Consider the following 63,994-nt stretch of genomic DNA (forward strand, 5'->3'; position numbering starts at 1 on the left):
AATTTCATTTGATATTTTGCCAATACAAAAAATGGCAGATGTTGAAAATTTCAAAATAAATTCATTAAAAATTTCACTACATATAAATAAGTTTATAAAAATCTTTTAATTCAAAATATTTGTTCAAGAATTACGATTTAACATTATTAAAATACAAATATTTTATCATTTTTAAAAATTTTCAATTAATTATTAATCTTTATTAGTTTATGTTTCATTCAATTTACGTCAACATATTGCTGAAATTATGCGTAATATTTCAATTTTCAATTAAAAATTTTCATTTTTAAGTTTGTCACTTTTTGTATTTTAAGATTGTATTTTTCTTTCGTGAAATAAAAATACACATTCAAAAAAAGTCATGTATCATAATTTGAAAATGTATTTGCTTTTGCAAATAAAATTATTTCAATTTCTGCAAGAAAAATATCATCCAATTTTTTAAATAGCTACATGAATTTCTCCACTATGTACAAACCTACATGAAAAGTCAATTGTATGTGAAAATTCAAAATTAAAATATTTTTTCTGTGAATGATTTTAAAATGACGCTCTTTTATTATTTTGACGCATTAATGATGTTATGACAGAAAAATTTTCAATTTTGCTTAGAAATTTGTTAAGTGTTGACAAGACATAAATTGACTATTATAAATAAACATGAGATATTTAAGGCAAGAGTAAAACAAAGAGTAAAACAAGTTTTTTATTCTCCCTTTTTGATAGTTCATTAATTGTAATGTAATACCTAAACAAAATCCAAAATGCCTTTAGATTAAATAGAAACCTTTCCATAATTTAATGTCATGCACTATACATACTAAATGATACTGTCAGATACAATATGCAGTGGTTCATTGGTATTCACACATACTAAATTGAATATTTTTCAAAATAATACCCAACTTAATATTTTAATGTTATTAAAAAAAATATATCAAACAAATATAATTAATAATTGAATTTTATTTCTATATTCATTTACAGCATTGACAGTACGTTATTTAACAAGAAGATTTATAGGTGAATATCGATCAAATACAGATCTATTATATAAACAAACAATATCACTAGATAGTGCTGGTTTAACAGAAGTTGAAGTAGTTGATATTTCATCAGAAAATGAAAATGAATTTCCTATGGAACAGGTGAGAAATGAAACCGTTTGTTTTTTATTTTATTTTATTATTTTTAGTATTAAAATTTTAGTTGCAAAGAAAAAAGAAAATTTAAAACGTTTAAGAAAAAAAAAAAAATTCTCAAAGAGAAAATTATGAAAGAAAAATAGAAAGAACCAAAAAGAAAATTCTAATTACGATATTTTTCGGGAATGCCAAGGATGACCAGTATTTAAACTTGGCACATAAAAAGTTCATATTCAATTTTTTTTTTTTTACTTTTTGTATTTAAATTTTAAAATAAAAACATTTTAAAAATTGACTCATCAATATTTTGAATATAATTTTATACACTAGATCTCTATATATATATATATATATATATGGTATTATATCACATGAAAATGTACATGAACTTTTCTTGTACTAGACATTAGAAAAATATTGACAAGTACAAGATTAAAAACATTATTATTTTTTTTTTTGGTTTTTGTTTTATACATTCAATTTGTACCATACAAAATGTTTACACACATACAATTTTTCTAATAGAAAATAGAATTTTAATATTAAATTAAAAAAAAAAATAAACAGAAAAAAAAATTTTTTTATTAATTTTGTTTATTTTTGTTGAATTTACAGATACAATGGGCCGATGCTTGTATGATTGTTTATAGTATTACGGATCGTAGTAGTTTTGAATATGCTTCTAGATCATTAGCTGAATTAAAATCAATACAAAATGCTCCACTAGCATATTTAATTGCTAATAAATGTGAATTAGATCATTTAAGAGAGGTAAGTTGTTTTTCAATGTAAAATTTCAAATAATTTATTTTAATATTTTTTGAATTATGTGAAAGTCATTCAAATTTTGCAAAAAAATACAAAAATTTGTTCGTATTCCAAAGTTTCATCAATATTGAAATTGAATGAATTTTATTTACTTATAAATTTGAAAATATTTATCATGTTGTCATTTTACAATCTAAGAAGCTTCCAGTTTGAGATTTAAATGCATTTTTATTATTTTTGTAAATTTGGCATTCATAATTCTCTTACACGTGCATTCGATTTTCTTTAAAGAATTTTTTGGGGAATATTTTTTTCAATTTTTAATACAATAATTTTGTATTTAAAAATTTTTATTTTATACTTTATGATAAAATGAAAATTAACCGCAATTTTGAAAATATATTTTTGTAATTGAATATTTTACATGTTCCACCTACATAATCCGAGTGTACATTTTAATATACGAGTACATATATGAATGTATGTAATTATTTAATATAAATTACAGGAGAATAAGCATGAAATTTATTTAATTTCAACCATGAAATTAATTTTATATTAATTTGAATATAAAAAAAAATATATTAAAATTATATTTATGTATATATGCATATATAAGTATATAAGTAAATAACATGATTTTAAATGTGTGTAATTTGGTTATTAAAATATTTTATTACAAATATTAATAATATTGATTATATCTATTATTAATGAAGATTATTTTATTGCAATATCAAAGAAATATTTAATTATAGTTATTTTATTCGCATTTACTACAATATTCTAAATTAACATCGAACACGCTATACTAAATTATTGAATTATTAATTTACTGAAATTTTGAAATATTGTAGGCCAGCATTGTAATATTATTTTTTATGAAATTGTAAATTTCATGTTAAACATATCGAATTAAATGTGTTGTTTTCAAAAATAATATGTATTTATTTTTTATTAATTTTTGGTAATATAAAAATTCTGATGAAATACAAAAATATATTGCAAATACAAACATATAGAATAATGTTGATATGTTTTATGAAAATAAGTAGTCAATTCCATTTAAAAAAACTATAATTAAAAATTTTATTAAAATTTCCTTGTTATGTACATCACATGTTAATGTAGGCCTATATACATACATACAAGACATAATAATATGATAAAATTTTATTTTATTTTTTTTTTTATCTAAATTAATGAACATTTTATTGTATGAAAACAAAAACCACACGAATTTCTAAGAAATTTTCTTGAAATTGTTAGAAAATAAAATTTTTTTTTTTGTTTATTGAAGAAAAATAACACCTATTGATTAATTTATTTACATGTGTATATACATACTTGGTGTTTTCAATAAAAAAATAATGGTAAATAATTTTTGCATTTTAATTTCTTTGAAATAGCAATCATTATTGTGCTCATTATTTTATGAAAATGAATGAAAATTTGATGAATTTCGCACGTAACATAAGATTATTTTTATTTCTTAAAAAGAATATTGTTTGTAGAACATATTAAAAATTTTGTATAGGTTGTTTTTGTGATTATATATTAAGGTTGGAATCAATTTTAAAATATCTAGTTACACGTGGACCTATACATGTATAGAAATAGTTACATGTATACTAAAATATTGTATGAGCTTTGGTGTTGTGTAGTTAAATTTTAAAATATTGTTGACATAACCTACTTTTTAAAAAAAAATATAAAATAATAACAGGTCTATATCTAATATTAATCTTTATCATATGCTTTTCTTTATAGTATGTGCCTTTTTCGATTAAAATAGTGCACGAGCTATAAGCTATGGTATTGTAATGTTTGTATTTAGGTATACAGATATGCTTCATTAAAAAAAAGTATGTCATTGTTAAACATAAAAAATTGTTTCTAATGTCCGGATCGAATAAAAATATTATGTAATATGTATATGTATTCATTCATTTATTTAGTTCACCTCTTTAAGTGTAAAAATAATATAAAGTAATGGAGAAGGATATTCATATATAGTAATAATTTCATATGTGAAAATGCGTATAATAGTTTGATTAAATTCACATTGTATAGTAATAAATTTTCTGTATCCTTTTTAATAAAACAATATTTCGTATAATATAGTAGAGTTTTAGTATTTTATTTATTTGCTGCCTTGCTTTGCGATAGATTTTGTGTACTCAATTATAAAAAATAACGTATGTGTGTGTACACAATCCATTCAACATATTGGGCTATGAAACTATATATATTCAACATATATATAGGTCTATATATTATATTGTATGTATATATGTATATTACATAAAGAAAAAGATAATATTTTAAGCTCAGTAAGGGTTTAAATTTTATTCCATTTTTCAAAATAAAAAAAAAAATTTGTGTTTTTATCGCAATTAAAAAAGTGTGTGTCTGATATCCTTTTGAAGTAAATGAAAATTTATACATTAAATATATATATATAAGATTTGTAAAATTTTAAAAGCAAAATCATTTCAGATTCTTTTATTTTTTATTTGCAACTCTATAATATGTGAATATATTGCTATATGATCTTCTTTTTATAAATTTATCATGAAATCACTTGGATACTTCATCAGTGAATTTTTGATTTTCATTCATATATTTTACGTGTATAACATGAAATAAATAAGTTCTGAAGTTTCATGCAATTAAATTGAAAAATTCATGTCTTAATTTATTTTCTTTAGCTTTATAAATTGTGTACACACCATTATAATGAAAATGTAGTACGTGTTTTTGTATATGCGGCGACACATGTTAAGTTATTTTCAATATTATATTATACGATAATTTTTTTTCTTATATTATAAAAACAATTCTTCTATATGTGTATACAAGTAAAAATGCAACACGATATATTATTATTATTCTTTTTTGTCCGATATCTAGTATAGAGGAGAATTATTTCAAGGACATTTTTATTTTAAGTGAACTTTATATTGAAATTGACATAATTGGGAAAATTATATGGTGTTTTGCAAGCAACTATATACATATACATATATTATGTTTATTATACTTATCGTGTGCCAATATATGGAGTGTATATCTGCTGTAAACATTAGGATATATATTATATATACCAAAATAATATTATATTACAATTGAAATTAGAACTTTATTATTATATAATCCAATTACAAGATAATTACTAAAAATAATGCTTTTAATTAGTATTAAAATTTCTTTATGTCAAGAAATTTCATGTATGAAGATGGAAAATTTTCAATAAATTAAGTCCTATGAATATTACAAGAATATAAGAAGTTCTCAAATTATTTAAAGTAGTTACTTATATTAAAATAAATGATGAAAAATAATTATAGTATGTATGCATATTTCAAAATTTAATACTGAATTAATAATAAAGGAAATATAAGTAGAATAAATTATTAATAAATTTTAAATGCCAAATTATTATTTTTGTTTTTGCGTGGGTAACCACATAATTTTAATATAAAGAGATAAGTAAAATATGAATAATACTCAGTATTACATGTACGATATACGTACCTAGTATTTATGATTTCATTTATACTTCAAGGTCTTAATAGGAAAACCTTAAAATTAATGCAAAAATTTTAATATTTTTATTTATGAATTTTAATACAATCTCGATAATTGTAATATAGTTTGATTCAAGAGAGATAAAAATTTTAATTATTGAGTTTAAATTGAAATTGCACATGTGTGGCACGTCAGTTTTAAAAATTTGAATGTCAATTTATTGCAATTAAATAAAAAGAAAAGATAAGCATAATCATGAGCAATATATTTATATATATAATGACTTTCACATAATATTAAGAAGTTTTAAAGTAAAGAACTATTTTGAAATAAAAGTTTTTATAATAAAAATTTTTTTTTTATTAATTTCCAGGTTAATGAAACAGAAGGTGCTTCATTAGCTGCAACACATTCTATAGGATTTTGTGAAATTTCTGTAGCTGAAAATTCACCAAATTTATATAAAGCATTTGAAAAATTATTAATTGACTCAAGAGCAAGACCAGTTAAACATAGAAAATTTTCTGTAACAAAAATGATTGGTACATTAATTGGCGCTAATAATAATGGTACAAAACAACAATTATTAATTAATCAAGGTACTGTTGTACCATGTCATAAAGGTGAATTACATAAATCACGTGTATTAAAAAGAAGACAAGCATTTACAGCAACTGCATCTCTGTGACCATCATCATTAACAAGAATAAAAAATAATGTGGAATTGAGAGTAACACAAGAATATTAAAACGGAAGAAAAACAAAATGGAAAATATAACAACAATATTCATTTTAATATTTTCTCAATAAAAATAATATATATATATATACAATATTTTAGTACCATTGAAAATAATATATACAAATGTACATAAATATGTAACATAGTACAGTATATATAGGTACAATTATATATATATTATATTTTATACTTTTTTTGTTTTTGGAGAAAAAAAAAGAAAAATTTGAAAAAACAAATTAAGTTTATAAAAGGATTTTGAATCGTTTTATATTTACGAACAAATATGCATGAATTATGTATATAATTTGAACTTTTATATATATACAAGTAATTAAATTGTGCATGTTCTGTTTATGTAAAAAAAAAGAACATTATTTGAGATAAAGGATTAAGCAATAAGGATCAAATTTTCTATAAATAGGAAGACAATTTGTATGTTTTATTTATTTATTTTTTTTTTTTGTTAAATATTATTAAAAAAAATAGTATACCAAAATATAAAAAAAACATATTATGAGAATATAAAGCAAAATTATAAAACTGTTATACAAAATTAAATTAATTTTGATGGAAAATTTTCAATTTAAATTTTGTTTTTATCTGCTTGATTTTTGCTTAATTATATTTGCTTAATTATATAAAAGACTAGTTTGTAAATTTTCCAAATTAGTTTCGACACATTTTACATACATATATAAAATTTTTTATATATAATTTTTCTGCGATAATTCAATTAAAATATCAATTTTCGTTTTACTTACTTAAATGATTCTCATTTGTTTTGATTACCAAAATGTCATTATAATTGATTTCTACTGTATGGATTTTATGATACTAAAGTAACACGTATGTATGCCATAAAATCATAACACACGTTTCATATATAGCAATGTCACAATTTGTTTATATGTACGTGTATAATATATTGTTTGTAATATTATTAACATAATATTTTCCATTCATGTTAAAAATATGAAAGTTGTCTTAAGGGAAACGGGTATAATGTTTATAATGTTAAAATTCAAGGACAAAATATTATAATAATAGAATTCGCGAACGAAAATAATATGAATTAAATCAAAAGACACAGGCAAACACATAAAAATTATATTATAAACATTTTATAAAACCAAATCATATATGTATGCACATATTATAACATGATGTTGTATATAAATTGTGTGCATATAAATCTCCATTATGATGTTTATGTGAGCGATAGAATACGGAAGAGTTTTATTTAAATGAACAACAAAGCATGTACGAATATATTGTATATAATTAAATTTATTAAAAATATTTGTATATTTTTTCATGACAAAATTTATATTGGGAATTATTTACAAGAGATGAAAGAATTTTTTTTTTAATATTTATTCTTAATTAGTAATTTATTAAAATAAAATAAGACGATTAAAAATGGAATTAGAATATGTTATGAAAATAATAATATATATATATTATTTAATTATATAGCAATAATTAAGTTTGTAATTCATAAAATTTCATTCATTAATTTTTATTGAAAAATTTCCATTCAAAATTCATAACATTTAACAAAGTTCTATTTAATTTTGCTTTTACAATATTTTTGATTAATAAAAATAAATTTAAATTAATTTCTTTTATATTAAAATAAAATTAATTTAAATTAAAAAATATATTTAAAAAAGTTTACAATTCAATAATACATAATATAAAAAATGAGCCTATTGAAAAACCAAAATGGCTGTTAAGGCTTAGAAAAATTTATTCTACATAAATAATTAAATGAGATTATTTAAAAATTGAAAAAACAAAATCTATACTTATAAAATCCGCAAAATAATTATGTTTTAATTAAGAAAAACAAAAAAAAAAAAAATTAAAAATGTATTTTTCATATTTTATAAATTTATAAAAAAAAAACTAATTGTAATTAAAATATTTTGTTATTTTCAAGTAAATAATTATGTTATAAATTGTATTTTGTATAAAAATTACCTATATGAAATTACATAATATGCCATATATATTATATAAATTCAATAATATTTAACCAGTCAGTCCATACTCATTTCAATGAATATCAATAATTTTATAGTGCTCTTATAATATTAAAAAAAAATTTAATTGAATTATAAATAATTTATCCTATATTGAGCCTAAATTTCAAATATATTGTAAAAACCTATTCAATTTAAGTGAGTCAGGGCTGTACTTAAAACAAAAATTATTGAAAAAATTCGAAATTATTATAAAAATTTATAAGAAAAGGAAAATATTTATTCCTTGAAAAAAAATAAGATAAAAAATTTAATAAAATTTGTGATATAGCTACTTATTAAAAATAATATTAAAAATATATTAAAAAAAAAAAACAAACCAAAATGTATAATTATATTAATTTTAGATAGATGATATATATAAATAATATATCGCAAGATTTATAATTTTTAAAAATTTCAAAATTAAAGTTAAAAAAATAAATAAATACATAAATAATAATTTTAAAATATTTTAACACGTTGACTGATGATAAATGAAATTATTGAAAATTAAAAAATAGAATTCAACAATACATACATGCATGTAATATAGATTGAAATTAAAATTTTTAAAATCATAAATTAATTGTATTTAAATTAAATTTAATTATAAAACAATTATCAATTATTTTTAACATTAAATTATTATATAATAGTTGAATATTAATTGGAATTAATTAAAAATTTAAATATATTTTATAAATTTATGAGAATTAAAATAATTTTGAAAAAGTTTGGCTCTTGGCATTGACAATTATTTATTAAATTAAAAATTAAATTCAATTTTTTTTTTCTAGTAAGCTATAAATTATGAATATTACTTAAACAATTAAAAAAATTACAAAATTTAGCATGACTTTAAAAAAAAATACTTAATATTTAACACAAATTTAGAATTTTACTGGATGAAGGCCACAATCTTCATAATTGCTTGTAGATTTAAAAGCGGAAAAATTGTTAAAAATTTTGATAAATTTGAAAAATTTTTATTAATTTAATTTTTAATTAAAAAATATAAGATTTTTTCAGTCAAAGTGTGAGGTTATTTTTCCTCCATTTTTTTTTATTATTGAAAATTAAAACAAAAGTTAAACCAAAAAAAAAATCATTTTATTCTTTTATAATAAAAGTTTTAATGGCTGTGATTAGTTTATAATTTTATTAATTTTAAAAAATTTGTTTTAATTTGGTTTTTGATTAATTTATTGAGTTTTATTTAGCTTTCATTTTGAAAACATTTAAATTGCAAAAAAAAAAATTTTTTTTTTTTCATAAATTTTACTTCCCTGGAAAAACTTTAAATTTTTGAATTATTGTAATTAAGCCATATTATGAAATAAAATTTATTTATAAATTATAAAATTAAAGTACATAGATAATAAATTTAAAAAGAAGAAAAAAAAAACAAACAAATTTTATTAAGAAAAATTTGTAAAAATTTAAAAAAGAAAAATTCACTTTTGTACTTCCTAGCTCATAGGTCCGTCTAATTTATTGAAAAAAAAACAAAACAAAAAACACAAAAAAAATAAAACAAAAGAAAAATATATTAAATTAAAAAAAAAAATTGCATCATTTTTATATTTTCCAAACAAAATCCTTAATAATCCAAAAGCTGATTTTGTCTCTATTAAATGATTTTCAGAAAGTTCCGTTACAAAGTTGGAGGGAATCTAAAAGAAGAAATCATAAAAATGAAACGGGTTGAAATGACAAATGATATACACATATGAAAAGTGGGCAATAAAAATTTAAAAGAAATAGTTAATGGGAGGTTTGTTGATTCATATACGAGTATATCAAAGACGCACATATATGAATTGTTATACGTCTAAATCTAAAATTAGAATTTAAGGTTAAGGGGGAATAAATCTTTCCATAAACCCTGTAGATATTATTTTTCTATTAAAGCTGGATAGAAAAAAAATTTAGTCACTGGATTAATTGAATTTGCGTGTACAGGAATAGTGAACTTGAAGCTGTCTACAGGATAGTATGATGAATTATAAAACATTTTATTGAATAAAGACGATTGAATAGAGATGAAATGTGATTCTTCTCTCTTATCCCTCTGTCTGTATAAATTTTAGACAAAATTTAGATATTAAGACTAGCTCAAGAAATTTGATGCCTATAGGAAGTTCTTAAATGATGTCATGAAAATGATAATGTAAGAGGCGAGGCTTTGATAATGCAAGAAGTGGGACTTTGATAATGTTTCGCTATTTTAACTATAATTTTTAGTAAATTTCTTGGAAATTTGAATTCAGTGTAAACTTGAGTTTCGAAGAACAAAATGTTAAGTTCCCCGTTTGTTGATTTAGTTATTCACTTAACTTTGATGGCATTCTGTTGATTAACTAAAAGAACTGTATACTAATTACTTATCACAAATTTTCTTTCATAATTAGAAAGTAAACACTTTAACCAGTTCCTTTGGAATCTTCAATAAAATGTAAATTATAAATGTCGTGTCATTTCAACATTGATATGTTACCTCAGTAAATAATTAATTTAACAGACAATAAAAAGAGCTTTTTATTTGGTCATATATATGTTTGTAGCAATATTTTCGTATTTATTTCTTTATATTATCCTAAAACATAATAATAATTATTTACAAATTCAATGTAAATCGACGTACGTATAAAATTACTTTAATTACATTAGAATAATAAAGATTTTAATCGATTGATTCAATTCTGTTATAAAAAACTTTCACTCAACTGGCTATAATATAACAAGGAGAATCAAAATGCGATCCTTGTATATGCGTACAATTTTTAAAAAAAAAATGGCAATTTATTTTATAAACTTGTCTTAAGTCTTGTTGATATTTGAAAGGACTCAATAACAGCTTTAATGCTTTACTTTCCATTCATAAAAATTTTCTCCTTAACAATGACAGAGCAGTTAGTGGGAACGATCCAAGATAAAAAGTACAATAGATTTCTGATAAATATATAAGGATATTTTTAAAAACAGAATGTTTATATACTTAGTTTTCCTGTTACAGAATTGCTTCAGTCAGTTTTAAGAAAAGCGTTAATAAACAATTTTATAGGAAACATCAAATTCAGAAGTTTCACGTATTTACAGCTACCTTTAAATTTTGCATTTTAACATATTTTTGCTTAGAAATTTTATTTTCTACGAATCTTGACTCGATTAATATTGTCTGACTTCTTAGAATTAATTATTATATTGTTTTCCTTATATGTGCGACGCAAAAAATACAGAATGGAAAAAAATCCATTCACCTGTAATGATTAACAATAATAACAAAAAAGAAAAAAAATTCTAATGAATTCATTTCAGGTGTCTCTTTGGAATTGAGCCGTAAACACTTGTGCTATGGAGTTTAGTCAGAAAATATGATTCTAACCAAATAACAAAAATAAATGGTATACAAAAGTAATTTTCTTTAAATAATTTTCGCTTTTAATGCGCTCTTACTGTTGAAATGTAATGAATATAAAGGTTTTTTATGTTATTTAAATTGTTATTTTTTGTTGAATTTAATGTTATTGTGATTTATATTCGCTATACATGTACGTATGTAATAATTAATTAATTTTTGGAGGAAATTAATGAGTTCGAATACATTAATATTTAAAATATGAAAATATCGTAAACGTATGTATTTAGATACAAGCTACAGTACCATTACGCTCAAAATGGAGAATACTTTAGCTTTAAAAATGAGTCTTAATTCATACAAATTCCAAACTTCATCCTTTGTCCTTAAATATAATAATTTACTTGATTGTATTTTTATCGATATTTCGCTCCTGGGAGAAGAATAGGGCTGGTGCACGATATTGTGTATAGCCATGAACACCAATTTTTTTACGTCATTGAGTTTACTAGATAGGTGACGAGCCTACCGTAAAATCGCTTAAATACTGCAATACTATACGGCTCTATTTGTGATCCATTTGCTAGTTTTATTTTTACTAGATTATACAAGAATAAAAGGATCTAATTTTTAAGTTTTATAAACCTGTATAGAAGATTTGTACCCGCATATATTTTTAGTTGTATCCATTTTCATTAGGATTTACGATTGAAATTATCTTGATTTCCAAGATGAAAATTTTGAAAATGGTGTTTAGGAGCCATCTGAATGACATATTAAATTCGACTTTTTCGAAATTTTATTTTGGTTTTTAATTACTTTTCTACTTAAAAGACAATAAACTTTTCCATTTTATTTTCACATGTTCACAAAATAATTATGGTGAAATCAAAGGAATTAGTTAATATATTGTTAAAATATTAACATGTAATTTGAGTCTTTATATGACTTTTAGTAAAATAAAGTAAATATTTTCCAAACATCCGAAAATTCTAGTTACATGAAATATAATACATTTGAATAGACGTAGGTAAATATATTTATACTTGTATGGACGTATGTAGGTATTATAAATTTGCTTTAACGTTTGTAACGCTAAGAAGAAATGGTTTAACATATAGACAAAGTATATGTTTTTGCTCTGTCCGCCAGTCCGTCTATTCGTCTGTCCCAACGATAACTCAAAAACTAATTGAGCTACGTTCGCCAAATTTTTACAAATGATTTATGATAATAAATGCCAGAATCTTATTTAAATTGAATGTAATCGAGGCAGTGGTTCGGGTAGCTGCTCTACAACTTCAAAAGCTATTTGGTTATATCTCAGAAATTATTGAAGCTATGATATCAAAATTTTGCAAAAGCAAATATATTATCAGGGTTGTTAAGTGTGATAAAAATTGTTGAAATCCCTCCACTCCTTGTGGTAGCTGCTATATAATTTCTAAAATCACTTGGTTATAATCTGAAAATTTATGAAACTACGATACTGAAATTTTCCATAAACGAATAAGAAACCAGGATTATGTATAGAATACTGTGACAATTAACACACAGTATTTAAAATAATTCATTTGTACAGCTATCACAGAGTTGACTCGGTCAAATCTACCCATTCTCGTTTTTTTCTTTAAATTTTCATTTGAAAGAATGAGACAACTTAAATTCTAATAAATTTTCAATCTATTTACAAGTGTACATAATAATGTATTTGTTTACAAGAATAATGTTGGTATGTATACTTACATTATTATTCTAATGAAATGGTGCGATGTTGTAATATAACGAAATTCTTCAAAACAGGTGATGTTTTTTTTAATCGCATTTTATAAATATTATTTTTCTAAGCATTTTATTGATGACATATCCTTTTGAATTCCTTTGAATATTGTTTTTATAAAAAATTATGTGTCTGTGTATGTGGTTATATGATATACATTTAATATAATTATAATAAAATTTTTTTTTTACGAATTATTTTGCTTTCTATTTGTTTTGAAATTAAGGTTAAGATTTTTTTATAGGGTTAAGAAATATTTTTCAATAGTACATACATACATTTATTTTTGTTTTCCAGAAGAGATATTTATGTCATTCAAAAATCTTTATAATTAGCAAATATTGCAGAATAAATGCAAAACGACACAAACAAATGCAAAGTGTAAAAGAAAGTATGGCAATTTTAATATGTGCGCGGATTCTTACAAAATTTTTACAATGTAGATGAAAAATATTACAGTTAAAATTTTATTACATGAATATGGTTTGAATGTTTTTCTATCAAACTGCCACAAAAGTATTAAAAAAGCTAGACGAGTATATCGCTTGATTATTAACTTACTTTTTGTATTTCGATATCTAGTGACACCGAACAAAAATAGTCTACTTCTATAAAAAGTGATAAATTTTATGAAAAGTTCATAAAAATTTATGAACATTTGTGAAAATTTATTTGAATTTAAAATTTAATACATTCAGTGTATGCACAATATTGAACTTGACCAATAGTGCAGTGATTATTGCACTTGTTTTTTTATAGAAGGATATCGGGTTCAAAGCTCAGTGAGGTTACTATTCAATATTATTATTCAATTTTTATACAATTTTTATTCAATAATTATATTAGCTAATTGTCATATTTCAATAATATCCAATATTAAAAATATCAGCAAAATAAAATGGTAAATATCAATATCCTTAAATATTTAATATAAATCTACAGTAGGTTCGTCACCTACCTAGTAAACTTAATAATGTAAGAAACTGGTTCATGATTATCTACAATATCGAGCACCAGCCCTCATCTCTTCCCAGTAAATAATGACAAAATAGGAGCAAAATAAGAGCATAGGACTCATAAAAACAAAAAATGCGCAATATTGACGCTGTATTCAACTAATGATATTCAATTCAAAATTGAAATAATAACTTCAAAAAATGTCATGCATATCATATTCCAAAATTATCAGTGTCGTCAAAATTTCTAAAAAGGGCATTGCGATGTTATTTAATGTATTGAATGAATTTATATTGTGTGACTCTGTTTAATGTCCTTATAGGCAAGTTTGAGTAAATGTGTTCAATTTCCCATACAAAATGTATATTTCTCTTTCAGGTTTTTCTTTTTTCTTGAATGTCAAAAGAGTGGGTTTTGAAATTGATATATTTCAAATATTATTTCAAATAATGCCAAACTCTACCACTCCAATCAAAAGTATGTCATTGACAAGGAAAAATTTTATTTTTTATATTATTTTATTCTTTATTTTTTAAATCGTATGTTATTGTTGCTTGTGTTTAAAAGAATACATGTTTATGAAACCACACTCAATATAATTATAACATTATACTAAATAAAAATTTACAGCTAATACACAAGGTAATTACAAAGTACATATAAGGCATATTTTGATATTTCGGTTCAAAAAATATAGGCATATTTCCTCTTAAGTATCAATATAATAGGATTATGAAAAAATTTATATTAATAAAATGGTGAAAATAAATAAATATTATACAAGAATTTTGTATACAAAATATAGCTGTACCTGGAAAATAATTTGAGTCAAAGGTCACAACTTAAGGAAATTAAAATTTTTGGAAAAGAAAAACAAAGGAAGATTTTTCATTATTAAAACATTATACATACATACTCGTACATATATGTATGTACACATAAATGATTATTATTATGTGTTGGGTATTTATATAATTTATATTGAATTATTGTAATTATCAAAATAATATTGAGAATTATAAGAAATATTGTTTTTTTCCAATAATATGGCAATTTCAAGAGTATAATTTGGTAGATTAATTATAATATTGTTGTAGCATATGAAAACTCGTGTAAAAATTAATGGACCGAATAATTAGATTAACATAATGGCTACATATGTTCAAAGAATATCATAATTTTGTATTGTATGAGAGAAATTCCAAAAACCGGAAAAATATTTGAATATATTATCCTTTCAACGAATTCTTTTTCTTTTTGGGTTTATGATTATAAAGTAGGGGTATAGAAATAAAATGATAGGAATAAGCATTATTGCTTGTAGAAGTAAAAATTAAATAATTTAATAATTGTTTAAGTGCACAATTAAATTGAATTTAAGAAAAAAAAAATATGTTTTGTATTATTTTCTATAGAAAAGTTATGTAAAAAAGAATAAAGTTGGGTCAAACCAATGGTTTGTAATTTAGCACTTTTCGATCCAACAAATGAAAATGCCGCTTTTAAAACAATCTAGCTATGTACTCCATTCTTAAAATTATTTTCATTCATTTACCAACAAATTTCAAAAATTGCATACATTTAGGATGAGCATTGTTAGCATTCTTTGAAATAAAGCAAAAATTAATATAAAGAGGGGTGAACATAATGCTCGAATTTAAGGGTTAGTTGCGTGAGTTAAGAAAAATAATTATATTTTTTAATATCATGGAAATTACCATTAGCTCTCTTAATTTATAGAAATTTGGAAGAGCTAACAGTTTCGGAAATTTAAGGTGTTAAAATTCGAATTTTAGAAATTTCGAGAGGCGATAACTTGACAGGTGGAAAAAAATTTTGATCTAGTGAAATGAACTATTTTATTTGTATCTAAAAGCAATTTCAATTTCAGACTTAATTTTGGCTTGGTTTTAACTACAACCTAAGGTCTAGAAGAAAAACGATATTAAAAATTTGGAAAAAACGGAGTTAAGATAACTGTAAATTTTATGCGCCATTTTGTTTTCGTAAAGTTCAAATATGGTACACCGCGGTAGAAGAAGTCAGCCACTATCTTTCTGCGTTTGCATAATTTAAAAAATGTCTCAGATTTTGCTATAGAATCAATACTTAAAAAATGCAATTTTTAGGGGAGCTACAACTTTTAGAGGCTATAAAGTTTTTTTTTTTTTTTTTTTTTTTTTCCTTCTTTACTCCTAGGAGGAGTATAGGGCTAGTGCATGATATCTATCATGCCCTAGTTTCTTATAGTCATAGAGAGTTAGCTAGGTAGGTGACTAGCCTGCCGTAGTTTTATTTATATTAATTATTTGAGGTTATTAATATTTACTGTTTATTTTTCTTAGTTTTTAGTATCGAATATTATGAATATTTGAAAATTACTTGTTTTTTAATATTTATTAGTATTGCATATTAAGTTATATAATATTGAATATAATTTTTTATAGTGACCTGACCGGGGTTTGAACCCGAGACCCTTCGGTTAAAGGGCCGGTGCCATAACCACTGCACCAATGATCAGATAAAGTTAGAGAAAGATAAAAATTTTTTTCTACGAAAATAACTTTTCAGTAAAAATCTATATGTGTATGAAATTTAAGATTTCTGTCTTCAAGAATGTAGAAGTTTTGTAAACGGATCAATGGACGGACGGACAGAGTGAAACCAATAAGCACTTTTTTTCAAGATTTTTTTTTGAAAAAGTGCTAAAAACAAGCCAAAGTTGCATAACTTTTTTTTTTCATGTAGAATTGCAGAATAAAGCAATACTACACACACATACACTAAAATTTTCACCGACCGCATTGCATACAACAAGGGAGGATACGTGATAGCACCAAATTTCATATGTGCAATTTTCAGCAGAAATGCATTTCTCCATGCTAGGGAAGCCTAAATAAACTAATTTTAGAGAGGTGTTTGTGGGTCTGTCTGTCTGTCTTTCTGCGTGTCTGTCGATATGCCTGTATTGTGTCTGCGTGGATCAGTATCTCAAATTTGGCCAAACCGATTTTGATGAAAGTTTATGAATGAGTTTATTTTGAAGGTGAAATGGGTTGGTCAATTTTTAGGATATATTTGGTCTTGGGAACTGGATTTTTACTACGGGTCCGATTTAACATTTTGATTATATATTGGATGACATTCAACCGGCTAATTTGAAATTTCATAAGTAAGCTTCGCGTTACAGTACAAGAAACCACATATAATTTGGGAAAGATCGGGAGTCAGCAACCTTCCTTGAAATTTAATATTTGAATTCAATGTGTCGAAACAATGAACTTACAAATTTTTTAAGGAATTCGGATAGCCCAAAGTGAAACTCTATTAAAAGCCAAATTTACATTTTTCTATATTTTTGTTAAACTAGACAATACACCTTGACGTCGGTTATGTGCTGATCATAGCAGTTTTTTTCATCTGAACATTATATTTGTTAAAGATTCTTTTTTCGAAATTTTTTTTTTTAAACTCAAATCTTAATTTCGATTTTTATATATGCAAATATTTAAGAAAAGGCAAACAGAAAAACTTTTTTCTAATTTGTTTGTTGTTTCTTTTTTTTCCTTATAAGAAGCCCAATAAATTTAATTTGAAACAAATAAGAAAAAATTTTTTCTTTAGAACTTTTACTTTTTCTACAATATAATGTAACAATCTTATAAAGTACAAACAAAACAAGAGGAAAAAGTTTGTCTTGAAAATTAAGAATTCATAAAATTATATGAAAAATTTAAAAAGTTTGTAAAATATATTAAAATTTATATGTACTCGTAATCGAAAATTGTTCTCAAGACCATATAACTTTTTCTTTCTCAGTCTCAAATGTAAATACGAGTAAATGACAAGCAATTAAATAAAATCTTGACAATTTAACAGACATGTAGTGAAGGATAATTTTTTTATAATGTGGTCAAATATTTTATTATTATTAAATTTTCAAGGATTTATTGTAAAATTTTGAAGTGCTGTTTGGAAAATAAGGTTTGTATTATACTCCCTCCAATTAATTTTTCCTGTAGAATCATATACAAATCCAAGGACCAGTCTGAGAGCTATGGCAATAATTTTTATGAGTCGAACATTCTTTAATTTTTTAGACCGTTACATTAATGCTGGCAATTTGATCTATGTTGAATAGCTTACATAATTTTTAAAATTAAAGGGTCTGCGTTCGATTTTCAGCGAAATATGTAGATAACGTAAATAAATAAAAATGTTTTTATTTAATTTACGAATTAATGTTGAAGCTTAGATTAATTTCGATTCAAAACGGGAATTATTGAAATAAATGATGTGTAAGAAACTATTAATATAAAAGTGACTTTAAGGTCAATGAAGATTGGTGATTTTCAAAAAATAGTGTTTCTTTTCTACTGAAAGAATTTTTAATATATAAGTTTCGCTAAACAAAGCACTTTAATTGTAGTACTAAATTCTTGTTCTGACTAAAGTTGGAAGATGAAATTATAGTACATAAAAGTACATGTCATGCATGTTATATTCTAGATGTGAATCTTCAGCTTTATATCAAAATATATTTTCTAAAAAATCTTGCAAATTAATTACCACATTACTTTTTACCGACCACATTGCATAAAATAAGGGAGGTAATGTGATGGTACCAAATTTCGGATGGTGGAAACGCTTTTCTCCATAGTATGGAAGTGCAAAAATACAATTTTTAGAAAGAGATAGGTCTGTCTGCCTGTCTGTCTGGTGGTCTTTCGAGCTTTCGGTCTGTGTATCTCGAGTTCGAGGGAACCAATTTTGATGAAATTTTATATGTAAGTTTCTTTCCACCATGGCATGGATTGATCAACTTTTGCGATTTTTGCGAGGGCCGATTTTACGTTTTTTGTCATATCTACGGAACTAATTGACGGAATTTTTAATTTCTTGAAATTTAATATTTGAGTTCTGGTTGTTACCGAATTTTCTAAGGAATTGGAATGGCATAAAGCGAAGCTCTATTACTAAGAGCCTAATTAACACGTTTTGTGGAATATTATTTAAAAGCTTACTAGAATCTTCAAAATTGTAAAGAAGGCTTAAAAACGTATTTTCATAATCTTTTGTTGCACTTTGATTGAGCTTGACAATATGCTTCGCAGTCGGTTATTTGCTAATCGCAATTATATTAACATTCATATATTAAGCGTGGGATTACTTCAAAATAATTTAATAGAAATTTAATAGAAAAATATAAAAGTCATGATTAAAATTTTAATACTCTGAATGCATTCAACAAAAAGCTATTAAACTTTTAATAAAAGCAATTTTTCATTTTTCCTGTTATGTAAGCTTAATTTATTTTCATAGGAAATCTGATGAAATGTTATGTAAATACACACCTGTAATAATTTTTTTATGCTTTTGCGACTTTTAATCCAAATATTATACACAGTTAAAATGTTTGAAAGGGTTTTTAAATTATTAATTTTTTTTTCAGTTCGGATTTCCTTTTTGAAATTTACATAACTTTAAAAAAATGTATTACATAATATTGTTTTAGTAGAATCATTTCGTTATTGAAAACTTTTAAAAAAAAAAATTTTATCCTCAATGCTTGTGTTCTTTTAGATTCTTTTATTAATTTAGTTTCTTCTAAAAGCAATGAAATTATTCAAAAAAACTTAAATTAGCATTAGATTCTTGTGATTAAATTTCAGACTACGTCGAATTAATTATAATAATATTAGTTACTCATAATGTAATGTTTAACATTTTTAATTTTAAACCGTTACCCTCGTATTGCATTATCCTTTCCATTTCCAAGGAATTTTCTACAATAGATTAAATTTAGGAAATAGGCCTGTTATAACAGAAAGCACCTGTTTTCTAATACTTACCATGAGTTACTGTTGTGTACACTTGAACATTGATAACTCTAAGAGATAAAAATTTTTGAATAACAGTTCTCACAAATATTATGTAAACTGTTGTTAAATGCTAATTGTTACTGCTACCAATTAATTTAAATAATGAAATATTATTGTATGTAAAATTGTATAAAATTTTGAATAAACTTAGAAACCTTGAATTTTCAACAGTATTTTTGGTGAAATAAGTCAAAATTCTTGTGGATGCTGGTAATTATCTATGTTTTAATTAAATTCAATTATCTACAAAATGTGTCGAGAGTCTTAGTACATAGGAATTTTTTAAATAATTCTGAATATTATGCTTCAGTTAATTTAATGCGTACTGTGGCTTTTATAATTCAGATGAAATCTGCAAATGAAATTATTATGGTTCCTGACTGGTAGTGTACAACAATTCAATTTATTTATTTTTTTTTGTTTATTTTTTTTTTCACTCAATAATACATACATAAATACATTGTTATTATAAAAATATGTATGTACATTGAAATTGGATGATTTAAATTTATCTTGTGTCATATAAATGACCATGAAAAGAAGTCTTGTTTTTCTTTTATCTTGTTTTTGTTCTTTTTTCATATTTTTTTATATTATTTCAAGTAAATTCGAATATCACATGATATATTATAATGTATTTGTTTTTGTCTTAGTATATTTTTTTCTTTTTTGGTTGAGTTAATTTAATAAAGCTAAGCATTTTTAAAGATTAAGCGGATTATAAATTTCATATCCGGTTTCAAACGTTTAAAAAAAGTAAGTTTGCATATTTATAGGCTCATCAATTTTTCTTTTTCTAAATTATCATAATTTATAAAATAAATATCTGTTATACAAAATTTTATAGTTGTACAATAAAATGTAGAATAATTCTAGAAATAATTTAGGATTATACTGATGCAAAGATCTCGGATTGGAAGCGAACTATTGGAATTATATAATAAAATGTTTAAAAGAAAAAAAAATTCTTAAGAAAATGGATATTTTTCAAATTATAATAAGTTTAGTCGGAGAAGGCGGTAAAATAATTCACCCCTAGCAATTAATATGAAACAATAGAAATAAAAAATGTTGAGCAATTTTTGAAAAGTATAAATTTTGGAGTAAAGTCTGACCAAATTTCGGTCTAAATTATAAAAACAAAAATTAATGACTTTCAATTTTGAGAGAATATCAAATTTGTAATTTTTATGACTATGTTTGACATAGATTGTGCTTTAAACTAATATTATACTAATTAAGAGTGAAAAACCATTATGTAATTTAGAAAATTAAGTAAATCTAAAGTCGATTTAGAGTTTAAAGTTCATTTAGTATTCAAAATTATATTATAGAATTGGTCCACAGAATAATAGATCTGTATTTGAGTATGTAAATCCCGTATATTCTACAGGATATTTTTAAAACTGCATTTGAAATTAATGCTGTGCTTATTTTTTACAAGGACAACGACGAATAACAAGAGAACAAAAAGGAATAAGAAGATGTATATATATTTTCCCTTCGGCTTTTATGTCCTTAACAGAATTTTTATGCATATGATTTAAAATTTTCGTATTTTATTGTGATTTCTTTTTTTTTTTTAAAACATTTTGTACTTTATATTTTTTTAAATATATTCTACATGAATATACTATATAAACAATAAAAGGACATTCCTTAAAATTTGTTCGAACAATGTCTATACACAGTGCTATGTATATATGAAAACTTAAAGGCTCACTCAAAACTTGTTTTATTTCTTTTATTAGTTGTTACTGTAAATTCCTTATTTTGTTGCTAACGTCTATACTTTTAGCAATAGTCGTATTCTTCAGTTTTAGTCTGATAAAAATAAAGAAGAAGAATATTCCGTCTTCTATGAATTGTATAGTTGTTTTATAAGTATTTATATATTGTTATATTATTTGCAAAAAATATTAGTTCAAAATTATGAGACGATAATAATGTAATACAATATGTAATAGTATGAAATAAGTATAAGAGATAAATTTTTTTTTTTGAAATACATAATAGTTATAATAATAAAATTATGACATAAAATAACTTATATTCAGTGTTGTTATTTGAACAAATTGATATTTTTATAAGAGGGGGAAATGTTATATTTTATAAAACTAAAAATGATTTATGCCATAACGCCCATAACTTTTAAAATTTATACTAGTAGGTAGATTTAATATTTATAAATATTTCTAGAATTAACCATAAGAAAGTTTAAATGTATTTTTAATATTACACGATTTAAAAAAAATGAATTTTCTTTTGATTTATAGCTAGTAGAAAATTTCATTCACAATATTTTGTAATTTTCTCGACTAAATTGAGTTTAGAATGTGGCGTATAACAATTATATTTATAAGTGGGTAAAATTTCAGAATTATATTATTATATATTTATGGTCATATTTTGCACGGTAACTGTTTTACTAATGGCCTGATCGCGTATCTCGATATTTTACTCACCGAATGAGAAAAACGTGAGTAACTATCATATATTTGTATAATGTTATTTTCGAGTGAGAAGAATTATTTGGTATTGCGCATCTCGTTTTTTTCTAAACTGCATACAAAATTTATTCACTTTAAATTCAGGCTGTAAATTTTTTCAAAATTTCAAATATCTTATAATACGTTTTGATGTAAGCTATGTGGGTTGTCATAACGAAATTCTTGTATAAGAAAGAGCGCTGTTGATAATTAAAATATTATCGTTTTTGAAATATTAAATAGAATTTTAATTGAGTCAATAATTGATTCGATATTTTCGACATAAAATAAGAATTCCGCGCCATTCTGACCTTATCATTGTTCTCTTGCATATCGAGAAATATATTATATTATATCAAATTCAAAGTAAAGTATGATATAAGATAAACTTTTCTTAAAAAGAAAAATTATTAAAATTTTCTTTGCATATATATGATTTCTATATAATGTATCCTGGATCATATAACATTAATTTATAAATACATATATATAAATGAAAATAGATTTTTGCATGTTATGTGATGCGATTTTCAAATTACATTTGTTTTTTTTTCTTGCTAACTTTTGATAACTTTCATAAATCATATACAACGTCATTTATTCACCTACATTTTATTGAAAGGTGATATGTAATTTTATTATACCCGTACGAACGTATGTTCGAAGGGTATACTAAATTTGCCTTACCGTTTGTAACGCTAAGAAATAACGGTCTTAGATATAGACTCAAGTGTATGTTTTTGATCAGCGTCAAATTCTGAGTTGATTTAGCTTTGTCTGTCCGTCCGTCCGTCTGTCCGTCCGTCCGTCCGTCCGTCCGTCCGTCCGAACGATATTCAAAAACTAATTGAGCTAAGTTCACCAAATTTTCACAAATGATTTATTGTAGTAAGTGCCAGAACCCTATTTAAATTGGACATGATCGGGGTACGGGTTCGGGTAGCTGCCATACAACTTCAAAATTTATTTGGCTATATCTCAGAAACTATAAAAGTTATGGTATTGAAATTTCACACAAACGAATATATTGGTAGGGCCAATATGCCACATAAAAGTCGTTGAAATTACTTGGCTCCTTCTGGTACCTGCCATACAACTTCAAAAATTATTTGACTATATTTCAGAAACTATTAAAGATATGGTATTGAAATTTCATACAAACGAATATATTAGTAGGGCCAATGTGTCACATAAAAGTCGATGAAATTACTTGTCCCCTTCTGGTACCTGCCATACAACTTCAAAAGTTATTTGACTATATTTCAGAAACTATTAAAGCTATGGTATTGAAATTTCACACAAACGAATATATTAGTAGGGCCAATGTGTCTCATAAAAGTCGTTGAAATTACTTGGCTCCTTCTGGTACCTGCCATACAACTTCAAAAGTTATTTGACTATATCTCAGAAACTATAAAAGCTGTGATATTGAGATTTCACACAAGTGAATATATTAGTAGGGCCGATGTCCTTGATAAAATTCGCTAAAATTTCTTGGCTCTTTCTGGTAGCTGCCATACAACATCAATAGTAGTTTGGCACAACCAGTATTTTGAGTAACACATAGTACTGAAATTTTGCATAAATTAATATGGTAATACGGCAACTTAAAGTCATAGTCTGCCCCATAGTTAGTTATGGCACATTAGTTATTCGCACATAGGATAACAAATTCGTACGGGTATCACAGAGTTGACTAGGTCAACTCTATTTTTTTTCTCGTTTTTTAATTAATTTTTATTGTTTTGTATATGGAAAATTTTTGATGAATTTTTAAAACGTAAATTATTTAGTAAAAAGAAATTAATTTCAAATTTTTGTTAAAGATTTACTATAAGAAATTACATATTTGGGGCATCAAATTAATTTCATCTATTATGTAATTTAAAGGGAATTTTCTATTAATAACAAATGTATTGATCATTTTCTACTTATTGATACTAAAAATTTTAAAAATTTAGCAACAAATTCTTAACTTAAATAAAAATTGCTCAACAATTGTTAGAATTGCAGTACAAATAAAAAACAAGAAATATTTTAATCATATTTTGTTTTCTGCATCAATATTATCTCTTATATATCATGATATATTTTGTGTCATGATATATTTACATTATGTGCCTTAATTTAAATACGATACCATTTGTATCGTATTTTGAATGATTTGGTGCAACAATGAAAAATAAAACAAAAATTCCCATTTAAAGCTTTTTTTCTCATTTTCATTTGAAGTTCGTTTTTTTTCTGATATTTTAGACATGCGTTTTTTGATATCTATAGATAAGTGTGTATGCCGTGTTTTTTTGTTTGCATGTTTAAATTATAAAGATATCTTTATTATTTCTCTTATTTTCATCTCATATAGATATTTTCCTTATTCAATTTTCAAATTTCTTATATTTAGAAGACAATCTGCAATCTAAAAAGGAAAAGCTTATCTCTATAGAAATTATATCTGATGTATATTTGTGAATGTATACGTACATAAATTAAAAATCTTATTATAAATCATTATCAGGTATAAAAAACTTAATTCAGTTTCTTAATATTATTCAATCATAACGTATCCAGGAATATAGGTGTAAAAATTTTATGAGGAATAAAGTGAAATTCCGTGCCATTGACACAAAAAAAAAAATAAAAAAAAATAATAAGTTAATAAATATAAGAATATTGTGAATAATATTAAACGTTTAAGAACAGTACAAAATTTGAACACGTGTAATTTTTTTTTTCAAATTTTTAAAGAATTTTTGATTTGTTCGTAAATTTAATAAACGAAATTGAAATTAATTTTATGGTTTAAGAGTTGTGATTATTGTTAATATTATAAGATCGAACTGGTCAGGAAAAAATTAAAACGACACAGCAATAAGTATAGTGAAATTTTCGATTAAATACGCAATGAAACAAAATATTTTAAAAGAAAAACATTGTATTACAAAAAAGAAAAGGAAGTTAAGACTTTATCAAGAAATACAATTTAAGGAATTTCAAATTTCAAACATAATATTTGAATATAGGAATAAATTGGGTAAATATTATTTTATTTATATTATATACTAAATTATATTACATATTAAAATTTTATTCAATTAAAAATTTAAACAAATAAAAGACTACATAACTCTTCAATATATTATAATAAATTATGAAATAATTTTTAACACTTTTCAAAAAAAATGTTGCAAAAAGTCCTTATTATAGTTCGTCTCCGTTTTAGCAGTAAATTGAAAGAACAAACATGAAAATTAGTGCCGTCAATGTTGTGACTCAGAAGAATCATTAAAATAATAACATGCTTCGATTTCTGAAATTATATTTTATAAATGAACTCTTTTGGACATAAGAAACTACAGCTGTTCTGCAAATTATTATTTCTACTTATCTTATATTCTAAATAATTTAATAAATAGTTATCGATTCTGTTTAACTTGTTTAGGTCATATAATTTCCATTACACATTCGCATCAAAATTTTGTGTGATTTTTAATTGCATTTGAAAAATTGCACTTGGATAATAGCAAAATTTCTAATATATTGTAATAAAATTTTCTTAAATATTATTTAAATTTTATGTTTTCTAAAAATTTTGAATAGTCTTATATTGCAAAATCTCTAACTTTCTTATATTTTAAGAAAAAAATTTTTATTTAATTGCAAAATTTAATATTTTTATTGTAAAAAATTTTTTAATCTTTCCAAATTTAATCAATATATTTTATAAAAGTATTTATAGAACTACTGAAACACCTTGACGGTGAATTAGTCAGCTTTGTTACGTACAATGTCAATGGGGTTGCCTTTATTTGGCCAAATCCTACCGTGAATTTATTTTATAATAAACGTGTTGGATTCCGTTATAGTTTCAGTATTAGTGGGAAGATCAAATCTACAATAAATCTTAAGACATTATGAATTAGTAAATAATTTAAAATAATTAAAATTGTAGAATTTTTAATTCATTTGTTTGTTTGTTTGTTAATTAAAATGTTTTTTAAAAAAAAAAATAAACATATATGATTATTCATCACGATATATTTAAATACTATTATTAGACTATTTTGATTCAACAAAAAGAAAATTTAAAAAATACTAGCTATTTACTGTAGAAATTCTACATACACTTATACATTTATAAATATCATCTAGTTATGTATGTATTTGAAAAATATTAAAAAATATTCCAAAATTTCCATATTTAGTAAGGAAAATCAATTTGATTGTATGAAAAATTTAGCAGATATAAATGTTCGTTCGTTTAAAAAACACACTGGGATATAAATGAGTTGTTTTTAAAAGTAGCCAAGCAACCTGTAGAGCGATTCGATCAATTATATTGTAATTTTTGTTGCGAATTTTATGGAAATTACCAGTTTACCTTTGTGTTTTGTTCCAACAGTAGATAAAAACAAAAGGCAATAATTTTATTAATAAGATCATAAAAAAACACTCATCAAAAACACAGTCGTATAATGAGTCATCGTAAGATTGCAAAATTTAAGATATTTTAAGGGAAATCTCATAAGGACGTAAGATTCATCAGTATGAAAAATTTGGAGGGCTAATCTCTGCAGTACATCGTAGTCAGGTGATATTTTAATGAAAAATTATAATAGAAAATATTCTGAAAATTTCTTTTAACCCCAATTATGTTCATACGGCCCCAAATTATCGAAATTTTTGAACTTCTCTCATACATAAATGAGAGAAGTTCAAAAATTTGCAAAGCATTTTTTCTACCTTTGTACAATTAAAAATCAAATAATAAAGTGCAAATCCTAATGACTTTTTAACAAAATACGCACATATTTAGAATGAAAATTGCCAAAAAAAATATTTAGAAAATAAACAAAAATTATATTTATAAATAATATTTTTATTCCGTTATTTGTATTTAATTAACAAGTTATATATACTTATATAGATATTCCAATTATATATGTAAAATTATTCAAAAAAAAAAAAAACAAATAACATAAAGACCAACTCAAAAGTTGTAAACAAATTTGCATATTAACACACACATGCACATATAATAGGTCATGTGTATATAATAAAAGTCTACCTTATAATGTAGATGACAATTTCGTTGTTTACAAATATATATAAATAAATTTTTTTAATTTAACATTATTGTTATTCAGGTGTATCAATTCCAGGAAAAGGACATGTATATATATATATAAACCTAATATGCATAAAAAAATATTGAACTAAATTTGTTTATTATTCATAATATTTTTCCATTAAAGAACAAAGTTTACATTCTTTGTCTATTATGTGTTTTAATTATAGTACATTTTTATATATGCATCTATAACTAGATATATGTTATGTGTGTAGGATCAAGGAATGTATATGAGGGATGCTATTATTATTGTTTTGAAAAAGAGAAAACAAAAACCATTATAAATTTTAGGAAAATTTTGTTAGTACCTAAAGAATTTAGTAATTTTGCTGCTAACAAAAATGCAATGTTGTAGTAGAGGCAATACAGCACTATTGTGATTGTTAAATGAATTATTGACAAAACTTCATATGTTATTTTAGAGGAAGTAGTATACTAACTCACTCGAACAATAATCAAAACAAAAATTTGTACTTCTCTTGTAATGGAGTTTAATTCTGAATTTATGGGAAACTTCAAGTAAGTTAACAAGAGCTACTTTAACTGGGTTTATCGCCATACTAATTTTTATTTTATTTTATTTAAAAGTGTAAAACGTCGAAAGGCACTATCGGATGAACGGCAATTATGTGAAATCTGTTAAATAATGTGATTTCTACTCAAGGAAATCTGTTTTTCGCTAGGGTAGACGTAGGTCAAATGTTTGGTTATATCTTACATTGTTTTTCTTTGCATGACAACAAAGGACTCTTTGTATTTGTATTCCTTTTCAAGATGAGAATTTTTTATCTTTATATTTTTCTACTTTTGAAATTTGGTGGTTAATGTTATAATCAAGAAATTGATTATGACATTGAGTTAACAGCCGAGATAGAATTTTTTCAATTAGTAAAACCTGTATAAATCAGTTTCATCTTATTAAATTTTGCTTTCGAATTTTAATTCGCTTTGACTTTTGTAATATTGACTCTTTGCAATATAAGAAAGGTTTTATATTTCGTATTTTATTTTCCCTTGTAATAAAAATGTTGAATAATCGGCTATATAATATTTTGTTCTTGTTGGAAATATTTGAGAGATGTGTCTGCGTGACAAGGGTAAAACAAAGCATAATACATAATATTTTCTTTTGTTTTACCAGCTGCATTGTCCTTCTTGCGCTGGAGACAGATATAAGAATGCAGAATATTAGATTTTAATAAAGTTGAATCAAATCAATGATTTACAAAGTAGCACACTTCACTTAAAAACGTGAATATAGGTTTTCGGAAAATGATCGTCTTCCTAAGTTATTTTATGCACTAAATAATTACTGCATACTTTTCGGGGAAATAGTAAAAATTAATAAAAATCAACGATCGCATTCAATGGTTTCGTATATCCTGTTTCAAAATTAAAGAAGTAAGCCGCTTATGATGTTGTTACAGTAACTTGTCAAAAAATGATATTTTCATGATTTTGAGGGAATGCACCTTTTGAAAGGTTATACTCGAATATACGAGTATTTTGTTTTATAAGCACATGAAGACACTATGGACATACAAACAGAAGGGCAAACAGATGGACAGAGTTAAACATTAATAATCACTTTTTTTTTAATTTTATTGCAAAAATTGCTAAAACTAAAATTGCATATTATTGATAATTAATTTTAACGTGAAAACAAACAGAAACTTTTGCAACGTGCTCATAATTTGCTACAACTTCTGCTTAACAAAATTAAAAGAAATTTTTAACATTAGTCGAAGGTCCTTGTTCTTTTACCATTAATTTATTCTTCTTAATTTTTAATTTTCATTAAAGTTTTTAAACAAGTTTTTCTTATTTTTTATTTGAAAGTTTAAAGATTTTATAAAATTCATGGAATTCAATTTCGAATTAAAGCTAACGCGTATATACAAAAAATAGTGTATCTAAAGTTTCCTTTTCTTATCTAATCATTTTTGTTTTCTCAATCTCAGACTCGTTTTTAAAAAACAATAATTTTTCGCTTGAAAAAAGAAAATAATTTTTCGGATTTAAAAATTTTTTCCATTTATCTTTTGGTCATGTGATCTTTTATCAGTCATAAAAAAGTTTATTTTTTTTATCTTATCATACAATTTACAGACAATTAACACGAATATAGAGGGAGAAAGCACTTGTTTTAAATATGTTATACGACAAAGTATGACTTTAAAATATCTGATTTGAGGGGTTCGTGAGTGAAACGAATGCAATGTTATTGAACAAGTGTAAGGTTTTCGGCGTAAAATGGGTAAATATACTAAGTTATCATGAACTGAAAGGCTGCTTAGAACATTTTTCAAGGGTCTATTAGCATATTTATAGCCGTACGAACGTATGTTCGAAGAGTTTACCGTTTGTAACGCTAAGAAATAATTGTCTTAGATATGGACTCAAGTCCACGTTTTTGATCAGCGTCGAATTCTGAGTCGATTTAACTTTGTCTGTCCGTTTGTCCGTCCCAACGATAACTCAAAAACTAATTGAGCTAAGTACACCAAATTTTCACAAATGATTTATTGTAATAAGTGCAAGAACCCTATTTAAATTGGACATGATCTGTGCACCGGTTCGGATAGCTGCCATACAGCTTCAAAATTTATTTGACTATATCTCAGAAACTGTAAAAGTTGTGATATTGAAATTTCACACAAGCGAATATATTAGTAGGGCCAATGTGTTTCATGAAAATCGTTGAAATTGCTTGACTCTTTCTGGTAGGTGCCATACAACTTCAATACTAGTTTGGGCATTTCTTAGAAAATATTTAAAACACAGTACTGAAATTTTGCATAAATTAATATGGTAACTTAAAGTCATACTTCGTCCAATAGTCAGCTATGACATATTTATTCGCACCATCAAAGAGTATCAAAGAGTTGACACGGCCAACTCTATTTTTTCTCGTTTTATTTTACTTTAGAGATTGCTTCATATTATGATATTTTGTATATGTAGGAAAAAAGTGAAAACTTAACCAAGTAGACATGTAAATTGGTACCTCACTTAACTTTTTCTAATTTAAAAGTATCTACTTGTAAATATGTAAAGGAAAATTTAATTTAATATTCATTATTATTTAAAGAGAGAAATTTAAAGGAAATCTTTTTTCCTGGAAGGAAAAATTTTCGAGTACAATGTTTTTTTTTGTTCCATTGAAAATTTTTCAGACTTTGATTGATGAATTATAATTTATGACGTCTACATATACATATGTGATTATGTAACGAAGTACAGATTATTTTAACACAAGAAAAACTATAGAAAACAAAACTGATGACATAATATCGATTTTAGGAATTCTATAATTTACACGCGCCATTAATGTTATATAAGGAAAAATTATTGGTCGACATAGAGTTATTATAGTTTTGTAAAAAGTGAAAATTTATATTAAGAAAATGTTATTCCGATTTTATACAGTCAATTTTGGATTTCACATTACAACTGAAGTAGGTGTTAAAGGAAAGAAACCGCAATTCTCTTAATAATTACCCAAAACTTTGCATGTGGTTGTTTAAGTGTGTTATGCGACTTTTGATATTATGCGTGTTGTGAAAGTGCAAAATTTCTATTTTATTTCTTATGTGCCCACTTCTCTGAATACCTTATTGTAGATACCCTTAAAGACAAAAGGCATTTAAAGTTCAAATAAACTTAACTTATAAACTGGGCGTCTTTCTACCATTGTAAAACAGAGCGGGCGCATTTTGTTGTTGTTGCAAAAGGTCAGTATTGATTTTGAAAAGTCTAGTAAAAAATTTGAAATACGAATGAATGTTTCTGTAGTGAAGAAATGGAAAGAAAAGAGTTTTTTAGTGATTGTCTGTCGGTCTGATTATTTGTCCTTTTCTGAGCTTTCCCTCTCAAATTTTATTTAACAGATTTTCTGGAAATTATATCAAAGCTTTCCTCATGAATGTAATAAATAAATACGTTTTTGAAGCAACGCATATCCGGAACCGTCCCTTCCCTTTAGATCTGTTTTGTCATTTTAGACACATCTTAATATGCAAATAAATAAGTTTTCAGAAATTTTGGAATTTCAGATTGATAAACATGCGTATTACGCCATAACATATTAATCTCTCATTTTTACTACCAGAATTATTTGGCTATTATAATAAAAGCAAGTGCTTTGGAATTATAAATATCATTCAGTAAATTAGCAATATGAAAATTAATTCCCATCCAATTTCACTAATTCATTTCAAAACTACAAAAATAATATAAATTCAAATTAGTATTATCGATTTATGATAGATTTTTTGATACTTCTATGCCTATAAATTAAATATAAGGAAGAAATAAAATATTCCCCCGGATTAATTTCTCAGGCAGAGATTTTGATCTACACTTTTTATTATTATTGAATTACTTAGTTTAAAATTGCATATTGCCTATTATGAAACCCAAACCTAGAATATTTTATAGACTTTATGAATATTGCTATAAATATCAGCAAGCACTTGTCTAGTTGCTTATCTTATACAATTTAAACAATGTTATCATTTTAATTTATCTTCATATGAAATTAAATATATGATATTGCAGTTCAATATCATTTATAATTGAATGTGAAGTGATTTTGCATTTTATTTTCTTATCAAAAGTACAAATTATCCGTGAAATACAATACAAATATTAAGTATTAATATAATAATATTTACTAGTGTAAGCAGCATGTATTATATGCATGTAATATACAAAACTTTTATTTATGTTTATTCGATTATGAAGACCTTGACATTAACACTTTCTGAACTCATGTTTATGTTTTTTTTTTTGGTAAAGAGAAATTGATCGGAAAAGTTTTCAAAAAAAAAAAAAAATGTTTTGTAAATTACTTAAGATATTGGAATAGATAAAAATTGGCAATAATTTTATTATTTTTTATATAGGAGAAAATTGAAATTACAAAAATTATAAAAGTTATTGAGATTATATTAGGCGAAAGAGTTTGTTAAGTGATATAAAAGTAACTTAAGTGTTGTTTAAACGGGAACTGGATCAACAAATAACGGAAAAATAAAATGTAAAGGACATTTAAAATGGCAAAAAGTACATATATGCCTATCTATATGTTCTCAGTGTAAAATAATGTAATATAATTCGCTACCTGTTCAATGTAGTGACACACATATCCTGAAGGATGCTCTTGTTCTGTTAAAAAATTATTGGCAGTAAGAAATGCGTCTTATATTATAGCTGCCGGGATTTTCCTAACCTTTTTTTAATACCGTAATTTTATTTATAACTTTTCATATTAATAATATTCTAAACGTATAACACTCTGTACCTATACATAGATACGGATATATCTGCCTATTCCTAGTATATTATCAATATCCCCAGATATTTTTATACCTCAGCAATTTTAACGTAAGAATTAAAATGAATACTTTCGAATATTTTTCAAATTAGCAATAAAGCAAATTATGTATTGAATTCATGTTTTTTTTACATAAAACTTAAACTCATTTTTATTCCCAATAATGTAGTAGTTTTGCTTTTGGATTGTACTGTTGTTATTGTTTAATTTTGATAATAAATTTCATAATTTCTTTAAACAATATTTACGATAAATATAAAGATAATAAATTTTTATTTTTCAAACATAATAGTGCACAATGCATTTTTATATTTCCGTGGTTGCTATATGGTTTTAAATTTACGGCAGTTAAAATATTTAATATAAGACTAGTGGAAAAAATATCAAAATGAAAATTAGTGCTAATTTCCTGCAAACTTTTGCTTGTTCGGTAAATTTTCAATCCATTTATAATAGTGAATAATATAGGTTTGAGTTATGGATATTGCCTTATATGTATGATTACTCTTGGTTGGCATTAAATTCTGAATTAATTTAGCTGTGATCTTTAACACACAAGTCGTCTGATTCCAAAAACCATTAAAACACTCAAATAACAGTATACTCTTTTTGACAATTGAACACCATTAATTAACAGGCTGCACGACATCTATTCCAATAAATGACATAGACACACCTATACCTGTTTTCGTATTTAATGCAAAAATATCTTTTACTGTTTCGGACTATAAACTGTCTTTATTATTTCTGTAATCATTATTTCAAATCTCTTAAGTTTAGAAATTTTGTAAATGGGACAAGTACATGGTTTCGAATTTTTCTTTTATTTGTTGCACTAAAACCCAATAATAAATAACTTGCGTCTGTATTTTTCAAGTTTCAATGCCCAACAAATAATATTTTCTATAATACTATATCTAAAGTGTACGTACAAAAGAAATCCTAAATTTTCAAAAGTTTTTCATTTCGTGTATGTAGTGCCAAATTTTTTTATAGTTTTTCTTTTTTATTTGCCTTGAAATATTTTCTTCTCTCAGCATGTTATTTTTTTTTTTAATTATTGAACATAATATTATAATGAGTACAAAATATAAATGGGAGAATCGAAACAAATTATTTATTTATGCTTGATTTATATAATTGAGCTTAATTTAAAATTATCTTAATTATAGGGAGTGCCTTTCTTGCCCTCAAAAGTTTTAACATCGTTTAAATAATATGCAATTAGTTAAATAAATATTCACTTAAAATAGCCAAAAAAAAAACCAATATTTTTATGGCAACCGAGTTAGAATTATTAAAAATTTTCTTCTATATTTTTAGATGTATCTGGTCCACTGTTCAAAAAAAAAGGTAGCTTAAATTAAACAATAAGTGAAAAATGTATTGAGAGGAAAATCTGGCATGACTAGATTTTCTGTAAAAATTGCTTGCATGTCATTTTAACTGTTTAAGGGTCTTTTGCAATATGGTATGATTTTGGTCTGCGTATATATCTTCATCACATTCAAATGTGTTTGAACAAAATTCATCAAAATTTTGTTTACCAAATGCTGCAGGTAAACTTCAATCTAATTAAATATTTTATTATGCTATAAAACTGGATTATAAAAAAAATATATATATATTTATTGAGGCAAATCTTTTAAAAATATTGTAAAAATCTCTTTCACACTTATGTTATTTTACAAAAACCTTTTGCCTCTAATAAGTGAGTAGTTGTAACATTTTTCAAACCGAGTTTATTAATATAAATGCTCCATATCTGTGCGTTAAAGAAGAGCAAAGAAACTGTTTTCAGCAAGATGTCGATCTATCTTTGCAATTCAGTTTCGACTGAACCTGTATTTGAAATGACCTATGATTGTACATGCATATATCAATATCGAGATTTTTAATGAAATCGGTCTCCATGTTATATATTGTCACAAAGAACTAATTAGGATATGACCAGCGTATTTACATACAATTATATAATTAGATTAAGAAGACTTGTAAAAACATTGAAATTTATCAACAATGTTCTGAACATACACTATTTGGTCGGATATGTGCTGACCACATTAAATATTTTATTTTGTGATAAGCACCGAAAAATTGTACAACATTCTACTTATTCTTTATTAACAAACTATTACAAACATAAAACATTCTATTTTTGGTATTTCGCCTATAAACTTGTTAGTTTATGTTATTAAAATATTCTTTAAAAAGTCAGAAACAAATTATTAAATAAAAAATTAAACAAAATAAAAAAAAAATAACAAGGCAAGATATGGGAAGAAAAGACAAAGAAAAAACGTAAAAACATCAAAAAAAAACTTATTGGGTTGACAAGAATTTTTCCTTCATTATTTTCAACCGCATGTGACAAAAACGTCTGAAAATTGAACCACAAATTGGAGCGGATCATTCAACTTTCCGAAAGCAAATTGCGTTAAATTAGTTGAAAAATAGCATAAAATCTAGCATAAAAAATTCTTTGATTTTCATTTTCTGATTTTTTTTTTTTGGTTTCTCTGTTTTGTTCCTTGTTTTCTATGCTTTTGTTTTAGTTAAAAATTCTCGTGCCATTCACACTTTTAGAGGTTTATTTTTATTTTAAGAATTGGAAAAATTTTATTTTTAATTTTTCGTTTTTGTTGTTTCTTTTGTATTTTCATTTTGGTTTGCATACCTCAAAATTGGGTTGCATTAAACGAACAAAAAGAAAATGAATATTTTTCCATTTTTGTTTTTAAAATTCCGATCCTCTAGACTTTATGCTTTTAAGTACCTCATTTTAAATAGTTTGGGGGCTAAAACATAAAAACAATAAAAAAATAAACGGGAAAAATTACAAATTTCCGCATTTTATTAAAATTTTGTATAGGCATAAAAATAATCACAATGTGTAGAGAATCCAATGAACTTGTTAAGTAGCTGTTAACAGTATTCGAGACTCTATTCTAATTTATTTGAGAATTTATAATAGTCTCCATTTTTATTTTTCATTTTAATTACGTAATTAACTTTATATTACATAAGCATATGTTTCTGAATCCAATGCGTGTGTAGATAGAATCCTGATTAACGAAGAAGACGTAAAAAAAATTTTCATTCACTTCACTAATTGTTAAACATTTATGTTGATTTTAGGGCTGTATATTAGACTGATACTAATTGGATATCATGACTAATCATGAGTTAATTAGAGAAATATATATAAACTTATTAATATGATATTTGAATACTTCAGTAAAAATTATATTCCACCTTGGTTCGGAAAAATAACCCGATCCTGTAGCACTCAAACAAAGAGGTTGGCTCTGTTCATATTGCATTTCAATATTTTATTTAAATATAGGCATGAAAATGGTAAAAAAAAAAGAAAACAAATTTTATTTTGAACTTTTGCCAAAGAAAATTTGATAAGATTAAAATAAAGGAAAGAACAGAAATTTTAAAAAATATTTTTGCTTCTAATAAATTTATTACAAGCTAATAAAATGAAGAGCAAAAAAAAAAGAAAATGATTGAAAAACATTTTTGTTTTTAACATAAACAAACATAGATGGCACTAGCTATTTTTATATTAGATGATGAATTTGAAATTCTTTTATGAAATTTCCACATTATAGCTGCAATAAAAATTGAACTTTAATTTTAATTCCAAGAATAATATTTCATGCCCTCAGTGTGTCAGTAGAAAAATTCCATAATAATTTCAAATATGTATTTATATATGTATGGATGTAAATTGGTAAAGATGCAATTAAAATGTAAACATAAACAAATATAAAAGTTCTCATTTTATTATAATCGAAATATATTTTTAGTAAGGCGATGATGATAAATTCGAAAATATTCATTAACTTCTGTAATAAGTTAATCATAATTTTATTGATACATATACAAAAAAAATTTATTTTTAAAGATTTTGTATTAGTTCATCTAATTATAGAAGAATTAATCAAAATATTCAATATAATAATAAAGAAGAGAAAATTGGTGGGAATATTTATTGAAAATTTATTCTATTAGAATTGCTTACAATTATAGTGTAAACTTCCATTTAAAGTAATTTAGATGCTTATCAATTTTGATTGCGAATGTATTAATGCATTCTTGCTTCACATAATTATTATTTATGAGTAATTATTAAAGTTATTAATTAAAGCAATTGAAAGGGAAATAAAAATTTGTTCTTAAAATACAAAAAATAAAAATCATATAAAATAACTAATCGACACATCAATTTTCTATTAAATTTCGATTCTTTCTAGAATTATAATTAAGTTAAAATCGAATTATTGATTAAAATGTGATTTTTTGAAAATTTAACGAAAATTGAAAGTGTAAATGCTGGTTGATTTCGTTCAGTGCTTGAGATATTGACGATGCATATTTGTTGTAGCAATAAACAGCAACTTAAATAAGCTAAAAAGATTAATAAATTAAAAAATAATTTTAATTTTGCGGTGTTTAATTATTTTTAAAATTGTATGGACCAAAAGAATTGACCAAACATTGAGTATTTTTTATGAGAATAAAAAATACTCAATGAGGGTTATTTCCTACATTTGCTTAAATAATTCTGTGATAGAATTGTGGTTTTTTTTGTTATAAATAATTTTGTTACAATTAAGTGAATTACCTTTTTAACTTAGTATTTTAATTGGTGGCGGGCCCGAAAAATGTAAAAATCAAATGTAAAAATCTTATTAAAATTTTTAAATATGAATCTGCAAAAATAAGTAGCAGATTTTTTTGCTCATTTGCTAGTTGTGTTTTATTCTTGATCAATTTTGGTGCATGTCTACATAAGGTATTTAAAAAATAACATAAGATAATAAAAATATAAGGTAAAAAAAAATTATTAAGAATATAAAAATTTTGTTGTTTTAAATTCTTTGAAATACAAATTGCGTTTATAGTAAAGAATTTAAATAAAGTAAAATTTTTACGAATTATAATTAAAATATGCGATAAGATAATTTTGTTAAGCAATGAAAAATAATTATAACTGATAAGATTAAAGTATAAAATATGAAATAGGCCTATTTACATAAATATTCTTCTAAATAAAGTTCTAATTTAAATAAAACGTGCGATTATAAAATTAAAATTTTTTTTAGCCTTGGTTTTTTTTTAATTTTTCGCCGAGAATATTCGTATTTCCATTTCATTGTTTTCAATATTAACCAAAGCGAATTACTTATTTTCAAATTATTGAGTAAATTTTCCATTCAATTTACTTAATTGTTATTATATAAATAATAATTAGAGAATATTTTGATTTATGTGCTTTTGAAAAGCTGTTTATACATACCCCATGTTTAAAACTCATATGTTTATTTTCAATAATGGCGGTACAAAATTTAACCTTTTCTATTTTTTTGAAATATGCCCTTTAAAATTTTCAATATGGAATTTTAATAATACAATATTTCATATTAATTTTTTTGTTTTTCATTACAAATACATATTTTCCTCTTCTATATATTAATTCATTTGTAAATCATTATTACAAGGTGATCTAAAATTGAATTGGTTTGAGGTTTGTTTTTTTTTCACATTTTTACAAAAGAGAAAAAAAAAATATTTTATATATATTTTTTTTCTAGAATTTTACCATGAAATTCCATTCTATATAATAGCTCAAATTTATAAGATTGTAATAAGAAAGTGTTTATTATAAATGAGAAATAATGATGGAATTTTAAAAGAAATATTTAAAATAAAATTGTAAAAATATGCGTATACAATTAAAATTTAGAAGACAATTTAAATTCTTTTCATATACATATTTTTTGTTGTAAAAATTAATTTTAAAATTTAAAATGTAATAAAATATTATAATATTATAGCTTGTGTGTTTGGGAGTATGTAAATATGTAAAATATCATTCAAAAAAACCACATATTATTTATATAAAACGAATATATACAAATATAATGCACATAAAATTATAAGAAGATTTAATAAATAGTATAAAAAACATTATTTTAATTTGTATATAATAGATTTAAAAGTATGTGGGTCAATCACCATTCGTCTGCCAAAAAACAAGCAGAAATAAAAAGTAAAATAGAAATACGAAATAAATTGAAACACAAAATATTTATAAAGAGCAACAAAATACTGAGAAAATGTAATAAAAATGATTTTCGCCAAAACCAATAATAATTGTATACACAAGTTTGCTATACGTATACACGGTTTACTATGGCACAAACACAAACACATTGGGATAATATGAAAATTCAAAAATCTTAAAATGAAATCCCAAAACGAAATTTTTTAATGTAATTTTACATCAAGATTTTTCTTCTGTTTGCTATTTTATATTTTTGTTGTGTTTTTTATTTTTATGAGATTTTCTCATTGTATAGTGTTGTGTCGTTATTTTAATTCTGATTAACAAAGAATTTTATCTATATAGCCAAATTAAATATTCATTCATATGCGGTATTATTAGAAAAAAATATAATACTCGTATATATAAAGTATGATGTTTTTGAACTAGTGGCATTGCATTCACGTTTTATCACGTGTCAATATAAAAAATATTGCATTTTAGCATGTCATGTTCTAATTTATAAACAGATTTATAAAATTTATCGGAAAAGTGATTTCATTATTATTGATTTCTATAATAATAGTATTGGAACCCTGATATTTGAGAAATTTGCGCCCCTATATCTGCTTTATTAAAATGGCAGTCAACCTGATAGTAGAGTGATAATAAAAATAATATTTAATCAATTCGTTATACATACGGCGAATAAGTTGTATGGTAAGCAATAGGGCTACCAATATTGTTATTATGATTACTGGATTTTGGTTAATACTCGTAAGTCTTGAATATTAATTTTGCTATTAAAAATAATATTGAACTACGAATTCTTATAATATTTATATAAAAATTCAATAAATTTTAAATTTCACTTGGAAATGAATGTAATTGGCATTTAATGCGAGTTTTTTTTAATGTCCACGTTGTGCTGAACAGCACATTATTTTTGTGTATATGTGAAGTGTATTTGTAATCAGTTCAAATTTGAAATCATTAATCGATTTTTATAATTATTGGAATACGAAAACATTTATATTTTACTTATTTAATTAATATTTTATTTTTAAATGGGTAGAAGTAAAAAAAGGACAACGTATGAGATGAGAATTATTGCATATTTCGATTGTTATTTTGTTATACTTAAGTGATTGTACGCACTTAAGATTGGCATGCACTGATTCTATGTTAAATTCTAAGTTAAAAAATCGTGTAGAATCAAAATTAAATTTAAAGTAAAATTTATAATTTTTAAATTACTAAATTATTTACTAAAATATTACAAACTAATATCGAATTTAGACTCACACTCAAAATAAAGAACAAAATATAAGATTTTCTTCATATATTTAATATTAAAAATGAAAAATAATTTTTACTCATCTTCTACATATTTAAATGGCGCCAATCTAGCGTATCTTTCATCACCATTAATACATTTTTATCATATAGAAAATGTTAATAAAAATTCTTTTAATTATAATTTCTCTCTTTAACATTTTTCCCATACTCTTTATAGTTTTTGTTGTTTTTTTTTCTTGGTTTTACTAATTTTGAATGGAAAATTTATGATAAGCTTACAGTTCAAAATATTTAAATATTTTATTTTTAAATTTATTAAAATCGATGTTTTATTATATGAAATGGGTGAAAGTTCAATTTTTTATAATAATATATGAATATGCATATTAGTATCTGTGTATATTTTATAATGATATTTTTGACTTTTTGACTTTTTTAATTCAATTTGTGAAAATGCGTTTTTAATTCCCTCTATATTTCGTAGTATTTTATGTTTTAAAGATTTGAATAATTTTGAATACTATATTGTTCTTTTTTATAATATGCATCATTAGCTTTTGACTTTATAATAAGGATAAGATGTTGAAAACGTAACGTTCTGTTAGTCTATAAGATAAATTATAAAAATTTTCTTAATATTATACAAATTGTTATATGGTTATGTTCTAGAGTTCTAGAGTTTTGGTAATTGGTATCAAATTTGTTGAGAGAAGTTGAAAATTCTTTGTTCTGATTATTCTAATTATCAGTTTTGAATACGTTTACTTACTTAAAATAGATATTTAAATAAATAAATATAATAAAATATAAAAAATTATTAGAAAAATATAAATATTTTTTATGTCGAAAATCTCTAGCTCTCTCTTTCATTTGTTGATTTAATTTTAGTTTATTTTGAATTAAAAGTTTTTATTTGTATACTTGAATACCGATTGAAATATTTAATTTCTTATAGCTCAAAGTTCAGCAAGGAAAAAAAATACGATATTTTGTCTGACATCAGTAAAAATGTTCATTGGAAGAAAAAATATATGCGTCGCAATTTTATATGAGAAACGTGTTAATTTGTTAATGAAACCCGATGATACCTTACTGGGAAATGTCCAGTAAAGAAAGTCGCAGTAGCACGAACCCGGTTTCTGCCCATCCCCCACAATTCCAAGAAAAAACATCTTCGTATGTTCGCCCCCAAACAAACAGGCTGCCCATCATAAAAGAAGGCAGCCCGCAAAATTATGGGTTTGTTCATTACATTGATGTTAAAATTGATATTCAAAAAAATTTTGGCTCCCACGATTGAGGGAAGCAAAAATACGTCTACGAAGGGCATAGAAATGAATTAGTTGATATAAGTACTGAATTGATAATATTTAAGATTTTATTTTGTATCTTAAACTCATTTTTAGTTTTCATAAAACTTTTACAACTTTCATTTTTCTGTCTCGCTGCCTTTCTTGTTGCGTTTTAGTCTTACAATTGCGACAATTTAATAGTTTTTCTGAATTTATATTTATTTGATTTAATTGCATTTACAAAAGTTTGTCATAAAAATTATAAAAGTTTAATTATTATCTCGTAAACAAAGAAAATTATAAATTTTGAATAGATTCAAAAGAGCAAATTAAAAGTAATATAATTTTTATCCTTGCATTCCTTGTCTTCTTTATTTAATTTTCTCCAATTTTTGTATAAAGTAAAAATAAATTGTTGTCGTCAATAGTTTTAAATATTTCAGGAAATACCAAATAATTTTAATTTAAATTATCTTTTAATATAAAATGAATTTATAAAAATTTTATTTTATTTTTTTCCATATAAAATAACAAAAATTGTTTTTAAAACGCCATAGTATAAAAATTCCCTACAAATTATTACAAAATTATGACTGAATCACAGAATGCACAAAATGTATGAAATTGCACAAAATTTTTATTTTAAATTTAATTTATTTAATAATAAATTCGAATAATTATTATTAATATTATTAGTGAAGAGATTTTAGAAAAAATGTGGACATTTTAAAATTAATTTTGTTTTGTTTATTTTTCGATTCATCCTTTTAATTATACCTACGCTTTTGTACATTTGTTTGCGATCATCACTTGCATTTTATTATTTTATATACTAATTTCATTATGTTTAGAGCGCTTTCAGTTTTGATTGATTTCTAAAAATATTTTTTTTCTATTTTAGATAAAATGAAAGCAGGAGATAAAAATGCAGCACCATTAGTACGTCTTGTTGTTTTAGGAAATGTGGGCGTTGGAAAATCTGGTAAGTATTTTATTTTTTTTATTGTGCTTGAAAAATTGTTTCTTTAAAATATTTAAAATAGAAAATATTTTCAAATTCGTAATGGAAAACTTTTTCTATATGTATTCTATGTATAAATAATTTAAATTTTATTAATCAATTGTTTATTTTCTTAATTATTGAATGATTATGATGTGCAATAATATCAGTTAATGTTCGTAAAAACTCTTGGAATAAGTTCTATTGGGTGTGAAAAATTTATTAAGTAAAAATAATTACAAATTTTAAGCAACTTTTTAATTGAAATTTGCGTGTCGCGAATTGAAGTGCAACAATTTAAACAAAAAAATTATCTACAAATAATTCTACTATTATTAAGTTCAATGACTTTTATGAAAATTTGAGAAATGGATGCATAATATAAAGTCTTAAATGGAAATGTGCTTAAACTTTAAATACCTTTCAGATAACCAAAACATTTTCATGTACATCAATTTGATAATAATTTTATTTAAGTTTATTTTACTTGCAATATTAAATAGTTTTAATTTTAAAATCTCGGTTCGGTTTCTTCAATTCATACCATTTTTATTAACAGCAATTAAATTTTTAAGAATTCTCTTTAATATAAGGGAGACCTTAATGTATAGGAATGATGAAGTGAGAAACTGCAATTTTGTACTTCTGTTTTTATTAGCCTAATGCAACCTTATTCTGTTCAGGCACGTGTTTTTGAAACAAAATTTTTAATCATGCTAAAAATAACTCGTTTCTCATACAAAATTGTGGCGCACATTCTTCTTCTTCCAATGAACATTTTTACTGATGTCAGACAAAATAACGCATTGTTAAGTATGTAAAATTCCAAAACTAGAAAGGAATTAAAAAAATTGATTCCGAGAAATCGCATCTACGAAATCGGGAAAAATATGCTAAATAAAAATGTCACATACGTCACTTAATAATGTGACATAGGCTGTACTTGTATAGACAAATTTTAAAAAAATTATGATTCACACAAGTTGATCTGAAAAAAACAAAGTTTTGTTATTTGTTTTTTTATTTTTTTTATTTCTTAAATATTTTCATTTAATTAATTATTAAATTTAAATAATTATTGAATTGAATTTTTCAAGAATTACTCATATTGTGCCATTCATTAATAATAATTGTAATTATTAAAAAAAAAACAAATTATGACCAAATATTTCATTCAAAAATTTTAAAATTTACAAAGTAGCTGCTATTCATTACACATCCTTTGTTTATTTTAATTTACTTTTTTTATTTTTTTGTTGAATTTTTTATGGACAAATTGCTGGATAACTCGATCACATATTGCGTTAAAAAGTTTAAAAATTTTTTTTTTATTTTAAATAATTATTGTACATTTTCATGCTAATAAACAAATAATTAATTTTTATGCCTTTTGTTTAAAAAGAAAATATTGTACAAGTAAAATCACAAGAAAATTAATAACAAAATGGTGTATACAACGGTATAAGTATTCTTATTATGTAGAATTGTAGGTATTTGTAATAATTAATAATCATCTGTAATGTAAAAGAAAAGAAAATTGTAAAGAAAATTTTTGCAAAAATTTAAGAAAAAAAAAAAAATGAAAATTAATTTAAGTTCAAGGTCTTTTTTTAGCAAAATGTCAAGTTTATTTCTCATTTTTATTTATTTCTTTTCTTGAGATCAAAATACATTCTTTCTTTTGTGTACACAAAAGATTATCTGTAAAAATGTATACGCAGTCTATATTCGAATTGTAAACATTATAGAATGGGCATTTTATATTTATTATTTACATATTAATTAAAAAGTCCTTTTTTTCTTATTCAAACTTATAAATAAATAATAATAATTAAGGAAGCGTATATTTATTTTGGACCAGTTTCTTTATTTTTTTATTTATTTATTTTGGTCTTCTTAAAAATTTTTCTTTGGTGTCATATAATTTTTGAATAGAAAGAATTTGTATTTTTGTTTTCTTTATTTTTAATTTTTATCTTAAATCATTTCGAAATAGATATTTCATTTTGGCTTTATGTTATGTATTATGTTTTAAAATTTATATCAGTGTGTCGTATTACAGGGTTGCAATAATATTTACGCATTTCAGATAAAGTTTGATTTTTCAATCAAAGTTTTAAATTAAATAGTGTTTTTGCATACTTTTGGGAGTATTATAGCAATAATTTTGTGAAGGGTGATTCGCATAAAGGTGATATAAAATCTTGTTCACACACAATTACAATAGCACACAAATTAGAATTTCATTATCGAAAATTCATTTCGTTACTTTTTCTTGCAAATTTTGGAAGTAGTTAATTAACAAATTAAATAAAGGTTTGGCAATATGTCTCTAATATGCACACCGATATTAAAATACTTCGTATGACATTCACATATGAGATATAAAATTGTATATTTGTCACTGAATAAAATTATTGTACTTGTCACTGAAAAAGTAATTATTAAAATGTGCTGAACCGACTTAATTTGTGTTTTCAAGTATATGAATATTCAAAAGGCTTTAAATTCCTCAATCAAATAAAATTAAAAAAATGAAATTAATCTTTGTTGTTGAACTGTAAGTTCATGCTGAATTTTAAAGTTCCGTAAATGTAATGAAAATGCAGATCTATTTTTAAAATTCACATTATAATTTTTCTTAAAAATCTAGATGAGCATATTGAATTGAACTTATTGTGTGCAAAATAATATAATTCAACTAGTTTTGTATAGGTACTGTGAATTTTTGCTTAATAACAAAGTATTATCGTTGATATCGAAAATATTTTATCATATGTAGGTTATACAAACATGTATTTAAAATTTTTAATAAATTAAATTTTCCACACAAATACATTAGGCGGTTTTACAATGTTAAAATTTCTTATTGAAAGATTTTATCTATTAAAATATAAATTGTCGGTAATGCCGAAAAAAAAGGGAATTTTTTTTTTGTTGTTTAATTTGTAAAATAATGTTAGTTTACCCTAGATTTATTTATTTTCCAAAGAAAATTTAATAGCACACATACAATGTATGAAGAATATGTACATGCATACATAATAAATTTTTGTTATATAAATAGAATATAATAATTAATAAACGCATTTATGCCATAAAATATTCTAAATATTTGCCAAAATTTTCAAGATCGTATATAAAATCATGAGAAGTAACACCACTGATCTTATTTCGTATATCGTACATGTCATATATTTGATCGTTCTCTTTTATAATTTCAAAGAACAGGAGAGTGTTTATTATTTACCTTGCAGAATATGTATATATGTACACATTCTTTAATGCGTACATACGTTTAATAATTTTATACATATTTATTTTGGTGTATAGTTAATATTAATGAGAGAGAAATATTTTCTTTATCGTTTAGTAATTATTATTAATTTATATTTACCTACATATTGACGTAATTCAAAATATAATACGATATTATAATGTGACATTTTTAAATTGTTGAATTAAAAAACTTGAAAAGATTTTTATTTCTTTAAAGTAAAATGAAATTAATAAAAATAATGAATTTAATTACGTATAAGGAAATTAAAAATAAATAGCGGCATTTCTTTCAAAATATAAAAATTTTAAAAATATTGTAATGTACTTTATTTTAAAAATTATTGTAAATTATGATGCTTGCTGCCTTTTTGAAAAATATGATAAATGTAGTACGAAAATATTATACGAACTTTGTTCAGATCAAAAATAGCACCTTTATAATAAGAACAAAAAATACGAAATTGTTATAAGGTATGATCATCGATAAATTTTTAAAAATCAATTTAGTATATTTTGTTGATAATTTGTTTAGCGGCTATAATAAATAAAATATTGTTCCAAATAATACCAAATATTATATTAATAAAATATAAAATATTAATTATAAGTTTGCAAATTTTTTAAGCAAAAAGAGCAATGGCCAAAAAATATCCATCGAGCTTTTAAACATATTTATATATAGAATAACGCGATTTATCCAGTTTGCTTGATAAAATAATTTTATTTCATATATGAATGGAATACATCCAAGGTTATATTAAATTAGAATAAAAGAAGAACAAATCAAAAAAAAAGTTGAATAAGGTGCTATATTGATTTTTGGATTAAATTTTCTATTGATGAATTCCTGTTCAAAAAAGAGCATTTGCATGTCAAAATTGCTTGCAAAAATTGAATTTTCTTATCATAATGTTTAAATATTTTTGATTTTAACACAGAATTAATTTGAAAATTGGGTTTTACATAATGAGTCTCTACAATTTTTAAATAAAAATTAAATAAAGATATATCAAACCATAGATTTTTAAATTACCACTATTCCCCTTCACAAAAAAAAGTTCAAGTAAAAATCTAGTTAAAAACAATCTAGCTTTTACGTTATTTAAGTTAATTTCATCGATACATGAAAAATTTCAAAAATATTGCATACATTTTAGATTAGATTAAAATAAAATTGAAAGAGTCGTTAACGTAATACTCGAATTTAAGGGTTAATTGCATGAGTCAAGAAAAATACTCATATTTTTTGATGGTATGACATTTACCGTTATCTTCCTCCTTTTATAAAAACTAGTGAAAGTCGCTAAAATTTCAGACTCCTACAACTTATGGTCTAGAAAAAAAAAACCATATTAAATTTCGAAAAAACGGGTTTTAGATAACGGTTGATGTTAGCAGCCTTTTTTCTTTTTTTGATATTTAATTATACCGTACCGCGGTAGAAAAAACTCGATACAACTTTTCTGCGCTAACAAAACTTCGAAAATGTTTGTGATCTCTTTAAAACATATAGTCAAAAAATGGAATTTGCAAGTCCTTGAGAAGCTATAATTTTTAGAGCGGAGGAGATAGGTAAAAAGTTTTTTCTATAGAAATAAGTTTCTAGTAAAGATCTAAGTACATATAAAATTTCAGCTCTCTATCTTCAAAATTTTTGTAAACGGGTCCACGGACCCGTGAAACTGATAAGAACTTTTTTCAAAATTTTTTTGGAAAAGTGCTAAAAAGCATTAATCTTTTATTTGTATTTCAACTAATAATAAAAAAAAATACTAATAATTTATAATAATATAATTAATTTTTTTTCCTTTTTAATTTTCAGCACTAACTGTTCGATATTTAACTAAGCGTTTCATTGGCGAATATCGATCAAATACAGACTTATTATATAGACAAACAATATCTTTAGATAGTGGTATAATTGAAATCGAAATTGTTGACATATCATCCGAAAATGAAAATGAATTTCCCACAGAACAGGTAAATCAAATATAATAAATTTAATTTCATTACAAAAAAAAAAAATTGTTATACATTTCTTTTATTTAAATTAAAGATGCTCGCTGAATGATTTTTGTTAGAATTTCTAAAACAAAAACATTTTAATATAATTAAAAAATGAAATGTCAAGGACAGTAAGATTTTCTCTCTGAAAAATTTTCTTTGTTTCTCCTTTTTTACTGATTTACTTTCATGTAAGGTACACAAAACAGGAATGTTTTGTTAAATTCGCTTATACGATAATAGAAAATAATAAATTAGAATATTGTAAATGTCAAAATAAAATGAGCTTTACATTTGAAAATATTAATAATGAGGTTTACGGTCACTTGTAATTTGTACTTAAAATGAGTAGGCCATTCATAATTTTTCTTTCGGAAAAAGCTATTTTCCATAAATTTATACAAAATTTAATTTAATGTTAAGAGTTGTGCTCGGAAAAATATTCATTAGAAATTTTCAAAAATGGCATAGATATACAATTTATATGCCAAAGTATTTTTTACATGACATCAAAGAAAGTCAGGAATTTCCTCAAAAATTTCATCCCTATACGAGTACGTTTTTAATTTTTCTAGTTCTGAACATTCAAAATATTCAAACTAAATCAAAAATTCAATATTTTTTTTTCAATACAATTAACATTGTTTTATAAATTACAGACTTTCACTAATTTGAAATTAATAACTTTAAATTAGCGCACTACTAGAAAATTAAATTTCAAGGTTAGAAATATTTGCCCCAAGTATTAGAAAAACAATTAATTTATTTGGGTTTAAGAATGAAATTTTCATAGTAGTATTGTTTGTACATTAACGCCTTATGTAACACATACAAGTTTATAGAACAGTGAAAAATGATGTAGTATAATAGAGAAAAGGTTATATGTATAGATTAATTTTACCACAATCAAACGCAAGATCAAAGTTACTTTTGAATTTTAATGCCAATATTTAAATAATTTATTGGTACTTTAATTTTTTTAAATTTTTATATTGGGTCAAAGCTATAAACATTTTATTTATGTATATTCGAAATAAAATAAAGAATTTATTTTTATATTTATGTTACGTATGTATATACATATTAATATGTATATAGGCAAGAAAGTAATTTTTATTTTAAATATCATGTTTATTTTGTACAGGTACAGTGGGCAGATGCTTGTGTTATTGTTTATAGTATTACAGATCGTAAAAGTTTTGAATATGCAGGAAGATCATTAGCTGAAATAAAATCAATGCAAACAGTTCCATTATCATATCTTGTTGGAAATAAAGCTGATTTGGATCATTTAAGAAAGGTAGGTAAAAAGTATTTGTGATTTGAAATTTAGTATTTGGTTTTTATTCTGAAATAGTTTGAAAATTTTGATTATAGAGCTGTTGAATTAAAAAGTTTGGAATATTATTTCTATATGTATAAATGATAAAATAAAAATTATTGCATAATTTTACTTCATTTAAAACTGACTTACTGATTTTCGAATTGAACTAATGTTTAATTGTAAAAATTTCAATATACTATTTTAATGACTGCTTTTTAATGGTAATATTTACCTGCATTGTATATAACCATTATTTAATTCATAAATACATAACTATAATTATGATTTATATAACATTATATTAAAGAAATGATGTCTATTTATGAGTACACGCTAGTTATTTAAGTTTTTAACTCGTTAGGCTCCACAATGTAATTTTATTTACCTTTTAAAAACTATTTTTCAGAAATTTTGTGCATAAGTTTAGGCGCGTTTTGATTTATGTGTTCAGGCTTTCTTCGATTTAATAAAAAAATCCTTAGCTTTTAGACTTGTAGGTCTTTGTACTTATTCGATTATATTATAAGTTAAGTACGTGATTATAGAATTTGTAAAAAACATTTTAATTACTTAAGAAAATTAAAAACTCCTAAAAATTTTTGCATTAAAATAATATTAAATAATGGGTTAAATATTTGAGAATAATAAAATTTGTTTATATAAAAAACTAAACATATTGTGTATATGTATAAATTATTTTTTAATATTGTTTTACATAAAAACATCATTAAATCATACCGTCAATTTGACATTATTTAATAAACAAGGCTATATAATAAAATCTAAAAAAAATCTAGAGAATAATTAGAAAGTTATTAAAATTCATGGGTATAATAAATAATTAATAAAAGTAGTTATATAGCTAATTTAACTTGTATATATGAACTTGGTAATATGAAAGTAATTTTCGCAATATTTATAGTGGCAAATTAACATAGTGATTATTTTATAGTGACCATTTTCTTCTATTAAAAACTATACAAAATCTATTAAATCTATACAAAAGGACCAGCACAAATTTTCAAATTGAGCCACACTTTTTGGGGCTACTATTTAAATTCTCCTATAATATAAATATTTTTTGTCATTAATTCAATTCATTTTATTGTACAAAATTGTTTGACTTATAAAAATCTGTTAAATTAATTTGAAATATTATGGTCACTTTAAATGAAATATGCAATAATTTGCTAAATTCTTTGATAAAACTTTGATATTTGAATGATAGCAAGGTATATAGACAACAAGAATCATAAATCTAAAAGATATACGTATACGAATTCATATAGATTTTTTTTATTGTATGTATATAACTATTTATATATATACATAAATAAACGTATATATATATATATATTGATTTGTGCGAAATTAATATTTTGTGACGTTTTTATGCTATAAAATCGTGAACTTTATTGTAGAAAGTTTATACATTTCTATTAAAACTAACTAGTAACAAATGAATTTTTTAAAAAAAATTCTGGGATGATGTTACGCGATTTTTGTAGCTTACTATGTTTCTGAAACTATGATCAGAATAATATTAAAAAAATCTAAAAATAAAAGAAAAGTTTTATTTTGATTTAATAAAAAAATATTAGTGAAAGTGTAAAAATGTGGGAGCTTTTGCGATAACATTCTTTTGATAAAATTTAATTCTTAAAAGATATAACAGTTAAGATCAAGGAAAACATAATTTCAAAATATTCAAAACATAATCAAAAAGAGATAATATTAAAGTTACTAGATTGTTACTAGATTGTAATTGTTGTAGGTCTTAAATACTGTAAATTCGTGTTAGTCGAGCGAGATCAAAAGGATAATAATATATATTTAAACATAGCTTTCAAAATTTTCGATTGTAATCTTTCAACCGCATTTATATAAATAAAAATACAACCAACCAAATAACCAAATGTTATATGCAAAAAACTCAATGTACAAAATATAATTTTCATCTTAATTTTTAATTGAATATCGTGGGATTAAATATGAATATTAAAAACGTTTTGGTACATTTGAAATGTTACGTGATTAAAATTGTGGTATAAAAATTATATAAAATTTTTTTCCACAGTCAAATAAAAATCAGAACAATTCATTTTTTATCAATCAAAAATATAATTCTTTTGTTCATAATATATTTGTATATCAATTAAATATTATATTTTTGGGATATTTTCCCTATAAATTGTGTTGTTTTTAGAGATTATAACAAAAAACTAAAAAAAAATTAAGTACACGTGCTAAGCTTATTTAAAAATGAATTTATACATATATCTCATTATATAATTTTAATCACATCTTGTGAAAATTCAATGAGACTATAATATTCTGTATATTATGTATATGTATGTGTATAATACTTAATACGGCGTCATGGGATGCTTCCTTTTATTAAAAATTGTATAGCTAGTCAATTAAATTCATATTTCATATGAGAGCAGATTTAAGTTTTCGTGTTAGATAGACTATGTAAAGTGAAAATGAAGTTCTAACAAAGTTATTTTTTTGCATATATTTAGGAGGAATATTAAAAAAATAAATGCGATGGTAATTGAGCCAAGCCAATTAAAACTAGAAGTATATTTTGATGAAAATATTTAGAAAATCGATAATGGTATCTATAATTTCAAGACTATGTTCATAAATTTGCTTTTGAGCTTTGTCCTTAATAAGAGGAACCAATAGTTTTGCGAGAAAATGTCTTTGAGAAAAAAAAAGAGCTTAATGGGAAACTAAGTGAAAATTTGTAAGAATTAAGAATTTCTATAAATAAACGGACACACGGACGAACCGAGTGAAACTATGATTTTTACTAAATGTGAGATATATAAAATTTTTAATTTGCTTTTTAAATAAATTTTTGATATTTGGAATTTGTTATACCATTTTTGTGGTTGCGTTTATTTCATTTATATGTTACAAAAATTTACAAATTGAAAATATGTACTTCACATCAGTAATCAGCATACTATAATGGGAGAAACCACAGGAGTTTAAAGCAGAAATTTTCTAAAAAAAACAAAAATTGTTCATAGTAATTTAAAATTATGAATGAAAATTTTGAAATTTCTGAATATAATAAAAATATTAAGGCATTTTTATCTGCAAGTTACAAAGTTGTAGGTAATATTTCAAGTTTTTGAAATATTTATAAGCATTAAGCAATCCTAGAGTATTAGAGTTGTGTTTGAAATAATCAAAAGCTTGATATTTTCAGTGTGTATTTTTATTTAGCAGCCTCGAATGGGCTGCATAGTAGTGTTTGCGAAAAAATGGGCTCACTACAGACTAAAATGACCTATTCTACAATTCCAAATCGAAAATAAAAAACAAACATGCGGCTCATTTCTAAGTTACGAACGTGGAAACTTGTTTTTAATATTAATAGGAAAAAATTCAATAATTTATAATGATAAACTTACGAAATCAAATTTTTTCGGGTATTTTTCAGTTTTGAAACAGTTCAGCTATATTGGGTATATATTGCAGACGTGTTGTGTATGTATAACATTAAAAATAATTATGGTTATTTTCCGTTTTGTATAAAAAGAATTCTTATTATAATTAATTTCTATTCATTTTTTTAATCCAATTAAAAATATTGTTTGGAATTAAATATTAAAATTTGGAATGAGAAGACAAAAAATGGTTTATATAAAAATCGCGAGCATATTTTATTTCATTTTCAAAAGAAATGTTGTTATAGTTCTCAGTTTTTATTCAAAATATACTTGAATGACTATTTGAGAAGCAAAAAAAAAAAGAGAATTCAAAGAATTTTGAAAATAAGTTCTATACTAAAAATTATTAGGATCTTGTCATTATTAAATTTTTGTGTTAAAAAGATTTTCTGTAAATTATTATCATTTTTGTTTTTCATCTTTTTTGTTAATTAGATATTAAAAATGTTTTCCCATTTATCTATGAATTTTATGTAATGAAACGTGTTGCTTTTAAACACGTGTAACAACATTCTGCTTATAAATTTTCATGTGCAGATTTATAAGTTTTGAAACAATCCTTATGTTTTATCTTGTAATACCGTGAAAATAATTATAATTAAAACACAAGTTGTAGAATATTTTACAGTCGTACTGTAATTATACCTATATATAGTTCATATACAATCCTTTATCATTAGAATAACTAAAATGTATTTGTAGTATGAAGTTATATTTTGGAAACTAATACAATTTAATTGGATTTGAATATTGTATTAATTAAGAAAACATTTAGGTTATGTTAAGTTAGCTGAACGCGCCTGCCGTAAAGTATACTTAGGCCAGTAAGGCCCGGTCTGATTTCGCCTAGACAATATTTATATGAATTTGAATTTTAAAGCACGATTATTACGTGCCAGTTAATATCAGATGTAAAACAAGATATACACAGTCCGTTAAATAAAAATATTTTATATTTTATCTCGTCATATGAAAGAAGAGTTCGCGCATTAAAATTGACACAGGAGCTATTATATGCTCATGTTCTAATTTTCCCATTTCCTCCACAAAACTCTAAATATATATTTTTAATTAATTATTAAATGCCATTTTTTAAAAAAAAAATTTTTCACGTTCAAAGAACAATTGATTTTTTAATTCTACAAACGTAGCTATTAAGAAAAATTTCATCTTCTACAGCGAAATTACATAAGTAAATCTTATTTTTATTAAACATTTGACTGCAAAACCGGAAATTTTTAAAAGCAGTCACAAAAAGTATGAAGACTATATGTTCTTATGGTAATTGATCTATTTATTCAGAAATATCAAATATTCAACATAAATTGCTTATTTTCCCCTATATGTATGCAATAATAATTTAAGGACAAATTTTAATATTAAGAGAATAGAGTAAAGATTTCAAAAACATCACTATAATAACAGAAATAATGTAATATTTACATAGAAACTTTACTAGTTTGCAAATCAATGGAGTGATCTGAATTCGTTAATCCTATAAGCCGATTATTTATTTTCTATTAATGAACTAATCATTATGTACAGATTACTTTGCAGTATGGTAGTATTTTTTTTTTGTTTTTATTAAAAATAGACCAAAAATGCGTCGAAATTATATTTTTTTTATCTTTTGGAAATGTCGCAAAAGGATAACACTTATAAATAAATAGAAACGCATTTTCATTTCTATTACAATATCGTAAACAGCTATATTTTATTATATATTATTTTTAGAAATCTCTCGAAGCTTACAATGTACTTATGTTCTCCATTTTATAAAGTTCTCACGCACTTACAATCTATTATTGTGTTCAAAAAAAAAAAAGGTTTATTTTTGTTTTCTATTGTCGCCTTTCGAAATAAAATAGTAAACACGTTATCATACAAAAACAGATAAAATATTGTAAAAGGTGTTACGAAATGCAGGTCATTTTACTATAAATTTTCTTTATTATCTCTAAACAATTAACAAGATTTTAATATATATACACTTATATAACACATATTTTTGTATAACAACAAGAAATTAAATAAAACGATAGAAAAATAAAATAAATTAAAAAAAAAAACAGGTGAAAAATATTCTAAATCTACCCACGATTGTTTAATCCTGTGATTCTCAAAGTGGAGTAGGTTCTATTAGAAAGGAAAAATATTTATGTATGCCGTAGTAGAAAGTGGTAGCTACCTATGTCGTTCATTTTCCCATATATTTGGGAATTTGGGATATTATTTCGACCTAGGCGTTTCAGGAGATTTAGGTATTGAGTAAAGGGAATATTGAGTTTGCGTGAATGTGAAACGCAAATAGAAGCTCCAAAAAATTGTTCTAAAATAAATGAATTGCAACTTAATTATACAAATATAGTAATTTACTAATTTACTAAAGTAAATACTACAGTAACATTTCCCAAAGTAGGGAATTTTGTGTACTCATACTTTAAAAGCAAAATAATTTTAGATAAATTTTGGTAGGAATGGAAAACAACGTTTTAAACAAGAAAATTTTTAAATGATTTAAGAGCGTTATAAAAAATAAAGTTTAAGATTCTTTGTTTTATGTATTAGGTACACACTCATGTGATCCAACCTTTATACAAGTACAGTAACATAACAAATTCAAAATGTTTTAATTATTTTTGTTCAAAACAAAAATTTTATTTGATTTTTCATATTTTTTTTTTATATTTTCGCTCTTTAACTTTTTTTATTTCGCTCCTAATAAATCATATTTTTTGTTTTATCATAAATTTATACTTTCATAAATAAATTATTATTTTATCATTGAACTTGAAGAATAAACATTTAATTGTAAATATGAGGAAAAACAGAGAAAAAAACTAAATAATCAAAATTTTTTATTTGTTATTTTTATTGGTCTATTTTTAAAATAATCCATTATATTTTACAGGTTAATGAAACGGAAGGTGCTTCATTAGCTGCAACATATTCAATTGGTTTCTGTGAAATATCAGTTGCTGAAAATTCACCAAATTTATATAAAGCATTTGATAAGTTATTGGCCGATACAAAAACACGTCCAGTTAAACAAAGAAAATTTTCTGTATCGAAAATGATTGGAAATTTAATTGGTGTCGCAACAAGTAGCAGTAGTAATGGTAGTAATAGTAGTAGCAGTAATAGTAATAATAGCAATATTAATGGTAACAGTAGTACTAGCAATTATAATATTAATAATAGTAATGGAAATGATGGAATATCAAAACAAACAATATTAAATCAAGGTACTGTTGTTCCATGTCATAAAGGTGAATTATTACATAAATCACGTGGTTTTAAACAACAAAGACAACCATTAACAACAACAAACGGTAGTATATTGTGATTAAAATGAAATTAACAGAGTGTAATAAAATATACGAGTAATAATAAAATTTTCTGGGTTTTCCATTTTTCATATTTATTGCTATTAGATTTAGAAACAATAATGGGGGGGATGGTAACAATATTGTTAACAAAAATAAAATTATGGTATTTGGGAATTATAATTTAAGTATATTTTGCAGTCTTGTTTTTTATTTTCTAATTTATAAATTTTATTAATTTTCATAATTAGTGCTGAAAAATTTTTAAAATATAAAATAATTTTTTAAATATCGATTTACGTATTTAAAATATTGTATAATAAGAAAATAAAATGAAATGTAAGACTACTTAGCTTAGAATAATACCCAGAAATTAGAAAAGTAATAAAAAATTTATTGTAAGAAACTAGAATATTAAAATTCATAATATTTGTCTTTAAGAGTTCGATTCGGCCTATTGTTAACTATAAAATTAATAGGTAAAATATAATATTGTAAATGTATAAGTAAAAAATTTTAAATCTTGTGAAAAAAAATAACAAAATCATTATAATTAAAGCTATATAAATATTATTGGATTTGTAAGAAATTAAGAAAGAAATAAAATATTAAGAATATATATGACAAAAAGATGGAAATTGAATGAAAATGTGAAGTCAAATGAATGTTTGTTAAATCGATTCCATATAAATTAAATTTAAGTGGTGAAATTTTGAAATTTTGATATGATGTTTATGATTGTAACCTAATTGCTTCTAAAATTACTAAAATAAGTATTAAATAATAAATGTTTTTTACAAAACTTTAAAATTAATCGCAAGTCTTATAGTCCTGTAAAGCATCATGAATTACTGCTTAAATGTAATAATTTTTACTCTGATTTCAAAATTGCAGTAATGTAGTACTGAAATCTTAATTGCTAATATCTTAATTGCAGAATTGTTCCGTCAAAATAATAGTACTTTATATTTTAAAACTACAGTTAATTGTACAGAAATCATGTGTATAATTAATTCCCATAAATTTAAAGTACTGAAAATCATTAACCGGTATAGATTTAGGATAATTTCATGATAATTTATCATGATAGGTAGAATTAATTTGTTGTTTATAGTGTGCAATATGAATTACTAGATATCATAACATTTGCTATTACATCTGGTATTCCATTATTGTTAAAGAAATACGCTCATTACTCGTATTGTTTTAAATTTGAAAATGATAAAATATTAATTTTTATTGTTGAATAGTAGCTGAGGGTAATTACCATTGTTTTTGATCAGGCGTATGTTAGTGAATTTAAATTATTTCATATGTTTAGAAAATTGTTTTCATTTTATAAATTTTTAATATAGAATGCAAAAAACTCAAGCCAAATATTATTTTTCTAAGACATTATTCAATTTAGTATGAAATTTATTGAAAATATTTTACAATTTTATAAAGAATTCTTAAAGTAGAAAAATAGGTAATAAAATTTAATGTAGAAAAGTTAATGTAGAAATTTTAATCAATATCATTAAAATTAGAAAAGTGTTTTTGGAAAGTAGCTTTCTCTACCTAATTTTTGAATTTCCTGATTGTGCCAAATTTTTTAAATACTGAGAAATTAAAATCGTAATATAAAGTTATTCCTAAAATTTTTGAAAAAATTCCCGTTTATCGATGCAAAAAAATTCATTACTCTTATAGACTTCAAGTAATTGGTTATTTATATAGAAACTTTTATTATGCGAAATGATTCGGAAAATCACTTGGAAAATTTTGATTTTATAAAAGGCTGTGATTATATTTTGTTAAATTTTATGTTTTAAATAATTAATATAATTTTAAATATTTCATAAATTATTACATTTTATCTTCATATATAGCTATAAAATAATGTTAATTATTATTATATTTTATTAGAATATTTAATATTATATTTGGCCAAATATTATTTTGAATTACATTATAGTATATATATAGATTTAAATTTTGAATGTTCAATATTATGTTAATTTTATATGAAATCATAAGTTTTATTGAAAATTAAAAAGAAATATTATTTAAAAAACATAAATATATTGAGAGTTTTTAATTAAAATTTTTTTCTCTAAATTCAGGATTAAATTTTAGATATCAAATGGGATAATCTGTGTAGTTTAATTGCTACCATCTGTTACGGTAAGGAATATACGAAATACTTATGTTATATTTTAATTCATTACGAAGTCCTGTCTGTTATACATCTATTGTCCATTTAAGTACAATACTGGGGGTGACTTATACTGGAGGGTTGATTAAATTACTAAAACAAATATATTGGGGTTTAATTGTTTTAGTAATTTAACAGTATTAAGTTTAAATAAATAATTGGAGCAAATATATACTGTGGGATGGAAGTTAGTCTTTCAATAGTTATTAATGTGTTCCAAAAATAAAAATGAATGATCTTAAAGAGTAAATGTACGAGATTTTCCAAAATTTCACCTTAACAGTGTAAATCAAAAAAACGAATTTAAAAATCATCAAAATATTTAGTTTGTTCTTTTTGGTGAATTTCACATCCTCTAACTCTTTTGTACTTTTGAATTTAATCTAATATGTGTTACAAAAGGTGAGGAAGAAAAAAGGATACAAAACAATGTGAGCAAAGATTTTTTTTTAAATATACTTTTCTATGTTTTTTCTTTATTACCGGCATATTTTTAACATGATAATTTTAAATATAATATAATTATGTGTAGGTATTGGTATTCATCATAAATAAATTGTCGGTTTCTATTAACATTTCCTGTATAAAAATAAATACATACATTAATTTAAAAACTCCTACATTATTTATAAAAATTTTATTACATTGGAAAATATTAACCCGCTGATAATAAAATTTTTTGTTTTTTCCTCTAAATACATACATAAATTAGATTTTATTACCAGTTGTGTTATACATGATCTATGAATAAAAAAAAATTCAAGTGAATATAACAATTTCCTGTATGGATAAATTGTTGTAAAATGGGCATAACATTAATTTTACAATAGGGTCTGTGATTTTCTAAAAAGCTGTCAACAAAAATTTTGTAAAAAATTTAAAAAAAAAACTGTTAGGGGGTAAAAATAAAATGAAAGTATTGCTCGATAAAAAACCATTATATTTTTTGAAAGTACAATTGAGTTTGGATAAAAAGCACTTTAGAGCTATTCATAAAATACTTACATTGAACCTTACGATAAAAATCATGTATTACATATACGTTGACTGAATTTGAATTGTGAAGTTGAAATCAGATAAGGCAACATACATAATTCGACCTCCAAAATTATGTACGTTCGAGATTAACGGCTAGCTTATCGAAAATTCTGAAAAAGCAAACAGGTAACGGTAATTGCTATTACGTCAAAAAATTATAATAAAAATAATTTATATAATCTACTATGATTATTATTATTATTGCATATTAACCGTCAAAAATTCAATTTACAATATAAGTTACTAATTATTACAGTATTCAGATTGGCTATAACGAATCTTGTCATCTGTGAATTATATGTACGAGTATGTAGTTTAAAACTAAATGAAACCAATTATTAAAAAGAAAATACTAAGGCATACTATTGGTAAAAGGAAGTTAATATTAGTCTTACTAACGTAAGGGATTTCTCTTTGCTATGTTGTATTGATGAGATTGATAATCAGTTGGTTTTGTAAATGTCGTCATTTTTCATAAAAACTAAGAAGATTTGAGATATTTTTATGGTAATTAATTCGGTATAGCAAAATTCGGTATAACAATGTAGAGTAGTAAAATGGGAGGCTGCACATCATTACTAAAATTTTATTCTGCAATATTTGTAGCTTTTTTACTAGATACTTAGTACAGTCATTCAACAAAGATGCTACACACAAGAGCACTGAAGTAAAAATCAACTTAAATATTAATTATTTTTTATCCCTAGATAAATCCAGTTTTTTTGCTTATAAAAGGGTACAAGATGCCTATGTGTTGTTTAAAAGTACGTTTTTTGCTGAATATAATGCCCATGTAGCTGGTAGATCGTCCTTTAAAAAAAAAAACTATTTTTACTAGTACAAGGGTAACAACGAAATCACACAAAAGTTGTTCTCTTTGAACTTATTTAGAGAATTTATAGTTACTGACTCAAATGTGTATATAATTACTATAAATTAATTGTAAATTAATATGGGTACTCACAAAATTGGAATAAATTTTTACTTCTTAATAAACCTATAATGAATTAACAAAGTTGAAAAAAATACTTTGCAAACTATTGGATTGATCCAACATTTTTTATTTTTTTATCATTGAAATTAATTTTATTTTTCTATAAAATTCCAAGAACAATGTCCTTATATTGAAAAACTATGATGTGTTCATATAATAGCTATGTACATTGAAAAATTCCAAAACAAGTAAATTGAAACAAAATTAAAATTTAAGTTTTTATATTAAAATCAACTTTTATAGTTTTCACCTTTAATAAAATAAATTAATTATAATAATTATTGATTAAAAATATTGAACACCTAAAAAATGTCCTTTATAATAATATTGTATTTTCAAGGATAATATATTATTATCAATAATATCATTAACATTTTATAAGGATAATAATGAAAAGTTTTTCTAAATGTATCATATACGAGTATGTATAACATTTTTTAAAAATTCAAATGAAAATATAACAATATGATTTACTTTTAAATTTCTGTATAATAAATGAGTTTATCATATAAACACCCACATATTTCTGAACTTATACATAAATTATCAATGCATATTATATACATATATCTTTTAAATTAGTATTTATATATATGTACACGGATAAAATGAATCTTATTGTTATCATAGTCTAAGCATATATTTAAAAATTTCATATAAGTAAAAAACAAAATTCCTTTGTATGTGGGAGTTTTATTTTTCCCCTTCTTACAATATAATTGTAAAAAATCACAGCTTTTATGAATATTCAAGGATTTTTTTATGAAAATTTATTGACAAGATAAAAAATTATTAAATGGTAGGTATATAATGATAATAATAATTATAGGGTGTATTTTTAAAGGGTAGAGCATTATTAAAAATATTACTTTCAAATGGGATTTCAACCAAAACGTGGAACGACAAATTGATTTCTTCCGCAATACAATTTCAATTACTAATATTCAAGTAGAAGTTGAATCTGTGTTTTCAGGCACACCCTTGAAACAAAATCTATTCGATTATAAGGTTTTGGAAAGAGAACTCGCCACAATATTTTCAATATTGGAACTTTTTAGGTACGGACTAGTCTACCGCTTCCCTCACTTCCTCAACTCCCCGCTAAGTATTTTAGATCAAATTTAAACTATTTAGTTAGTTTCGTCAGCTTCAAATGAAATAACTTTCAAAATTTATTCAACAATTTGAGTTTCACATCTAAAGTATTTTGTTTGGACATTGTACTTCACAACATCCCCATGTAACGAAATTAAACTTTAAAATTATCGAGTAAAAATTTCCCTCCTAATTTGTAATAATCAATTAATTAAGTTAAAAGGAAATATGTAGACGGAGATAAGGATAACATTGAAAATACACATGCCATCTTTTTGCGGGCGTTCTTAAATTTTTTTTTCGTGTAAGAAGTCAAAAACAAAAAGAAAAAACAATTGTAATTCTTTCTTGTAGTTGTATATGATTGGGTGAGTGTGTATTGTGTGTATACTTCTTAAAAACTCATGGACTTTTTATCCTGTAACCTGAATACACGATGAAATTTACCCACAGGTTAATTTTTCCTTCTTTTTTATTTGATTGTATTTTTTTAAAGGAATTTTGTTTACTCCTCTGCAATAAAATGAATATTCATTTTCATTGACTAGAAGATTATTTGTTTTTTTAAAAAAAAAATTTTTTTTTTTTGTAACAAAAATTCTCAATAACAATTTATTGTTTTTGAAAATATTTTTGAAAATTTTATTTGCTTATATTTTTGTTTTGATTCATTTATTCTAAGAGGCTTTAATATTTTTTAAATTTACCCAGTTTAATTGAAAGTTATATGGGAAATTATATGAGAGAATAACAAACATTTTTGGAGAAAACTGCTCAAATAAAACTTGTTGTAGCTGCGTTACTTATTGTGGAGTGAAGAACACGAGTGCTATTAAGATAATAAAATGGTATTAAGAATTTTGTAAATTTTGTTTCTTTGAAAATAATAAGAGAGGATTTTGTTTTTTCCAGGCTAGGATCATATATTAATTATGTAGAAGTTCTCGTTGATTTTAGGGGGAAACATATGGGTCATATGGGTTTTTTTTTTGTGAAAATTATTGGATTTGTATTGTACGTGAAACAAACAAGCGTATGAGAAAATTTAAAATCCAAAACACTTTGAAGTGATTCACCCACAACTGAGTATATTACTGAATTGTTTGTCAGTTTTTAAATATGAAAGTAATACGATTTTGATTCGAAAAACATAATTAATAAATTTGAATCAAACCAATGGTTTGTAAAGTGCCACTTTTGATTTGAACAAGTCACAAGGCTTTTTTTTAAAAAACAAACGTCTGCTTGAGTTATTTTATTAATTTGACAAAATATTATACATTTATTACGAGAAATCGATTATTGCATACTTTCGGGAGAAGAAACAAAAATCGAAAACAAGCGTCAACATAATCATAGATTTTAACAATTGAGTAAGTAATATTAAGATAAGCAATTATTTCTTTAAGACATTTATCGTTAATTCTTTGTTTGGAAATCTAGGAAAGTTAACAGTTTCGGGGAGGCTATGGTGTCAGATGTCAAAATTTTGCTAATTTTGAGAGTTTCTAACAAAAGGAATAGGTGTAAAAAAATATTTTATTTTAACAAAATAAATGATTAATCTCTAAAATGACTAGAGTTTCAAAATTTGCTAATCGATTAAGAGAAAAATTTTGTTAAAAATTTGAAACAAAAATAATGGCTAACCGATTTTAGATGAGTTTAGATTAGTTTTCGCAGTCGTTTAGAAATTGTAACGTGTGTGCATTTTTCTTAGTAGACGGAGCAAGGTGCTATTTCATTGCGTAATTTAAGCATATACGTTAGTATGCAGATGTCGATGCAACGAGTTTTCTAAAAGGAACATTGTCAGAAGTTTAAGGGGCTGTGTATTCCTTAGAGGAGAGAGATTTCAATACTTTGTTTCAAAAGAAAATATTTCAAAAGCTAATTAGAATTACAGTTTAACTAATTTATTAAATTAAAATTATATTTTTTATATAGTACATATACATGGTAGCGTGGTGAAAATTATCACTTGCCAGAATTCTTGTTTCAAATACTTAATAAAATTCAGCATAAGGCAATTACTGGATTTTTTTCGAATCTGATGATTTAATTATAATCTTCAATTGTAGAAATTTTTTCCGCTCAAGTTTCTTTTTTCAAGGGGTTTTTGGAAAATGTATTCGAAATCCCCAAAATTGAATCTAACTACATCTGGGCATGGTATAATCAAAGGAAACATTATGTATACTCAGTTAATGTTGAAAATATTTAGTAAAATTTTAGGCATATTTTACTACATTTACTTTATTGTACAAATACAATGCTATATGTACAAATATGTGATCATAAATTAAAACAAGCTAAATTTTGCTTACAATTAAAATTAGGCTATTCTAAAATATAAATTGTTCACAATTTCAATCTCTTGATTTATTCATAATAAAATAGTGAATTTATGGTAAATTGTGTTCTTCAATAATAATTTATTTTAAAAACAATATTATATTTAAAGAATAGCTAT

The 63,994-nt window shown here is 23.6% G+C and overlaps 2 protein-coding genes across 2 annotated transcripts in view; both read left to right on the forward strand.

The window, feature by feature from the left end:
• LOC129615409 (ras-related and estrogen-regulated growth inhibitor-like protein) overlaps nucleotides 1–6,467 on the forward strand; it is a 22,619-nt gene extending 16,152 nt beyond the window's left edge. Inside the window, exons 3-5 of the mRNA XM_055530608.1 lie at nucleotides 988–1,148; nucleotides 1,761–1,916; nucleotides 5,818–6,467. Coding sequence (XP_055386583.1) covers nucleotides 988–1,148; nucleotides 1,761–1,916; nucleotides 5,818–6,132 — 632 coding nt within the window. The 3' untranslated portion in view covers nucleotides 6,133–6,467. The remainder of the gene's footprint in view (nucleotides 1–987; nucleotides 1,149–1,760; nucleotides 1,917–5,817) is intronic.
• Nucleotides 6,468–25,240: 18,773 nt separating this feature from the next.
• On the forward strand, nucleotides 25,241–56,371 carry LOC129615398 (ras-related and estrogen-regulated growth inhibitor-like protein). The gene is made up of 5 exons (XM_055530586.1): nucleotides 25,241–25,713; nucleotides 42,699–42,779; nucleotides 47,899–48,056; nucleotides 49,225–49,380; nucleotides 55,783–56,371. Exons 1-5 carry the CDS (start codon nucleotides 25,584–25,586, stop codon nucleotides 56,215–56,217), a joined length of 960 nt encoding a protein of 319 aa, XP_055386561.1. The 5' UTR covers nucleotides 25,241–25,583; the 3' UTR covers nucleotides 56,218–56,371.
• Nucleotides 56,372–63,994: the final 7,623 nt, after the last annotated feature.

This window comes from Condylostylus longicornis, unplaced genomic scaffold (genome assembly GCF_029603195.1).
Source record: "Condylostylus longicornis isolate FDR11 unplaced genomic scaffold, ASM2960319v2 ptg000135l, whole genome shotgun sequence".
NCBI classification, from domain to species: Eukaryota; Metazoa; Arthropoda; class Insecta; order Diptera; family Dolichopodidae; genus Condylostylus; species Condylostylus longicornis.

What these genes read in the sequence shown, in the direction of transcription:
- LOC129615398 (XM_055530586.1), top strand. Translation starts at nt 25,584, where the DNA reads ATGAAACAAAATATTTTAAAAGAAAAACATTGTATTACAAAAAAGAAA. An exon ending in TGTGGGCGTTGGAAAATCTG is followed by an intron (nt 42,780 to 47,898) that starts GTAAGTATTTTA and finishes TTTAATTTTCAG; the next exon opens with CACTAACTGTTCGATATTTA. An exon ending in ATGAATTTCCCACAGAACAG is followed by an intron (nt 48,057 to 49,224) that starts GTAAATCAAATA and finishes TATTTTGTACAG; the next exon opens with GTACAGTGGGCAGATGCTTG.